Source organism: Pongo abelii, chromosome 7 (assembly GCF_028885655.2).
Source record: "Pongo abelii isolate AG06213 chromosome 7, NHGRI_mPonAbe1-v2.0_pri, whole genome shotgun sequence".
NCBI classification, from domain to species: domain Eukaryota; kingdom Metazoa; phylum Chordata; class Mammalia; order Primates; family Hominidae; genus Pongo; species Pongo abelii.
This window is the reverse complement of record NC_071992.2, coordinates 21,953,322-22,020,265: the sequence shown is the minus strand read 5'-3', so window position 1 is coordinate 22,020,265 and position 66,944 is coordinate 21,953,322. Positions and strand designations below refer to the sequence as shown.

At 43.9% G+C, this 66,944-nt stretch overlaps 1 protein-coding gene across 1 annotated transcript; it reads left to right on the top strand.

Moving 5' to 3' along the window:
- Positions 1 to 9,836: 9,836 nt before the first annotated feature.
- SLC18A1 (solute carrier family 18 member A1) lies at positions 9,837 to 48,564 on the top strand. Its single transcript, XM_024251197.3, has 16 exons — positions 9,837 to 10,305; positions 12,276 to 12,522; positions 13,931 to 14,294; positions 14,920 to 14,978; positions 18,986 to 19,069; positions 20,308 to 20,400; positions 21,928 to 22,017; positions 22,276 to 22,319; positions 28,340 to 28,400; positions 28,483 to 28,578; positions 42,729 to 42,807; positions 43,747 to 43,798; positions 45,352 to 45,415; positions 45,699 to 45,818; positions 46,030 to 46,163; positions 47,567 to 48,564. The coding sequence occupies exons 2-16, from the start codon at positions 12,399 to 12,401 to the stop codon at positions 47,678 to 47,680; spliced, it is 1,578 nt and encodes a 525-aa protein (XP_024106965.3). The 5' UTR covers positions 9,837 to 10,305; positions 12,276 to 12,398; the 3' UTR covers positions 47,681 to 48,564.
- The last annotated feature ends 18,380 nt before the right edge of the window (positions 48,565 to 66,944 follow it).

Below are 66,944 nucleotides of genomic sequence, written 5' to 3'. Positions count from 1 at the left end.
TAGGTAGACAAAATTGAAAACGTAATGTAGGAGTTTGCGCCTGTAACAGTAGCTGAGTCTTGGCCAATCCCAGCAGTGGTACTTCAGCTACTCATACACTACTGAGTGTTCAAACTGTGTTCAAATAAGGCAAACACTGAGCTGTAACCAATCTAGCTCTATCTGTACCTCACTTCTGATTTCTGTAGGCCACTTCCCTATTTTATCTATAAATTTGTTCTGACGACGAGGCATCCCTGGAGTCTCTCTGAATCTGCAGTGATTCTGGGGGCTGCCTGATTCACAAATCGTTCACTGCTCAATTAAACACCTTTAAATTTAATTCAGCTGAAGTTTTTCTTCTGTCAGGGGCTTGGGGCATGGACTCTGAAGTCAGACAGACTTAGTTTAAGTCCTGAGTTGATTAGTTCTATGACTTTGAACAAAATTTATTCTCTCTAGGCCTCACTTTTCTAGTTTATAAAATGAGAATAATAATATCTTCATAAAATTGTTGTATTAAAAGAGATAATGCAAAGTATTTGGCAAATAGCAAAGGATAGATATGTCTTAGCTAACATTATTATTACATGCTTTGATTTATTGATTAGTAGAATATTTATGTGTTAATTAATATGTGTCAGGCTCTTCTTTTTTTTTTTTTTTTAGATGTATTCTTGCTCTTGTCAGCCAGGATGGAGTACAATGGCACGATCTCGGCTCACTGCTACCTGCGCCTGGGTTCAAATGATTCTCCTGCCTCAGCCTGCCGAGTAGCTGGGATTACAGGTGCCTGCCACTGCCCAGCTAATTTTTGTATTTTTAGTAGAGATGGGGTTTCACCATGTTGGCCAGGCTGGCCTTGAACTCCTGACCTCTCGATCCGCTCACCTCAGCCTCCCAAAGTGCTGGGATTACAGGTGTGAGCTACCATGCCTGGCCGTGTGAGACTCTTTTCTAAGAAAGAAATGATATGTCTCCTGGACTAGTTGAGTAGTTTGTATTAAGCAGGGACTGTATCTTATCATTTTCTTGTCTTCTATCTAAAGTACCTAGCAAGGTAACTTACACATAGTACTTAGTAAATATCTATTAGATAAATGAAAATGTGTTGCTTTTTTCTTAAAAATGAACAGTTGTCCACCAATCTTATTCTTCCTTACGGAGGGTTCCCCGCCCCCACCAAGGAAGAGTCACCCTACGAGTATTGTATACTGACTATTATCCTCCTGTTATTTGCTGAAGCCATATCCTTGTTTTACTCCCAAGGAATGCAAAAATCCCAGGAATTCCCCAGGAGTAGGGAATGTGGTCAAAACATGAGACTCAGAATCACCAGCCCAGTTTCAGTGCTGACTGTCTCCTTACGCACAGTGTAACCTTGGGCCAATCCTCAATTCCTTCTGTCTTTGAATCTCCATCTGTGAGTTGGGAAGATTTCATGTCATGCCTGCTTCTCAAGAACTTAAAAAGAAGCTTCCAGAAATCAACACCTTAGCTAGAAAGGCAAACTCTTATTCTTTTATTATAAATGATTATTGGGGAAGAAAAATAGAGAAGAGAGGGGTAAGAAAATCTCATGCCAGTGACTGATTTTTTCCCATATAATGTGTATCTCTCTGTATTTGCTGGAAAATTCTAATCAAGGAAAATACTGTGAAGACAAACCACAACAGATTAAATAAATAGACCTATGTGTTTCTATGTAACAAGGCATATGCCAATATAAAATCATCAATACAACATTTTCAGCATAAGATGGGAGAGGAAGCTAATTAATTATTTATATATTTTGTTGTTGGTTTTTTTTGTTTCTGTTTTTTGTTTTTTTTTTTTTTGAGTCAGAGTCTTGCTCTGTTGCCCAGGCTGGAGTGCAGTGGCATGATCTCGGCTCACTGCAACCTCTACCTCCCAGGTTCAAGCAATTCTCATGCCTCAGTCTCCTTAGTAGCTGGGATTACAGGTGCCCACCACCACACCCAGCTAATTTTTGTATTTTTAGTAGAGACAGGGTTTCTCCCTGTTGGCCGGGCTGGTCTCCAAATGCTGATCTCAGGTGATCCACCCACCTCAGCCTCCCAAAGTGCTAGGAATACAGACATCAGTCACTGCACCTGGCCGTGTTGGCTGTTTTAAATTCTGACCATCCAATGCAGAGTGAGGTGTATAGGCTGGAAACTGTACTTTGACCTCCTAAAACTGAGATCTCTGGTTTTCTTCCATATCCCATATTACTTTCCTTGTCACTGGGGTCACAGATGTGTTGTACAATAGAGAGGAAAGAGCAAAGGGTGCCCTATGATCAGAAGAATGGCTACTTAAGAAGGTGAGGCAAATGTTTAAATATACAGACCAAGAAAAAGCTGATGGATGGAAGGTCTCTTACCGAGTACTGCTTTCCTGTCGCCTGGCTGTCTGAAAAGGGGACACCTGTCCTTGAAACTCCAAGTATCCTTTGTCAAAGACCCTCTTTTGTTGCCAGATCATGAGAGTCTTTTCACATCCCAAATGTTCCAACAAAAAGGAATCAGATACTTTGATTTGGTGAAAAATTATTCAGACATTAAGATGGAAGCCTGGGAAAATTTTCATAACACAGTACTGAGTAAAGCATTCTATATGAAGTGGCATACACTATATAATTTGTATTATCTATTTGTGTACACATACACTTGGAAAATATGTAAAGAAATATATACTGATATTAACAGTGACTACTCTGAGTTATGAGATGTTTTTAATTTGTCACATTTTTGACATGAACATTCTTTCTTTTTTAATTTGTCACATTTTTGGCATGAACATTCATTATGCATTTGAATCAAAAGTACAAAGAGAAATAATAAGGTGCTTCTGTTTAAAATGGTATAATTTTCACTTTAACGGGGAGCAGGTTTTAATGGCTAGTGGTAAAACAAGCATGCAATCAGGTAAGTTAAAAGTTCTATATTAGAGAGACCTGATAGAAATCAGGTCAAAGGGGTTAGTAACAGATGACACAGAGTCAATGTTAGATAAGAATTCATTGTTCTACTTCTAAGACAAGAATGATTGTAAAACCTAGAATAGATCTTAGCACTCAGCTAGACTTAACTCCCTAATTTACAGATGAGGAAACTGAATCTTAGGGAAGTAAAGTGATTTTCCTAAGTTCTGGAAGTGAGATACTAGCAGTCTACGCTTTCTAGACAGTCGTTCCTTTTTTACTCCCTGGCTTCTGAAGCCACCTAGTTTTGGCTCTGTTGCTTGTTTACAAATCTGGGTAAGTCTGAGAAATCCTTTCTGATGCAGAGTAATTGTAGAGGGTTTATTCCAACCCCATCTAAGGGAACTTCGGAAAGCCAAATTAGTTCTAAGACAGTTGTGGGTGTCTGATCCTCTGAAATAAAAATCTAAGACCCAGGATCTGACCTGGCATCTGCCTGAAGCCTCTTTTCTGTGTCAAAGATGACCTGGGGATCAACTGGACTGATAACATCAGACAGTATCTGGAAAAATTTTAGGGACATATTCTAATTTGGATCATTTCCACCAGTTGTCATGGCAATGTGGCAGCACTGTCTCAAAGTCTGAATCTGACCATTGCCAGAAAAGGCCTTAATTCTTGGCTTATTTATGATGTGTTCATCAGAGAAGTCAAAGCACTTGAATGACATTTTCTATCAACAAGTACATACCGAGTGAGCACTGCTCATGAACTCAACATGATGCTGAAAACTGCAGAACCGCAGAAGGACCGTAGGACATGTTTCTGCTCTCATTGATGAGTACATTGGACTGAGAGTTGGAGGAGCAGCCTCAGGTTTGCTCCTAACTAGTTCTGTGCCTCTGGGCTTGGGTTGCATCTTTAAAGCAAAGGCGACATTACTATATAATACATTATTTCAAAGCAGCTAAAGGCTGAATTGTAGAGATAAGATTAACACACATGGTTTTTCATCCAAAACAGTTTGGAAGAGCATGCTGGGTTGTCTACCTGGTAAGAGAAAGGTCAGAGAGTAGTGGCTTAGGTCAGGTGGTTCTCCACGGGGGCGCCGGTGAGGGGAAGTGGGTTTTTTCAGTTAGACATAACGTGGGAAGGATTTGGTTTTGAGGAACAATGTTGGGTAGAAGTCAGTCTTGAGCAAGGTTTAAGCATTCTCATGGTTAGCATGAGATAAGAGTTCTGAAGCAGTTCATGGTGAATGCTGCATTTAGAAGAGGAATTTATTTTAGGGAACTTAATGTTTAGAAATTCCCGCAACAAAAAGAAGAGTTCAGTGAGAGCAGAGTTAGTGGTTTACTGTTTTTCTGATAAGTAAGTGCATAAGATAAATATTATGTGCCTACTGTGTGCCAGGCACTCTTCTAAGTGTTTATCGTTCATTTATTTTTTTGAATCTTCACAAGAATTCTCTAAGTCAGCAAGTGGAAGTATCAAGCAATCAGGTAGTTTGTCCAAAGTCTCACAGCTAAGTGAATGGCAGACCCAGGACTGAAACTGATCATTCAGATGCTTCTCTTCTGTGTCCTAGTATTTCTAAAAAGATATTTGTAGAAAACATGGCATTTGTCTCTAAGAGACATTAACACTGGCCCTTCCTGCTCCATTGAAATTGTGGATATTTCCACAGACTCCCTGGTCACCCACAGTGATTTTGGGGATGGTAGATTTTTTTCTATATCTTGCATATAAATTAAACTTAACAAGGAGCCATTGCCAAGGCTAAGATCTCAAGAATCTGTGGTGGGTTTTAAACGCGTCAGCTCTGCCTGTGAAATTCTGCTCACACAGTCAAGGACAGGTAGGGTCGACAGCTGAATTGCAAGTGAAAACTGGAATGTCCTTATTCCCATTCTGAAGCACCAGGGCTCTGGGAGGTGCATGTCTCCTTCAAAGCTTCCAATACCTTGCCAGTCTTATGTGATACTGAGAGAGGCGAAAATGACTTCTCCTCATCATTACCAACAACAACCATCAATAGTTATTGATCACCTCTACTGGGCCAGATGCCTGGTGCTGGGTGGAATACCAAGACGGGTAGGATAAAACCCCTGCTCTTAAAGTTTAGGCTCTAGAGACAGATAACTATAATCCAGGGCAACGTCTCCCACGTGTCACAGAACTTGATATCTCTGCTTCTGGATCTGGCCAGTCTGCTTCTTAAGCATCTCCTGCATAGTTCCAAGACGAAACAAAGGGAAGGAGGCAGAAGTTCTGGCCAGTCAATGTAACTGTGGTTGCATTTTCCATGCAAAGCAGGTTTGAGTCAAACTAGGCAGAGTTAATCCACCCTGACAATCGGGGAAAGTGGCCAGGCTGACACTGGGTAGTTAAAGAGGGTTTTTGAAATGGGATATAATCATCTCTCAATATCTGTGGGGTATTGGTTCCAGGACGTCCTGCAGAAACCAAAATCCATGAATGCTCAAATCTCTGATATAAAATGGTGTGGTATTTGCACATAACCTATGCACATCCTCCTGTATACTTTAAGTCATCTCTGGATTACTCTTAATACCTGATACAAGGTAAATGCTATAGAAGTAGTTATCGTACTTTGTTTTCTACTTGTGTTTTTTTAATGGCTGCATTGGTTTTTTTTTTGTTTGTTTGTTGGTTGATTGGACTTTTGTTGTTGTTGTTGTTTTGAGACATGCGTCTCGCTCTGTCACCCAGGAGTGCAGTGGCGCGATCATGGCTCACTGCAGCCTCGACCTCCTGGGTTCAAGCAGTCCTCCTGCTTTGGCCTCCCAAAGCACTGGGATTACAGATGTCAGCCACCACACCCAGCCTGTATTGTTATTTTTTATTGTTTTATTTTCCAGATATTTTTGATGTTGTGAAGGGATGCCAGTTTTGATGGTTGGTTGGGGGTAGGGCCTGAATTTTCCTAACTGAATTTTCCTATCACTTATTTATTGCTGAGCTTGCTACCACTGTCCCTACAATAGAACTGTTCAGTGGGGTTCCAGCTGATGTTGATTTTACTTTTTTAGAGCCTCCTATTCCCTTGGACCTGAAACCAGAACTTCCCTTGGTTTACAGACATGCAGTCCCCTATCTTTATGGACACATATCCACTCCTACAGGGTCCACAGTGCCCTGTAGATCATGGCCGTAAAGTATCAGCTCTTGGCTTTGTTTTCAGAAGCCTGTGACTTCTGAACCAAAGTCAGCCTCCAATCTGAGGCTGGGATAATGACATATGCTGAATGGAAGGAGCTGGAACTGATTGTTAAATATTTGAACAGCACAGGAAACAGGAAGCAATGAGAAACAAAAGCACTCTCCAGCTCTGAGTCACAGGACCGTCTCCTCTGCCAGGCCATGTCAGCCACAGCCAAGGGTACATGTAATTGAGTTATAGATATTATTTGGCCCGGAGAAAAAACTCTCTGTCTGAGGATGTTGTATGCCAACCACTTTAACTAGAAAGATAACAGAGCCACTGTGAAAGAGCCTCAAACTTCAATTTCAGTCTCAGAGAGTTCTCAACAGGATACTCTGGCTAGAAATTATTATTTCTTTGCAAGGGCTCGGAGTCCACTAGTATAGACTGAGCTGTTACTTTTTACTGGCAATGCTTCATTTTTAAGTTTTGTTCACTATTATTTAAATAATAAATTAAAAATCTTCCATAATTTTGCCATTGGGCCTAACCACTCATATAATCACAGTGTACATAAAGTATCGTTTTTATGTTTTTAATTGTGGCAAAATATACATGACATAAAATTTACCATTTTAACCATTTTTAAGTGTATGGTTCAGTCGTGTTAAGTATACCCACATTATTGTGCAACTGACCAGTCTCCAGAAGTTTTCATCTTGCAAAACTGAAACTCTGCACCCATTAAACAATCACTTCCCATTTCCCTCTTCCCTCAGACCCTGGAAACCACCATCGTATTTTCTATTTCTATGAAATTGACTGTTATACTTACGTCATATAAATGGAATTACATAGTATTCGTCCTGTGGTGACTGGCTTATTTCACTTAGCATAATGTCCTCAAGATTCATCCATGTTACAGCGTGGGTCATAATTTCCTTTATTCATCCATTGAGGGACATGTAGGTTGCTTTCACCTTTTAGCTATTGTGCATAATGCTACCCTGAAGTTACATAAAGGTTTTTTTGTTTGTTTGTTTTTTGAGACAGAGTCTCACTCTGTCGCCCAGGCTGGAGTGCAGTGGCGCGATCTTGGCTTACTGCAACCTCTGCCTCCGGGTTCAAATGATTCTTGTGCCTCAGCCCCTCAAGTAGTTGGGACTACAGGTGTGCAGCACCACGCCTGGCTAACTTTTGTATTTTTAGTAGAGACAAGGTTTTGTCATGTTGGCCAGGCTGGTCTTGAACTCCTGACCTCATGTAATCCACCTGACTCAGCCTCCCAAAGTGGTGGGATTACAGGCATGAGCCACCACGCCCAGCCCCAATTTACATAAAGTTTTATATTCTACCTTTTTACTTTCTGTCATAATATCTGTGTGTATATACATATAATATAAATTACATATATTATGTATAACATATTATAGAATATAAATTACATGTTATATGTGTAATCTATAAATATAAATTATAGATTTATTTTTATATATAAAATTTTTTCCAGCTTGATATATAGTCTTCATTATAACCTTTTTAAAATCTGTTTTAAGGGCAACATGACAGTCCTTCAAGGTCATGCACTTAAATAATTTCTACAGTTGGACATTTGAGATGTTTCTAGTTTTTCTCTAAATCCTGTGATAAAAATTTTGTACCTATGATTTCCCTCCCTTCCCCCATATTTTAGCATACCTTTTTAGATAGATTCCTAAGAAGTGAAATTACTGGGTCAAAAGCAACATGCATTTTATAACTTAAAAGACAAAAGATAGAAAGCCGCATTTCTTTCTAAAAGAATGGTATTTGCCTAGCTACTAATGGTGTATGTGAATTTCCATTCCACCATCCTCACAGCTTTTTTTTTAATTCTATGATTGAAGGGAGGAAGATGAGTGCTCATTCATTTTTAATGGACAACAATTTGATTATTAATAGTGATGGGCATTTGTGAGGAGACCCCAGACTTGGCCAGCCTGTGAATACTAGCATGGTTACAGTAAACTGAAAAAATATATCTATTTGAACTAATACGTATTATCCATGTAATATATGAGTATGTGTTATAAACATGCCCAAATAGTAGGTAATCCATAAATGATAGCTACTGTTATTGTTGCTGTTATTCTTATTATTGGCCAACATATGATGATTCTTAGTCTATACCTGCTTTCCCAGGCCCTCAGTTTCCCAAAATCATGATTTCCCAATTTTTGGGGGCATCCGCAGTTAGGTGGTGTCTCGGAACATCCCTGTGAGGCTGCTCTACCCAAGCCCTCTGCCTCTATCGCCCTCTATTGGACACAGCTATGCTATGCCGGAGGCTGTCAACCCTCAGAGTTCTAACACTGTACTTAGGGTAGACGGCATGGTGGCAGAATTGTCACCTGGACTCCAAAAAGGATGCTGCCTTATGCCCAGAGTCTTGCAATTATCTTTATTAATACAGCTCCTCCATCTTTTGGCCCTAACCCCCTTATTCCCTAGAGGTTCAGGCCACAGGCCCTGCATGTAAGTGGTGGGCAGTGTGTCATTCTCCCTGCAGGGAGTGGACAGTGGCACCCCAGAGATGTCCACCTCCTAATCCTGGAACCTGTGAGTATGTTGCCTTACATGGTAAAAGGGACTTTGCAGATATGACTAAGGATCTTGAGATGGAGAGGTGATCTTGGAATATCTGGGTGGGCCCAGGGTCATCCCGTGAGTCCTTACAAGTGAAAGAGGGAGGCAGAAGGCTCAGAGTCAGAGGGAGAGTTGAATATGCACTGCTACTAGCTTTGAGGGTAAAAGTGGCCAGGAACCAAGAAACGCAGGAGACCTCTGGAAACTGGAAAAGGCAAGGAAACAACCCTCCCCCAGAATCTCCAGAAGGAATGCAGCCCTGCCGACACCTTCATTTTAACCCGGTATGACGTATTTTGGACTTCTGACCTCCAGAACTGCAAGATACTAAATACGTGTTGTTTTAAGCCACCAGATTGTAGTAATTTGTTACAGCAGCAAACTATAGCAATGAATACACTGTTGATGTCTTTGTTTCCTATCCCTATTTCTTGCTCTAGGTTTACATTTTAAAACTCTTTCCATCTAGGCCGGGCGCTGTGGCTCACGTCTGTAATTACAGCACTTTGAGAGGCCAAGGCAGGAGGATCACTTGAGGTCAAGAGTTCGAGACCAGCCTGGCCAACATGGTGAAACCCTGTCTCTACTAAAAATACAAAAATTAGCTGAGCATGGTGGCATGCACCTGTAATCCCAGCTACTCAGGAGGCTGAGATTAGAGGATTGCTTGAATCCAGGTGGTAGAGGTTGCAGTGAGCCAAGATCATTCCACTGCACTCTAGCCTGGGTGACAGAGAGAGAATCTGTCTCAAAAATAAAAAATTTAAAAACTATTTTCTTTTTTTTTTAGCGTTAAATCAAAAGTTCCCTAGTTAATTCCCACAATTAGGAGGGGCCCACCAGTTCCACAAATAGGAAACCTCTGCGCTGCTCTTGCTCATGAAGTGTATTTGCTTTCTCGTAAATTGTTTATGTTCTTTGAGCCACCAATGGTTTAATGTCAGAATAATATAGCTCAATAGAGCCTCTCAAGATCCCACAATGAACTGCACTTTCTCCTGTAGTTAACCATCCAGTCGTCCATGCAAGAAATATTTATTGGATGCTACCATGTATCAGGCACTGAGCCAGTATTGAGATGTGAAGACACGGTGCACAATCTAAGCCTTTACAGAGGCCATAGATGTTGGGTTTTTATGGCTTGAGAACAACATGCATTGTTTCTTTCCAGGAAGCTAATTGGGGTACGTGGAGCCACTTTGACTAGGTAGCAAGGAACAGGAACTGCACGCTGGTTCCATCTTGGCTTGCAGTTTGTATTCAGACCCAGGCAAGAGTTAAAGACTTCGATGATAGATAAAAGCACAGATGCAAAACAGTGCAGTCCAGTGCCTCTTTGCTTAGGATAATATCTGCCCTCTCTTTATCCTCTCCAGCCCTGCCTTCCTGCCTTTGACGCAGGGAGCTAAGGGTCTGAATGAACCCTGTTGGAGGTTGCAATTAAATCTTTGTGGACAAAGGCACACACACGCACACATACACAGCATCCTCAGATAACAGGAGGCAATAAATCCATCAGCACATCCACGTTCAGAGAACAGTGTCCCTGCTGTCTTGCTAACAGCTGCCAATACCTCACTGAGTGCCTCACACCAAGATGGGCTCCAAGGTAAGATTTTTCTCTCTCCGGACAAATTTAATCTTTCCTTGTGATTTGTGTCTCGTCAGAGGATTTCGACTGTTAAGTAAAGTTTACTATTGATTTGTTGGCAAATTCCTGGTTTTGTTTGTTTTTGTTTTGGGATTTTGGTGTGTGTGTTTCTCTCTCTTTGTAGTACTTACTTCATTCACTATGTTTTTTAATTTTCCATGGCTTGTCTTTTATTCTTATCCATACATATCCTAAGTCAATTTGTATTCAGAAATACCTCATTTATACAGAAAAATGAAGGATCTTAAGTAATTGCATGCATTTACTGGTTAAAACTTAACTGAGAATTTGGTTCACTTAGGACTTTGGTCACATTAATCTGTAGTAGTGAGAGGGTTCTTCCAGCCCTGGGCTTACAACACAGTAGCTCAGTGTTTGGGATACTCCCAACACCTGAGGCTGACTATTGAATTTCAGCGATCATCATTTAAAATTATTTACTTCTTTAATTACAAAAGTAGCTCATTATTGAATATTTAGAAATACACAGAAGATAACTGAAGTCATTGATTGTAAATAACTGGTACTTGAGTATCTCTCTACTCTCTCAAAAATGTACCCATATATTTACATTTAGACAATTGAGATAAAGCTGAAAATACAGTTTAATTTCCCTTTTTTACTTAACATTATAGTAATAGCATTTTCTATATCATTAAAATTATTTGAAAATATAATTTTTAAGAGCTGCTTAATAATCCACCATTAACGTTTGACTTTTTTCACTAAGAAAAATAATTCTGCAATTGATCATTTTGAGTATAAGTCTCTGGCTGCATCTCTGACCTTTTTTTTTTTTAGGATGGGTTCCTTGAAGTAGAGTTACTAAGTCAAAGAGTATACAATTTTTAGGGCCCGATAGATTTCATGACGGTAATCTATTTTAAAATTTAAATGACTGATGCTGTTGATACCACAACAGAAGCCACGTCAAAGAAAATGAAATTCACCCCAGAAACTCTTATTACTTGAAGTTTAACAAGGTACTGTGACTTAATGCTGACTAATGATATGAAATCCTAAATAGAAAACTAATCATGAAAGTCAATATTTTATTTTCACAGATGAAGGCATCTTTCTGATCAGGGGTTTGTAGCTCAAACAAAAGAATGAGCATGCTTCTAGAACCACGGAGCAAGGGAACATGGTAGAGGATAAGCTTGCAAGTTGAAAAGCTTGGGGTTTCATCCCAGTTTGACACTAATTGTGCAACCCCAAACAAATCTCCTAATCTCCAGAGGCTCAGGTTTCTTGTCTATGAGATGAAGGTTGGTCTACACCAGTGTTTCTCAGTGGGCAGCCCAAGTGACACTGTGCCACATGAAATATTTTGGGGTAGCACCTAGAACATAGACCATACTTTTTTTGCATGCCACACAAAATAACTTTTTGAAACATGATATCAATATCTATGTTGGTTTTAACATTTTTTTGAGAGTTAGGGGTCTTGCTATGTTGTCCAGGCTGAACTCAAACTCCTGGGCTCAAGACATCCTCACACCTCAGCCTCCCAAGTAACTGAGACTCCAGCCACATGCCACCATACCTGGCAGTATCTCAATATTTTTAAAGAGTAGATTTAGAGGAAAAGATGAAGTAAATGATAGTACACGTAGTCCTCAGATATGACATAAACCATCAAAGTGATAGGCAAATAAATGTCGGATGTTTGAAAAACACAAGGTTAAGTGATCTGTAGAGCATCTATTTTTATCTGGATTTATATCTAGCCATTAAATTCAAGGGAAATTAATGGCTAGATATAAATCCAGACATAAATAGCTAGTAAGCAATGCTTACCAGGAAGGCATTCTGCGAACCAGGTAGAGTTATTGAGATTTATAAGAAGTGAACAGTGATACAGACATGGAGATGTTTCCAAATATCATCCTACTACTTGCAACCCTTTGCACTTTTCGTTTTAATAGTGAGTTTCATTCATCTGGGCGGACTCCCTCCCCTCTTCCATAAAGGCTGCAGGAGACCTGTAGCTGTCACAGGACCTTTCCTAAGAGCCCGCAGGGGAAGACTGCCCCAGCCCGGCCATCGCCATGCTCCGGACTGTTCTGGATGCTCCCCAGCGGTTGCTGAAGGAGGGGAGAGCATCCCGGCAGCTGGTGCTGGTGGTGGTATTCGTCGCTCTGCTCCTGGACAACATGCTGTTTACTGTGGTGGGTACGTTTGGGGGTCTTAGTGCTGAGGGTTAATTTGCCGTGGGCCCCAGCAGGCAGCGTACACCCTGCTTGAGTTCAACAGTGAATCCATCTGAGAATTTTCCTTTTTATGGTCAAAAACACACAGAGGTTGTTGGGGACTGGAAAAAAAGCCCTGCAGAAAATGGAGTCTGACACTTGTCAAACACGGCTAAAAGACTCAGGAGGTTGAAAGAGCAGGAGGTCCAGAGAGGGTCAGACTGGAGAAGAGGATGGCCCGGAGCCAGAACTGGCTGTGCTTTTCTTCCTCCCCAAACTGTCTTCTCAAGGTGCTAATGACTCCAAGTGCCTCTGAGGCAGCGACATCTTCTCACAGCGGTGCCTTTCTGGCCTGTGCTCCATAAAAATGGCATATTTTATTTGGATATCCGATTTCTTATCAAGACCTTGCCTTCCATGTGGTTCTTTCCCTCAGAATTCTGCTTTTTTTAGTTGATACTATCCTAATCATTACATTAAGTTATACCCGTGTATAAATGGGCACTAAAAGGTTTCTCCTCTTGGGTAAAACATATGTTTTTAAATAAGGATCTTTCTGAGACAAGTGGTTAATACAATACAATCACTTCTCATTATTCATAGTTCTGTAGTTATAGTTATACTCTGTAAAGTCGCTGCAAACACTGAATTAGTGAATACTGAATCATTGCTCCCAGGGGACACACACAGACACACACACACACACACACACACACACACACACACACACACACACACACACACAATTATAATCTTAAATCTTAAACATTGTGGTCAATCCTATTTTCTTTATAAAATTTATATTTTCTTTATAAAAGAGAAAAAGAAGTTCAGAAGTGTTAAGTGACTTGCCCAAGGCCTCTCCACTAACAGGTGCCAGAGTTGGGATTCAAGCCGTGTCCAGGGGTCCCAGAGCTGAGGCTCCTCTGACCACCCTGCCCTGCCTCCTCCCATCCCCTCCTCTGGCCAGGTCTGTGTGAGAGCTGGACATATCTGTGAAATGTCGTGATAGTTCAGTGTGTGTTGGTTTGGGGGGTTACATGTCAATCTAAGTGAGTAGGAGAGTTAGCCAATGTGGAAATCATGAACAATGAGGACTAACTGTATAAGGTCGGAATTTAGCTACTTTAGCTAATAGGATAACTTGGGCAGACACTGTCTTTTAGTGGGTTTTAAACCATGCCACTCCAGACACCAGCCTTGGGCATAAGACTGAACCTCATCATAGTGCCCCTGATCCTAGTAGTGGTAAGATGACATCTGTCCTTAGCCCCCATCACCTGTCCTCCTTGACTTTCAGTAGAATTGACATCTGTCCTTAGCCCCTTGAGTTTCAGTGGTAAGATGACATCTGTCCTTAGCCCCCATCACCTATCCTCTTTGATTTTCAGTGCCAGTTGTGCCCACCTTCCTATATGACATGGAGTTCAAAGAAGTCAACTCTTCTCTGCACCTCGGCCATGCCGGAAGTTCCCCACATGCCCTCGCCTCTCCTGCCTTTTCCACGGTCTTCTCCTTCTTCGACAACAGCACCATGGCTGTTGAAGAAAGCATGCCTAGTGGAATAGCATGGATGAATGACACTGCCAGCACCATCCCACCTCCAGCCACTGAAGCCATCTCAGCTCATAAAAACAACTGCTTGCAAGGCACAGAATTCTTGGAGGAAGAGAATACCCGGGTCGGGGTTCTGTTTGCTTCAAAGGCTGTGATGCAACTTCTGGTCAACCCATTTGTGGGCCCTCTCACCAACAGGTATCTCACTGGGTGCAGTGCCCCGCAGGGTACACAGGAGTAGGAGGACTAGAAAAGCATAGAAAGGGGGTTGGAAGGGAAAAAGAAGAAATACTCACTTGTATGGTTCCCCAGGGGAGTCAGCTATTTGGAAAGCTCGTTACTCAAAGAATAACATGTTACTGATGAAATGTCATGGGATCAGATTTTCTTAGTGCTATATTGAGTGTTGAGTACTGAGAAGAGAACCATGAACAGCAGTGTGCTGTGATGTTATATCAGTGACCTGGAGTATGGCTTGAATGGGAAAAGGGTATGAATGGGACAGTCCTTTTGTAATCTAGTGCACTGGCTTCCCAGGTGTTGTATTTAGGATTATTCTGATATTTTCAAGAGATATACACTCTACCTAGGCTATCCTTTCTGGAAATGAGAATTTTGGCCCTAATCTATGGTCATATCTGCATGTTTGTTTATTTGCTCATACTCATCCACATGCCCTATTTCATCTCCACACTACATTCAGAGGCATGCTTTACCATACACCCAAATAGCTGCATTTCTGCTCCCACTTACATTTAAAAATGTAGTCCAAGTATATGAGTGCCTGTTGGAATTGTATCTTGTTTTTTCAATTCCCTTTTAGGATTGGATATCATATCCCCATGTTTGCTGGCTTTGTTATCATGTTTCTCTCCACAGTTAGTAAGTAATTTGCTTCCTCTTTTCTTCCCTTCACTGATTACCTTTGATTTTATCAAGTGAATGCGGTGTAGATAGCAGGGTAACCTAGAAAGTAATTAGGCATCTGACTAAGCAGACTGGGATATTGATTTAAATGCTCTGCTGTTTTTGGTATGTGGACTAGAACAGTAGTGACAATTCAGTCTAGTTGGAATTGGTCTAGTCTGCTATAGAAGAACAGATATTTTATTCACTTCACTTCAGCTGGACATAATGAGAGCTGTTTGAATACGTATGCTATGGGGTGTGTGTGTGTGTGTGCGTGTGTGTGTGTGTTATGTATGCATCAGTAATCCCTTGAGCAAGTTTAATACAAACTTTCCATCTATGAGAAGCAATGATATTATTTTGATATGCCATGGTAAAGGGCAACTCACAAAAAAATGGAAATTGGACAATAACATCTGGAAAATTCCAAAAAGCCTACTGCTTTTCAGTTAAGGACTTTAAAGGTTAAGCTTAGGAAAGTAAATTTGCTAAAGAAACAAGAAAGAGAAAGACAAATACTCTATCCAGGATCAGCTAAATGTTTCTAATAAAATGGAGATGGGATAAACACAGTACATGAGAAAAGTAAGTCTGGAAATTGATGCTGAGAAGTAAAGGAAGAAGGAATGAAAAGGGTTAGCGTTAGCAGGTTAAGGCAGGGGAAGGCAGCCTGTGGATCCAGCCTTGGTTCCCGATGGCCCTGCTGATCCTCTGCTCTCCAACAACACACCTCCTTCTCCCTCGCGTTTTTCTTTTTTTTTTTTTTTTATTATACTTTAAGTTCTAGGGTACATGTGCACAACGTGCAGGTTTGTTACGTATGTATACATGTGACATGTTGGTGCGCTGCACCCATTAACTCATCATTTACATTAGGTATATCTCCTAATGCTATCCCTCCCCGCTCCCCCCACTCCATGAGAGGCCCCGGTGTGTGATGTTCCCCTTCCGGTGTCCATGTGTTCTCTGTTCAATTCCCACCTATGAGTGAGAACATGCCTCGCATTTTTCTTATTACATTTCTGTTCCTTGTCTACTTTCTCTCTTTCTCTTCCTCAACTTTTCTTCTTTCCCAACACAGGACTTGATTCCTACTAACCCAATATTTAACAAGAATTTGTTGCATTCTGGGCTGGAAGTCTGCAAAGTGCAAGAACTTGAGATGTGAGGTTCTCTCTGAGAACTACATCTTGTATGTGAAATTTTAGTGGACTTGAAGAAATGAAGGAATTCAAATTAGCACTGTTCATGGAACTTCTAGAAGTTCAGCCTATGTTAGACAGCAAATTTAAAAATAATAAGATGCCAGATGCCCTATTTCATCAAATGAGCCTTAAGATTTACTCCACACAACTTTATGCGATTCCACACAACTTTATGCAGTGCATGTATAATGCCCAGATGGCCATAGTCACATAAAGAATGAAAAGACATGATTCCAGCTATCAGAAGTGTATATGATGGTTGCCTGGGGAGACATGAGACACACGCTGAGAAGTAAGACAATGTGGTGTGCTAGTGGATCTGAGACATTTTAGCATGATATCCTTGCCTGATTCTCTGCCAAGAACTCATGTGTTAAAAGCTTTACTTTTAAAGTAAACTGCATATGTTAAGTAATTATTGTTTGACTTATACCAAACTATATATGTTAAATAATTATTATTTCCATAGGATAGCTGTGTTGTTATATGGAGTTGGCCTAATTCTAACCAAAAGAAAATACATTTGATGTTTAGGGTATCCTTGTCCAATGTTCTAAAAAATACTTAAAAGAGATTGTTGATGCCCGTTACTACCCTTAACCCCTCCACCCCCCAGCTAGGAGCCATGCCTAATGTAATCAAGAGTGAAATGGTGGCCCATGTAAAGGGTACAAAGTGAAAAAAATAATTGCTTTGGTCTTCCTAAATAGAATGACCAACTCTCCTGGTTTGCCTACAATTGAGGGGTATCTTAGTCCATTTAGCATTGCTATAAAGGAATACCTGCAGCTGGGTCATTTATATTAGAAAGAGGTTTGTTGGCTCATGGTTCTGCAGGCTCTACAAGAAGCATGACACCAGCATCTGCTTCTGGTGTGGGCCTCAGGAAGCTTCCACTCATGGTGGAAGGTGAAGGGGAGCTGGCTGTGCAGAGACGAGATAGGAAGCAAGAGAGAGGAGAGGGAGGTGCCAGCCTTTTTTTAACCACCAGCTCTTGAGAGAACTGTAGAGTGAGAACTCACTCACCACCTAAGGAAGGACATTAGAGTATTCATGAGGGATCCTTCCCCATAACCCAAACACCTTCCACTGGGCCCCATCTCCAACACCGGGGATCACATTTCAACATGAGATTTGGTGGGGACAAACAACCCATATCCACACCTTAGTGAGGGGCTTCCCAGCATGTAAGACTTTCTGTTTTTGTGGGGGTATTTTGAGTTTCAGTTTTAAAAACAAGGAAGTTCTGGGCAGACCAAGATGAGTGGGTCACTCTATTCTCAAAGGACATTGGAAGAGTAGACAGAAAAGATTGGAAATAACAAAGTCTGAGAAAAGATGCTGGTGGCCAGGAAAGGAGAGACCAAGAATGTGCATCTTTGGGAGACAAGGAGAAGTTCAGTGTGATCATGTCTGCCGGGAAGTAATGGGAGAAGTTTAAAAACACAACCAAAGACATCTGTAATGAATGGGCAAAGGGATTACAATTCTTCTGATTCAGACACTTCGAGGAGATTATTCTACCCTAGGAGACATTATTCTGGAATTGGAGGTGAGACATGTCTGGACTTAACTACCGTGACCACCAGCACCCTCTGATTTAGTTTTGTGTTGCGGGAAGTCAGGGACCCTGAATGGAAGGACCTGCTGAAGCCGTGACAGAAGAATATAAATCATGAAGATTTCATGGACATTTATTAGTTCCCCAAATTAATACTTTTATAATTTCTCACACTTGTCTTTACTGCAATCTCTGAACATAAAATTGTGAAGATTTCATGGACATTTATCACTTCCCCAATTATCAATACTCTTATAATTTCCTATGCCTGTCTTTATTTTAATCTCTTAATCCCATCATCTTCCTAAACTGAGGATGTATATCGACTCAGGACCCTGTGAGGATTGCGTTAACTGCACATATTTTTCATAAAGCGTGTGTGTTTGAACAATATGAGATCTCGGCACCTTGAAAAAAGAATAGGATAATGGAGGTGTTCAGGGAACAAGGGAGATAACCATTAGGTCTGACTGCCTGGGAGCCTGGCAGGACAGAGCCATATTTCTCTTATTGTTTTGGATGACATATTCCTGTTGGTTCTCAGTTTCCTGGGTGTCCATCTTCAACAGACTGACTCTCTTCAAGGGCAATAACTAGATGTTATTTTTATTTTGCATTTGCTACAGAGTCTAGCAGAGCTGCGCATTCAGTATAATTTAATACATGCTGATTTTGTCTGGTTTAAAGATCGTTCAATATAAGATATAAAAAAGGATCTGATTGTATCACAAGATATTTTTTCTACCCGATTCCTATAATCCTCAAAGCACCTACTTACTGTCACTGTACTCCAGATGATCCTGTGGGACCCAGCAATGGTAAAGACCAGATCTGGGTGTTGCACATGGAGGATCCAGGAGTATGATCTAAGAACCAGTTTCCAGCCTAGGACACTGAGCTTCATGGACATCCCTCATTTCAGTGGACAGAATGTTGGGTTCTTGGCAAGAGATGTAGAGACTCAGCCTTCCATCTGCTGTGTGGTGACTTGGTTTATACTTCTGTGGTTTCTCAGTTTTCTTGCCATTTAAAAAGCAAAACTGAGGAGTGGGAGATTGAAAAGACAACTCAAAAAACAGGGAACAGTCATCATGCTTTATTAAAAACATATGCATCATGATTCATATCTGCAGTATCACGGGCATGTTCTCTGGCGGCTGGGGAAGCAAAAGCAATTTGCTAACTGCAGTTATCTTGCTATTCTCTCTGCCCAGTGTTTGCTTTTTCTGGGACCTATACTCTACTCTTTGTGGCCCGAACCCTTCAAGGCATTGGATCTTCATTTTCATCTGTTGCAGGTAACACTGGCAACTCATCACGCACACACATACGCAGGCATGCTCACACACACATCTCTTACTACCTAAGATCCTATATTTACATGCAGAAATTAAGGAAAATGTCATCTGGATAGGTAGAAATTGTGATTCAGAAATAAGGGAATTGGGCTGGGCACAGTGGCTAACACCTGTAACCCCTGCACTTTGGGAGGCCACGGCAGGAGGATAGCTTGATTCTAGGAGTTTGAGACCAACCCGGGCAACCTGGGCAACATAGTGAGAGCCCTATCTCTATTAAAAACAAGAGAGAATAAGTTAGCCAGGCATGGTGGTGTGCACCTGTGGTCCCAGCTACTTGGGAGGCTAAAGTGGGAGGACGGCTTGAGCCTGGGTGGTCAAGGCTGCAGTGAGCCATGATTGTGCCTCTGCACTTCAGCCTGGGTGACAGAGCTAGATCCTAACTCAAAAAAAAAAAAAAAAAAAAAAAGAAAGGAATTATGGAGTTTCTAACAGGGTCCATAGATCTCTGAGCCTGACATAACTTCCTCTGCTAATATTCAGATGCAGCTAACTCAGGTCAGAACAAGCCTCCAGTGAAACCATGAAGAAGGGCAGGCTTTTATTTAGTGCCACTCAATGGTCCTTTGTCTGTCTCCCTCTTAGTGCTTTATAAGAATAATCATGTTAATACTACCGGTAATACCAGCACAGTTTTCAAAGTACTGGTGAATACAATATCTAATGCAATCCTATGAAGTTGGCATTTTATGCCATTTTACCCATGGCTATGAAGGCCAGAGAGTCCAGCTGCCGTACAGCACCAGCCCACACTCTCTTCCAGGTCTCCAGTGCTTTCCTGCTCTTCCCCGGGCACCCCTGTTAAATAGAATGGTCTCTGTGTGCCCAGATTTTCCTTTCCCTGACCTGCTCTGTAATGCCTCCTTTAGGGAAACGTGCTAGGAAATGAGAAAATGCTATGAAACATGGTATAATCAGACAATGGAGTTTCTGTGTTATCCTTCCCAGAGGACTTGCACTTTCAACAATATTTTGAACAGGAGTGGCCAATGTGGGGGCTTGGGGGACTAGGGAGGGCAGTACTTGAAAAATACTATGGGTTAAGTCTTGTAAAACCCCTCAAACTGAAACTCTAGCTAAGATTGTCACTAAAGAGATAACAGGGTCGGACTAAGGGCTCTGAGAGGCGGATAGAAGCCCCCCGGGGGGGCCAGCTGCGTCTGTCACTCTCTGCGCAGGTCTTGGAATGCTGGCCAGTGTCTACACTGATGACCATGAGAGAGGACGAGCCATGGGAACTGCTCTGGGGGGCCTGGCCTTGGGGTTGCTGGGTAAGTGGCACCAGCTGGAGCTCTGGGTTCAGGAGGGTGGGACTCCAGGAAGCAGGTGTTCCCGAGGTGTGGAAGACGAGTATTTTCCTTCCCTTGTTGGCCTCATCCTATTTCAACTCCTTCAGAAATGTCACTGAGAAAAGGTTAAATTTCCTTCTCATTAAGAAGCTGGGAAACACATAAACGTCGGAGAAAGGTCCGGAAGCCCAGCCTGTTGGAAGAAGTGGGCCTCCCCGAACTAGAGGCCACTGCCTCGCCTCGGTTCCCATGCACACAGCACCAGAGCATGGCTGCTGCCAGATGCTCTGCTAAATCCATTACAGGCATAATCTCTTTTATTCCTCACCACCAGGAATGAAAGTAGGAATGATTTTCCCCATTATAGAGATGAAAATTAGAATGGCGAAAACACCATCCAAGATCACACAGCTAGGAAACGCCACAGCCAGGATACAGACTCCGATTTTCTGGGCTTGGAAACCCAAGCTCCAAACGATAAAATTACCCTTTCTTTGAGGCTTCTCCCTCATAAAACTTAATTGACAAGCTACATACTTTCACTTATTACATGCCAAGCACAGTGCCAGTACTGTAGGGTGGGAAGCCCCAGGCATAGTTCCTGCCTCTAGGAGCTTACAAGCTCATCGAAAAGAAAACACCTGAAATTTCTTGCCCGGCCTATGCCCCACCCTCTAGCCCCATGGGAAGCAGAGAAAACAGAATCCCTGTTATTTGTTAGTATCCATCAACCCAAATGCCCAAGCTACAACCTGCGCATCTTGAAGTCCTTTATCACGTCCCAAATGAATAAGCTCCCAAATGAACAAGCTTGTTAGATCCTTAACAGCCACTCCTGGCTCCTTGTCACTTCTGGGTTAGAATCTGGCAGCAGCCTCCCTCTTGTGTACTCCCTCCTTCCATCACTATGCTGTCTGAAGAATCTTCCTGAGCCCAGAGCAGGTGGTGTTTCTCCCCAGTGTTTCTCTATGGGCCGCAAGGCCAAGTACGTGACTCATCTGCATATACAAGGTTCCTGCATATGCAAGGCTCTACTTTTCTCCTCTCAAATATTCATACTCTGCTAACACCCACTTTCTTCTTTTTCTTCTCCAACTTCATACTCTTTTCTGACACCACTGTGTTCTTCACACAAGCTTCTTCCCCTCCAGATACTCTACACTTGGCAAAGCCCTCGTGGCTGCCTGAACTTCCTGAGACATTGACTGTGCTTTCACTGCATGCAACATTTTACTGTCAAACTTTCACCATGCTTTAATTATTTGGGTCCCTCCACACACACGCGCACACACACACACACACACACACACACACACAAACATTTCCTCCACTAGAAAGTGGGCTTGTTGGGGACAGGGATCATATCTCCATCTCTGAATTCCCAGAGCCTCAGGTGGAGCTTAGCCCCTAGCAGGCCTTCTGCAAATGCTCACGGGGTAAATGTGGACAATTCTCACTGGATAGGACTCACCCTCACCTCTGGAATCTGTGTCTCCTTTGCCTCTCCAGTGGGAGCTCCCTTTGGAAGTGTAATGTATGAGTTTGTTGGGAAGTCTGCACCCTTCCTCATCCTGGCCTTCCTGGCACTACTGGATGGAGGTAAGTCACCAACAGAGCCTTCAGCAGGTGACAGCCCAGGTGAGGTTGGTAATGCATTATGTTGTGGTGTCAGTCTTCACTAAGAATGGGCGATGTGGACATATTTTGATGGATCAAGGACTGCCCCATTGTAGTAAAGAGAGAAGAAACTCAGGGAGTTAAATTTGTACATAATAGGGTGGTAGCACTACAGCTGTTATTGGAGCCCCCAGCTAATCAGTAGACACGCTGAACTGTCTCACCTTCTTTCTTTCTTAGCACTCCAGCTTTGCATCCTACAGCCTTCCAAAGTCTCTCCTGAGGTAAGCAGACACAAAGCTCCATTTCTAACAGTTATACAGGATGGCTGAATGCCGGAACCCAGGCATGCCTGCCAATCCATAAGAAGAAAAGTGAAGAGGAATAGAGTCAGGGAAAGTGAGAACTGTGTTTGGATTCCAGGATAGGGTTACATTTCAGGTAGTGTGGGGGATAGTGAGGTATTTGGCTTGATGTTGGACAAAGATGGTGGAAGAGCCTTGTGAAGAATCAAAAAAGCCATACAGAATGTGTGTATATATATATATATATATATATATATATATATATATATATGTATCCCACACATATATGGAGTGCTTATATATATATTCATGTATATCTGGAGATCTCCATGTATATATATATATATATATATATGCACACCCACATATAATTATAGCTAGGAGATAATGACATTGGGGACTGAGTATTCGGAGCTGTAACATCATCTCAGAGATGAAGGCTTTGGGGGCCACCTAGAAAACCTCTTCTCCAATAAAATACCTCCTCTGTGAATATCCCTAACTGTCATTCTGTCACAGTTAATAAATATCAGAGTTGGTACTTGTTTGACTCTAAGCCAAAAATGGCTCTGGAAAATCCATATCCCACCACGAAGGAAAAAAAGTAAGAAAGTGCATCAAGTGTAAAAATGTTTGATCTAAAGGCCTTGACTTTGCATTCCACAGTTCCTCAAGGTATTCCGGAAGTCATGACACTAACACCTCATCATTCTTCAGGGCTTTTCACGCTCCAGGAGTTCAGCTTAGTGTGCCATCTATGCTGCATCTTACACATTCCATGAAATAAGTACAATTTTTAGCCTCACTCTACAGATAATGAAATCGAGGGTGAACAGAGAAGCATCTGAAAGAATTTGAAACTATGACATAATCAATACTTTTAGAGTGCCAATTCCCCCAGAGCGACTAGCAGTGTCCCGCAGTCTGCTGAGATGCTCTGCTCTTTACAAACTGGCTTTAGGAGTAGGATGTCTGGGTCCTGGGGAGGGAAGCCATAACCACCATCCATCCAGGACTCCTCAGGGCAAGGAGCACCAAATACCCTCTGCACAGGCTCCCAGGCCTGGAATATGCTTGGGCCCAGCACCCCTCCAACCCTGGCCCAGGCATAGGGACACTCATCCAGGTGGTTCAGCCACTGTTTATTATTAACTGTGCAGCAGTGGTGAATTACTCAGCAAGTAAATCCAGCTTGAGATTCCAGGAAAGTGAGGCTCCCACAAATATCTACTTTTTTGAGACAGAGCCTTGCTCTGTCACACAGGCTGGAGTACAGTGGGGTGATCTTGGCTCACTGCAACCTCTGCCTCCTGGGTTCAAGCGATTCTCCTTCCTCAGCCTCCCAAGTAGCTGGGATTACAAGCACACGCCACCATGCCCAGCTAATTTTTATATTTTTAGTAGAGACGGGATTTCACCATGTTGGCTAGGCTGGTCTGGAACTCCTGACCTCAAGTGATCCACCCGCCTCGGCCTCCCAAAGTGCTGGGATTATAGGCATGAGCCACTGCACCCGGCCCATTCTCTCTCTTTCTAACAAATATACATTATTATTATCACTAATGTTTTGAGCCAGTTGATAGTAGATTGATTGTATCATTCCTTTACCCCTTGATACTTTAGAGCATTTTCCCTAAGAACAGGATTATTTCCTTATTTAATGTCAATAGAGCTATCAAATTCAGGAAATTTAACATTGATATAATACTTTAGTCTAATTTGCCGTGCCAACTCTGATTGTGTCAATTATTCCGATAATGTCTTCCATGGAAGTCTTTTTTTCTCTAGTGCAGGGCCCAGTCCATGATTGTGTAAGACATTTATGCATCAAACCTCTCTAGCCTCTTTTAATCTGGAAAAGCTCTCAGCCTTTATCTTTCATGACACTGACATTTGTGAAAACTGCAATTATCTATAGGGTATTCCAAAATTTGGTTTGTCTGATGTTTCTTCATGATACCGTGGGCTTCTGAGTGTCATGTCTGGAGGTATTTAATGCCCGTCGCCTCTCAGTGGTGATGTCCATTTTGATCACTGGGTCAAGGTGTTGTCTGGGTCTTTTCTGTAGTTATTACTTCTTCACCTTGTAAGTAATAAATAACCTGTGGGAGACATTGTAAAGTCATATAAATCTCCTACTCCTTCTTAAATTTCCTTTCGGCCTAGATTTGTTATCCATTGATGATTCTTGACTGACCCAATCTTTACTATAATGTTTACAAAATACTGGTTTTTCTAGTTCACCAATTCATCCAAATCATCAGTTGGCACTTTGCTGTAAGGAATAGCCATTCCTCCAAGGCAGGCGGATCACTTGAGACCAGGAGTTTGAGACCAGCCTGGCCAACATGGCAAAACCCTGTCTCTACTGAAAGTACAAAAAAATTAGCTGGGCATGGTGGTGCACACTGTAATCCCAGCTACTCAGGAGGCTGAGGCAGGAGAATCCCTTGAACCTGGGAGGTGGAGGTTGCAGTAAGCCACTGCACTCCAGCCTGGGTGACAAAGCAAGACTCTGTCTCAAAAAAAATACTCTAAAAAACAAAAAAGCAATAGCCATTCCTTTCTTACTCTCTTTATACGTATATATTTATAAATATTTATACCTAATAGGTATACAATAATTTTATGTACATGTGATTATGTTCACAAAAAACTTAAAAAAAATTTTCTGATATTATCATTGTAGAATCATGGAGTCCTATTTTTGTAGTTCATCACTTTCTTTATTTATTTACTTATTTAATTTTTTTTTTGGAGACAGGGCCTCTTTCTGTGACTCAGGCTGGAGTGTAGAGGTGTGATCATGGCTCACTGTAGCCTCCAACTCTTGGGTTCGAGTGACCCTCTTGCCTCAGCCTCTTGAGTAGCTGAGACTACATAGGCATGCCACCACACCCAGCTTAACTTTTTATAGAGATGGGGTCTGCCTGTGTTGCCCAGGCTGGCCTTGAACTCCTGGCCTCCAGTCCTTAATTATTTTGATGCTCAAATTGTCCTAGATTTGACAAGTCAAAGCCCATTAACTGGTTGCTGTGTCATTTTAATATACCTTCATTGTTTTTTGAGTAAAGTTTTACTTTTTGATACAAAAATATGTCCTACGTTCATGTTGTACTTTCCCTGCCTCAGCCCTGAAATCATTTCTCCAAGGAGCCCAGGTTCTTGTTGTACGGAATGGTGTTTAGAGACCAAACCATGGGGCCGGGCGCGGTAGTTCATGCCTGTAATCCCAGCACTTTGGGATGCCGAGGCGGGCGGATCTCGAGGTCAGGAGATCGAGACCATCCTGGGTAACAGTGAAATCCCGTCTCTACTAAAAATACAACAAAAAAAAATGAGCTGGGCATGGTGGCGGGTGCCTGTAGTCCCAGCTACTCAGGAGGCTGAGGCAGGAGAACGGCATGAACCCGGGAGGAGGAGCTTGGAGTGAGCCAAGATCATGCCACTGCACTACAGTCTGGGCTACAGAGCAAGACTCTGTCTCAAAAAAAAAAAAAAAAAAAAAACAAACTATGGGCGCTCAATGTGCTCTTTGCCATTGGGGTCACCTTGTTTCCCTGCCATCTTGATGACAGAGCTAATACACACACACGAGTTTGTACTGAGACCTCCACTTCCAGCCCAACTCCACGGAATTTTTCCCTGCTTGCCCCATTCCATACATGTATTCTCCTTCTTTCAAAGTAAGAAATTTGTCTCCCCCTATTATACAAATAGGTAAAATACCTATTATACAAATAGATAAAAAAATTTACCTACTTGTATAATTCTGTAATACTTACCCATGCCATTAAAAAAAACAAAGCTACCAAGAAATATTCAAGACTTTTTCAGTTCTTTTTCCCTTAGACTTAATGAATATAGCCAAATACTGTATCTGGAAATTACCGTACTTGCATTAGTTCTTCTTTCTACATTTAGTGTGATTATATAATGCATGATACATTTGAAATTCATTTGCATCCATTTGTGGGTTTTTTTTTTTTTGTTTTTTGTTTTTGCATTTAGTTTTAGTTTTTTTTCTCCATTCTGGCTAATTGTATTAGTCTGTTCAAGCTGCCAGAACAAAATACTACAGATTGGGTAGCTTAAACAACACATATTTATTTTCTCACGACTCTGGAGGCTGAGCGTTCATGGTCAAGGTACTGTTGAGGCTTGGTTTCTGGTGAGGCCTCTCTTCCTGGCTTGCAGACAGCCACCTTCTCGGTGTGTCCTCATACGGCCTTTACTCAGTGTGCATGCACAGAGGAAGAGAGCCCTGATGTCCCTTCCTCTTTTTATAAGGAAAACAGTTTTTCAGATTACAGCCCCCACTCTTATGACCTCATTTAACCTTAATTACCCTAAAGATACTGTCTGCAAACACAGTCATATTAGGTTAGGACTTCAACATACTAATTTGACTAAGGTGGGGGGACTCCATTCAGCCCATAACACTAAAATAATTTTATTTTTTTTATATATAGAACATTACTGCCTAAAAGTCAAAATTATTCAAAAAGGTGTACTCAAAAAGTGTCAATCCCTCCAGTCTTTCTAACCCTCCCCCTCCCTCATCCCTACCACTCGTAGGTAACCAATTTTAATGCTTTCTGGTTTGTCTTTCCTGTGTCTTAGTGTTTTTTCCTCAAAATAAATCACTTATGTTGTTTTCTTATTTTTCACTTTTCTATTACATGAAAGGCAGCACACTGTGTATTCTTTTTTTGCATTCTCCTTTTTTTCTCAATAGTATGTCCTGAAGATTACTCCACTAGTTCACAGAATCTTTTCTTATTATTTTCCACCTGTGTAGGTATATATAGATACACACACACACACACAATTGTGTATGTGTACACAATGGTACACAATGTGTGTGCACCATATTTTATTCCATCTCCTATGTTTAGGTAGTTTTCAGTATTTTGTAGTTATAAATAGTGCTGTCATTTGCATGAGTGCATTTTTATAATGTTGGCATTTATCTTTAGAGTCAATTCCTAGAAGTGGGACTGTTGGGTCAAAGGGTTTATTGGACTTTTAAATGTATATTTTAATGATTTACATCAGTTTCTTTACTTTGAAAAATAATTGGGTAAGAGAATGATCTTTTTAGTTTTAGGATCCCTAAATTTATCAATCCACTATTGTGTGTATGCAGAGAGGATTATCATACCAAAATGATAAAATCTATTACAAGATAGAATGTAGTAAACACCATGAAGGATTAGGACATAGTGTTCAGGATGTTTGAAAGAGAGGGAAGCCCCAGCTACTGAGTCAGGGAGCACTCTGGAAAAGAAAGAGCCATTTAAGCTTGACTTTAAAGAGTGGGTGGAACATGGAACAATGGAGAAGCTAAGGACGTGTAGTTTAGGCAAAGGCAATAATGATGGCTGAGGGACTGCTGGGATGCATGGAAAGAGGGTGGGGCAACCAAGTTTAGATGAGAGTGTGTCCTGATGAGAGTGGGTCCTGGATGTTTAGGCTGTATTTTAACCCTGCTTCTTCTACCTTAGTTCGGTGTGGCTCAAAATGATCAGAATGAAGAATTCAGAAAGCTTGAGAGGCTTTCTGAGTTATGGCTTCTGTGCTTGCTTTTGGGATTCGGTGCTCTGCCTGTGGTTCTCCCAGGACAAATATTAGTACCAGGGAGATCTAGTGGAAACCAGGAGTCCAGACATCTATTGTCCAACCCTGACCTTGCTACCAATACACTCTGACCTTGCTGATGGTCACGTGAAGGCAGGAGTCATGGCTGGAATATGTTGCTTCTCTATCTGTGACTATTACAGTGCCTACCTTGCACACAGGAGGGGTCCTGCCTCCAGCTTCCTCTGTGGCATCAGACAAGTCACTTTCTCTCCCTGTACTGGGGTTCCTGGTCTCTGCAGTAAAGGAGATGCTGTAGATGGTCTCTAAGCCCATAATTGCACCTTCTCAGATTCTGTGAAAATAGGAGAGATGTATGCACTGTACAAATGGACATTTTTTGTTATCCACGTTCTCAGAGTGCCAAGGGGACTCCACTCTTTATGCTTCTCAAAGACCCTTACATCCTGGTGGCTGCAGGTAAGCTGGCAATGACCTCCCATTGGGCGGGGAGTGTCTGGGCTTCAAGCAGCCACAGCTGCTCACAGAATGGTCTCCCCAGGGTCCATCTGCTTTGCCAACATGGGAGTGGCCATCCTGGAGCCCACACTGCCCATCTGGATGATGCAGACCATGTGCTCCCCCAAGTGGCAGCTGGGTAAGTGACCTCAGCCCCCCGCTCAGGGCCTGGCAGGAGGAGGTGGGTGCCATGAGTCCTTTCGTTCAGTGTCTCACAGGGACAACATGCTTCCTATGTAGAATGACCTCTCATGTCCACACCCATGAATCAAGCCCAAGCGGGTGTGCGGTCCCTCAGAGAAGCAGTCTGAGAAAGGGGAGGGTGGGAGAGGATGAAAGGGGCTATGGAGAGATCACATACCAAGCTGTGTAGTAGGATGATTAATGATTTCCAGTCCGAAGATTCAGGTTTTGGTTTCAGCTCCTTTGATTTTCTATGAAAACTTGTGCAAATGCCTTAAACTCTCTGAGCATCACTTTTCTCATTGCTAAAATGAGCATCAAAATACTATCTAGTTCAAGAGAAATTGGATGAATAAATGACATATGAGGTGAAAATGCTTTGTACTCTGTACAATATTAATGTGCACCATTACCATCCATATTCTTCTCCCTTCAGCTCCTCATCCTCAAGACTACCCTTTGGTTATCTTTTTTACCTCTGAAAAGGGGCTTATGTAGCACTCACTTAGGAAAAGCTATGGGTCCAGGAGAGAGGGTTCCAGCTTCATTTGTTCATGCAGAGACTTAGAGAGGAGCTTGGGGAGGAGGATCTAGCCCTTTCCAGGAACTCTGAGGAAAGAGGACAGGGAAGGCTACGTGCAAATTGCTCCATCACTGCAGGGAGGAGAGGCTTACGGGGCCAGAGGGGAAGCTGATAAGAACCTGATATAGTTCAGCATGCAATAAAAAGCACTAAATCTAATTTTGGGGGGCACAATTCTAAGCAAGACTCCCAGCTGCACTCCCAATGCCAAATTGAATTTTTATGGGTTGCAAGTGCTTTTTACCATGACGATTAATTGAGTTAGTCGGTGTTCAGTGCAGATAATTCATCACTTGCCCTAAGGCTCTGGCCACTCAGAGTCTCGATACTGGTGAGCAGCTACAACACAGAGTAGCTCCTCCCCAGCAGCCTAGGGACCATTCCCAGTTGCCAGTTACCAATTACTCAGTTACCAGTCACTCAGTTACCACCATCATTTACAGCTTCCTCAATGCGATCTGGTCTGTAAAGTCTGATCTCAAAGTTGTCCAACAATCACCTAGAGAGCTTGTTAAAACTCTGATTGCTGGGAGACAGTGGGCAATTCAGTCAAAACAAGTTTTCATCCCTAGTAAGTTTGCAGGTGATGCTAATATAGCTGGTCAGTGATCACACCTAGAAAATCCCTGCTGTACATGAAGAGCATCCCTCAAGGGTGTTGGGAGCAACAAAGGAGTCCATGCTTTTGAAAGTAATGTGTAGTCTGCCTCTGAGTGCTTGCTATGTGGCCCACCATATGCTAGGTAGCATCGCCAAGGGGAGGAAATAGCCCAGGTCCACCTGGGTTTGAATCCTGACCACATCACTTACTGATTGTGACCTTGGATAAGTTATTTAACCTCTTTGACCTCTAATATGGTGTGAATGTGCCCCCCAAATTTATATGTTGCAAATTGAATCCCCAATACAACAGTCTTGAGAAGTGGGACCTTTGAGAGATGATGAGATCATGGGAGCACCCTCATGAATGGATTAAGGCCATTATCATGGGAGTGAGTTTGTTATAATAAAAGGGGAGTTCAGCTCCCTTTACCTCTCTCTTGTGTGTGCTCTCTCTCCATGTGACCCCCTTTGGCCATGTTATGATCCAGCAACCAGGCATTCCCCAGATGGCCAAACAGATGCTAGAGGCTTGCCCTTGAACTTCTTAGCCTCCAGAACCTTGAGCCAAATAACTCTCTTTTCTTTATAAATCGTGCACTCTGGTATTCTGTTATAGCAGCAGAAAATGGACTAAGACAGAAAATGGGTACTGAGAAACAGGGCTGCTGCTATAACAAATACTTGAAAATATGGAAGCAGCTTTGGAACTGGAAAATTGGTAGAGGCTGGAATAATTTGGAGGAGCAGGCTAGAAAGAGCCTGTATTGCTGTGGTTAAGGCATTAAGGGTGATGCTGGTGAGGGCTCAGAAGAAGAGGAGAGCTATATAGAAAGTCTGAATCTTTTTAGACATTGGTTAAGAGGTTGTGACCAGAATGTTGATAGAAATATGGACAGTAAAGGTCATTCTGACGAGGTCTCAGACAGAAATGAGGAACAAGGTATTGGACACTAGAGTAAAGGTCATCCTTGTTATACAGTTACAAAAAACTTGGCAGACTTGTATCCATAACCTAGGACTTTATGGAATAAAGAACTTAGAGGCAATAAACTAGGATATCTGGCAGAAGAAATAGCTAAGCAGCAAAGCTTCAGGCTGCTGTGTGGCTGTTTTAACTGCATGTATAGTGACATGTGAAAGCAAAGATATGACCTAAAGGTGAAATTTATGGTTAAAAGAGAAGCAAAACAGAAAGACTTGGAAAATTTGCTGCCTGGCCTTGGAAAGAAGGAAAAGGCATCTTTAGGAGAGCACACCAAGAGCATGGCCAAGCAACCTAAAGTGATTAGTATGGATAAAAGGGAGCCAGGCACCATTTATTAAGACTGTGGGAGAAAGACCACAAAGGCATTTTAGAGACCTTTGAAGCTGTGCCTCCCATTACTGGCCCAGAGATATAGGAGGGCAGAATGGTTTGGGAATAAGCCTGGGGCACCCTCCATGGGCTCACTGCCCAGGACCACCTTGGGACTCTGCTGTCTGCTTTTCAGTGCAGTGCCCCTCAACTGTGCCAGCCATGGCTCAAGTGGGCCCAGATGTGGCCTGGCCTCCCACTCTGGAGGGTGCAAGTGGTAAGCCTTGGTGGTGTCTATGTGGTGCAAATTTTGCATGTGCACAGAACGCAAGAGCTATGGGTGCATTACTTCCTCCACCTAAATTTGAAAAGATGTCATGCACAGCCACTTCCAAGATCACAGAACTGTAGGGGCACCAGCATGGTGGCCTGTAAGCACAAGACTCCAACCCATGATTGCTGCTGGGTGGACTGAGCCCAGAAAGACCATAGGGGTGGGGCTGCCTGATGCCTTAGGGGTCCAAACTCCACTCCAGTGTGCCCAGGATTTTGGACATGAAGTCAAAGGCAATTATTCTCCAGCTTTAAGACTTAATATTGTTTTCCATTTTGGGTTTTGGACTTTCACGGGACCTGTTACCCCTTTCTTCTTCCCAGTTGCTTGCTTTTGAAATGAGAACGTCTATTCTATCTTTGTTCCACCATTATTTTTGAAAGTAGATAAATTATCCCTTGGTATCCATAGGAGACTGGTTCTAGGACTCCTCACAGATACCAAACTTCAAGGAAGTTCAAGTCCCTTACATAAAATGGCATCGTATTTGCATATAATCTACACACATCCTTCCATGTACTATAATCCTCTCTCGATGACTTGTAACACCTAATGCAATGGAAATGCCATGTAAATAGTTGTTATACTGTATTGTTTTCTTGTTTGTATTATTTTTATCTTTTATTTTTATTTTTATTTTTTTTCCTCAAATATTTTTGATCTGCATTTGGTTGAATCCAAGGATGTGAAACCTGCAAATTCAAAGGGCGAAGTATAATTTGTTTTGATTTCACAGTCTCACAGCTGGAGGGAATTTGCCTCAGGATTAATCATACCTGGAATCTCCCCCATATCTAATTTAGACAAGACTCTGGATTTTGGACTTTTGAGTTTATACTGGAACCACTTAAGACTTCTGAAACTATTGGGATGGATTGAATGCATTTTGCATTGTGACAAGGACACGAATTTTGGAGGCCAGGGGTAGAATGCTATGTCCTCCAAAATTTGTGTGTTGGAAACTTAATCCCCAATGCAACAGTGTTGAGAAGTGGAACCTTTAGTAGGTGATGAAGTCCTAGGGGCACCGCCTTTATGAATAGATTAAAGCAATATCATAGGAGTGGGTTAGTCACAAAAGCGGGGAGTTTGGCCCCTTTTTCCTTTCTCTCTCAAATGCCCTTTCTCCATGTGATACCCTTCGGCCGTATTATGACCCAACAAGAAGTCCCTCACCAGATGGCCAAGCAGATGCTGGTGCCATGCACTTGCACTTCCCAGCTTCCAGCATTGTGATCCAAATACATCTTTTTTCTTTATGAATTACCCAATCTGTGGTAATATGTTACAGCAGCAAAAATAGAACAGACTAAGACCAACTCCAGTTTTTTAATTTGTAAAAAAGTAGATATTTTTCGGAGTCATTTTCATCTGGAATCCTAAATGGATTAGCCCAGTGCATGGAACACAGGATACTATCAGTACATAAAAAATTATTTGTACAATTTTAGTTTAAACCATTTTGATAGTCACAAAATGTGTAATCCCTCACCCCTTAGAGATTCACTGTGAAAAACAGGTGTTTTTCATGCAGGGGTCATGTATCTATAAATACATATTCTGGAGCACCTATTTTGCACAAAATACTGCTAAAATGTAAGCTATAATCAGCTCCTAAAGAACAAGCAACATGGATTGAAAAAAATCTAATTAAGGAAATTTTACGCCATTTAAAATGATGTCAAGGAGGTGTATCTAGGAGGCCTTAGGCTTCCTAGAGGTGCTTACTTCCACATACTAGATAAACAATTGAGTAGTTTTAATTTTTTTAAGCAATTAAATATAAACGAATGGGTACAGTTTGCAACAGATTGCCACCTGTCCAGATAGCCTACACAAATACACTAAGGTGTGCTTACTTCTACTCCATAGAAGAGAATATTAAAAGCAAACAAGTTGTCAGCCAATAAATGGTCGATTGTTGACTTTTAATTTAATTGTAATTGCCATGGTATTTTTTGTCAGCCTGCACTGTTTTTTTCTAGGTACAGAGAGGGATTAAAAGGGCTGCTGAGATCCAGACAAACTCACTCTGCTGATCTCAAGCAGTCCCTTATACCAGAGCCATCTGTGCTACCACACTGGGGATGTGGCATAGTGGAAACACCTGGAGTTAGAGTGAGATGGCCTGGACTCAAGTCCTGACATGTCACTCATGAGTTATGATGATAATAATCAAGACCAGTGCTTGTAGGGCCCTTACTCTGCGACAGGCACGAGCAAAATGCTTGATATGCACTATTTCCTTTAAACCTCACAACTGGCCTGTCTGGTAGAAATTACAATTATCCCCATGTTTCAGAGATTTCTTTTCTTTCTTTTTTTTTTTTCTTTTTTTTTTTTTGCAGCTGCAAGATTTAATAGAGTGAAAACAGAGCTATCATATAATGGGAGGGGGCCCAAAGGGGGTTGCCACGGCTGGCTGCAATGCTGGGGGTTTATATCCCAATCATTGTCCCTCCCTCTGTGCTCTCAGGTGATAGATGATTTGATTATTTCTTTACCTCCTGCTTTTAACCTAATTGGTATTTTAGTGATCTCTCTTTACTATGTGATTGGTCAGGTGTGAGTTGAGTTACTAGCCCCTTGTTTAAAGGTGGATATGGTCACCTTCCCCAGCTAGGCTTAGGAATTCTTAGTTGGCCTAGGAAATCCAGCTAGTCCTGTCTCTCAGTAACCCCTCTCAACAGGAAAACCCAAGTGCTGTTGCGGAGGTTGGCCGATGACCGCTCTAACTGCTTCCTGCCGAACTGGAGCATAGTAGGGGTCATGCAGTTGAGAGTTCCTTGGGAGGGTTGCTTTCAATGTCATCAACATTGGAGCATGGACTAGCAGGCCAGTACAGGAGTCTGTGGTAGATCTTAGTCACAGACTGCATCTGGGGGCTCCATTTGAAGAACCATTTATAGTTTTACAGCTTCAATTCTGGAAGAGACAAACTTAACAAGGAGGTTAAAGATACAGAGATTGAAATGTATAGCCTAAAGTGCAGTGGGAGGCATATCCAACAGTTAGTAGGATTTTGGCCAAGGTTTCATCGAGCCTAGTGAGGGTGGTATTAAATAGGCTTACCAGGCAAGTATGGGTACAGAGGGTCTTCAAAGGCATACAAGAATTGAGAGTCAGGATGTACAGGGATGTAGAAAAAGGCATCCTTATGGTCCAGGACTGTTAGCCACTCTGCTTCCTCTGGTATTTGGGAAAGTAGAGTGTAAGGGTTAGGTACAGCTTGGTATAGAGGGACAATAGCCTCATTGATAATCCTGAGATCTTGCACTAACCTCCACTGTCCATTGGGTTTCTGTACTCCTGAAATTGGAGTACTGCAGGGGCTGTTGCATAGTTTTACTAGGCCTTGGGCTTTTAGGTCCTTAACAATCTTTTGGAGTCCTTGTTGAGCCTCGGGTCTAAGGGGTACTGCCTTTGGTAGGGAAAGGAGGTGGGATCCTTTAGTTTAACTTGAACGGGATGGGCATTCTTCGCTAGTCCATATTGTCCTTCTGTTGCCCAGACTTCAGGATTAATTCCTTCCTCAAGCAGAGCACAACAAACAGGTGTTCCTTCTCTATGTTCAGGTGTATAATGGCCCCTGCTTTTGTGAGAATGTCTCTCCTTAATAAAGGAGTGGGGCTTTCAGGCATAATTAGAAAGGCATGTGAAAAGAGCAAAGTTCCCCAGTCACAACTTAGTGGCTGGGAGAAGTATCTAGTGACTGCCTGTCCTAGGACCTCTCGGATAGTGACAGATCTGGAGGACAGTTGTCAGGGACAGGAGAGTAAGACTGAGAAGGCTGCACCAGTGTCCAGGAGACAGTTAACCTCCTGGCCCTCAAAGGTCAAGCATACCCAGGGCTATGTGAGGGTGATGGCATGGGCTGGCTCTTGCCCCAGGCACCCTCAGTCCTGCTGCTGGATCATCTGGTTAGTGGCTTCTGACTCAGAGGACCTTTTTCCCCTGGGGCAGTGGGCCTTCCAGTGATTCCCTTGACATAAGGAGCATGGATGAGGGGGTGGCTTATTTCTATTCGGACAATCTTTTTTAAAGTGTCCTTGTAGACTGCACTAGAAGCAAGCCCTATTAGGCATTTGATTTGCCCAGGCTTCCTGTATTCCAGAACCTCCAAAGTCCACTTGCCTGAGGGCCATGGCTAAAGAGGTGGCCTTCTTTTTATCCCGTTTGTCCCATTCCACCTGCTCCTCCTGATCTCTATTATAAAAAAATGAGGTTGCCAAGTTCAATAGGGTTTCTAAGTTTTGCTCTGGGCCTAAGGTGGACTTTTGAAGTTTGTTTCTGATGTCTGCAGCTGACTGAGTGATAAACTTATCCTTTAAGATTAGTTGGCCTTCAATAGAGTCAGGAGACAGAGAGGTATGCTTCCTCAATGCCTCCCGTAGTCTCTCCAGAAAGGCAGTAAGATTTTCTTCCTTTCCCTGTGTTATAGTGGACATCATTGAGTAATTCATAGGCTTCTTCCTAGTTTTCCTTAGTCTTTCTAGCACGCAAGTTAGCAAATGTCTGCGGCACCAATCTCCATGTTCTGATTCTGTGTCCCACTGAGAGTCTACACTGGGAACTGCCTGCTGGCCTGTGGGGAATTGTTCTTTTTCCTCTGTTGTCATCCTATCATTGGCCTGACTGAGATACCAGAGATCACAAAACTCTCAGGCTGCAATTATGGCTGCACTTCTTTCATTTGGGGTTAGTGTTTGATCTAGCAGTAACATTAAATCTCTCCAGAACACATCTTAGGGGCGTTTTTGCCTTGGGGAAAACGTTTCCCATCTGAAAAAAGAACATGAGGATGCCAGCACCCCTAGTCATTTTCCGATGAGCGTTAGTCCTAGAGTGTCCTCTATGGTCTTAATGCTTATTCCTTTCCAGGGTGTGTAACCACCCATGGACCTCTGCTTACCGGATTAGTTACGCTTACTGATGTAGCAGTTCTGCACCTGATTTCCCGCCTTTCTTGACTACAAAGAAAGGAGTCCGGGCTGCTGGATTCTGGTGGTCCGTTACCAGCATGCCCAACATAGCATTTGCGATCAGGGGTGAGTTCTAGAGCTCGGCTGGGCAACCCAGTTGCTCCATCAAGAAGCGTTCCCATAAACAACAATTCTCATGCAAATTCATTTCAGAGAGGGTGTAGGTAACCCTTTGAGTCAGGATTGAGATAGAGCTTTTGCCCACTAGGGCCTTTGTCCTTCTTTTCCTTTGTAGGAATACGCCCTAATTATTGATCTTAAACTTTTCGTTGCCCCGGATTAAGTCCTTTTGGGTACGAAATATGAGAGATGGATCCTGTTTATCCTATGTGTCTTTTTCCTACAAGAAGGAGAGCGAGGAGAAAAAGATGGGCTTGCTGGTTTTGTAAGTACTTTAAGGCTTGGCTGAATGCAAACAGCTCGCACGTTTGAGCAGACGAATTATTAGGCAATTTTCCTAACTCTGCTTCTACAAGAGTTTCCTTATCAATTACTGAATACCCATTACGGTTTTTTCCCTCAATCACCCGGGAGGAACCATCTATCCTCCTGTCCTGAAGGGGGTACCTCCTAAGTCTGGTCGGACCTTTGTATGGTAATTAAGATGAAAATCCCCTGTTAGGAAATTGGCTGGGTTAAGGGGATTTTCAGTGGTTAATGTTAAGTCATCTTTTTTTTTTCTTAACAGAATAGCCCCATACTTTAAGATTTTTGAGTTAGTAAGCTAACTTTTTTTTTTTTTTTTTTTTTTTTTTTTTGACTAAGGATAGTTCTGAACTGGTGAGGTGTGCTCACAATGAGGTTTCCCCTAAAAGTTATTTTTCTACTTTCTTCTGTTAGCAAAGCAGTTGCCACTACAGATTGAATGCATTTGGGCCATCCCTTTAATTTACTCAATTTGCTTTCTTACTCATCTATTATGTTGTCGCAGGCCCAGTTCCAGTTGTTAAAGTACTGGGTAACCAGTTCTAAGGCCCTTGCCAAGGAACTGAGGCTTGGAGATTGTATTGCACGGGGTGGGTAAGCTGGGTAGAAATTGAGGGAAGAGAGTACTTACACAATGGCAGAGCAATCCTCCTAGCCATTTACAAACTTGGGGCCCTGGGAAGGGTGGTGGGGAATGGGTCCCACATAACTGCCCATGTTGAGAGCTGTATACCTAAATTGGGAGGGACACCAGGGGCAAGACTCCCTGGGTTCACAGCCTTGGTGCTTAAGGACACAGTGTAGAGCTTCCTTAGATCCCCTTTGGAGACACAACTTGCTCTAATACTTGGCAGAGGAAGTGAAAGTCTGAAGCATTAGTACCTAGGAGGCAGGGATCGGAGGAAGTAGATTCAGAGGTAAGGAGAATTCTGGGGCTACACTTTCAAGAAAGTCATGGTTGGGACCCAGGAGGTATGGGTCAGAAGAAGAGGTAGGGGCACACACATGGGCAACTATAGAGTAGAGACTTCTGGCTGCATCATGATCTCAATCGATCAATGCCCATAGTTCGGAATGACAGCTTTCTGCCTCTAGTTGGCCCTCGGCTTCCCCCAGGAAAATTGTGAAAGCAGAAGCTGGTTCCAGGCAGACCAATGCTCCCAACCTAGAAGGATTGGGAGTTGTTAGAAAGCCTTTTCCCAGAAAGCTTCACAGCTGAGTCTTTAGTCCAGCGGCCATGCTAATAGTTTTTAACTGGCCGACAGGTGCTCAGTATTTTCCTCTGACTCTAAGGAAGGATACGACAGAATAGCAAGCAAAAGTGATCCAATATTACTCACCACTTTGGAGAAGCCCCGTATTGGCCACCAGATGTTACTGGCAGGTCTTTGTTCTTAGAGCTCCCAAGATGGGGTGGGCCGCTCCCCAGATGGCGGCAAGCCTTTTGTTCTCTGACCTGGGGCTCTTGGCCTCATGGATTCCAAGGAATGGAACCTTGGGCCATGTGGTGAGTGTTATAGCTCTATCAGAAGCCGTGGGTCACAGAAGAGAACTGTGGAATGCAGTGAGTAGTGTTCAGCTGGATTAGGATGAACCCGGGCACTTAGGTGCGCAGGAACAATGGTGAGCCTCTACCCCATCAGGAGTGGCAATGGGTGCCTCACTGGATCAGAAGCACAGTGGACACCCTGCCAGATCCGGAGGGGTGGAAGTCAATGGAGGGTCTGTGATGGCAGCATTCAGCAGTGGTGGACGGTGAGTGAGAGCTCAGCTTGAGCCAGAACAAACACGGACCAGAAGAGTGTGCAGTTGCAAGATTTAATAGAGTGAAAACAGAGCTCCCAAAGGGGGTTGTCCTCAGAGATTTCTTGATCTGACCCAATTTCCCAATGCTCTTTCAAATCCTGGACTTGTCATCAGCAAGCATCCTATGCCCTCATCCTTTTCTCTGAACATGTATTTCATCTTCTTGCCCTACTGAGACCCAGATGTTTTCTGTGAATATTGTTTCCCTGCAGCATCTAGACGGAAGTTCATGTTCCACACCTTGCTCTCCTTTGCTGCTTCCAAGTCATTTCTTCTCTGTTCTCCTTCAAAGACCTCAGCTCCTTTGAATGTCATGTTGTTAGATTACACCACCCAACCCTTCTTTATTGCAAACATCTAGTGACCTCTTAGCTGTCCCTCCTCATTCATTAAAGCTGTCAACATCTGGCCCATGTTCTTTTCACCTCTACTCCTGTCACCATTTTTGGTGACTTCAATATCCAGGTGGATAACTGTGGATCTTGGCCTCCTAATTTTTTAAACTACTCTTTTGCAATGATCCTTTCCTCCTTTTCACCTTAACCAATTTAATCCTATTTATGCCTTCACTTTGTGTATTAGTTCATTTTGCATGGCTATAAAGGAATATCTGAAGCTGGGTAATTTATAAAGAAAAGAGGTTTTTTTGGCTTATGGTTCTACATGCTGTACAAGAAGCCTGGCACCAGCATCTGCCTCTGGTGAGGGCCTCAGTAGGCCCAGCTCTTTTAACAACCAGCTCTTGTGTGAACTTACAGAGCAAGAAGTCACTCATTACCGTGAGGATGGGGACAGCACCACACCACTCGTGAGGGATTCATTCCCATGATTCACACACCTCCCACTCAGCCCCACCTTTAACATTGGAGATGAAGTTATAACATGAGATTTCAAGGGGACAAATATCCAAGCAATATCACCTTGACATCAGTATTAATTATATTTCCTCTGAAATCTCAGTTCCAAACAATCCAGTTCTCATCTTACATATTCCCTTCTCAGGTGTTCTAATAGTCCCATATCAACAATTTTGGACCAAACTGGGATCACCAATTCACTGTCCTCAGTAATTTTTCTTCCATCACTACTCCTGTCCTCACTTCTTTTTTTTTTTTTTGAGACAGAGTCTTGCTCTGTTGCCCAGGCTGGAGTGCAGTGGCTCACTGCAAGCTCTGCCTCCTGGGTTCATGCCATTCTCCTGCCTCAGCCTCCTGAGTAGCTGGGCTACAGGTGCCCGCCACAATGCCCGGCTAATTTTTTGTATTTTTAGTAGAGTTGGGGTTTCACCATGTTAGCTAGGATGGTCTCAATCTCCTGACCTTGTGATCCACCCCCCTCGGTCTCCCAAAGTGCTGGGATTACAGGCGTGAGCCACAGCGCCCAGCCTGTCCTCACTTCTTTCTTTCTTCAACTTGGATTCAATGGCCCATCATGGATGTCACTCTTCTGAAACTCGTCACTCCCTCTGGGCTTGTCACTTGCCAAAAACTTCACTCTGGCTAAGCTGTCTTGTTGCCTACTCCTTGTCTGTAACTGAGCCATGGCATGGGGCTGCAAAAAAACACACAACCAGGCTGTTGGTCTCACCTTATACTTATGGCCACAAATCTAAAGTGGGTTTCACACTGTCCAGCAATCTTTCTATAAGTCCCTAGTTATGTCCTCCTTCTTCTTTTCCAAAATGACTATTTTATATTTCTTCATTTTAACCTCATATGCACTCCCGTCCCTTCACCATCATCATTCTCAGTTGTTGACTTTGCCTCCTAGTCATTGAGAAAACAGAAGCTATGAGAAAATGGAAGCAATGAGAAGGGAACTCTCATGTTTCCATCACTAAGTGTACCCAGTATCCTGCACCTGAACCCACATTCCCAGCCTTCTCTCTAATTATGGTTGGAGCATCCCAGCCCTGATCAAAGGCTAGACTCTTCTCGATTCTATCTCTCCTCACCTACTTCATTGGCTACTTCTCATCACCTGTGCTATCTCTGCGTTCTTTGCTAACATTTAAAGATAGGAGTCCCCCAAGACTCAGTCCTTGGATCTCTATTCTTTATTTGTTCTTTCATAAGCAATCCCATCCATTTGCATGGCTTTAAGAACCATGTGTAAACCAATGTCTCAAATTTCTCTCTCCTTAGAACTCTAGATTTGTGTATCTAACTGCCTGACAGCTCTGCTTGGATATCTACCAGTCACTTCAAACCTCTCACGTTCCCCCCACGCTCTTGCACTTCCACCAGTTTTCCCTATCTCCAGCTACCCAATTGATTAAGATAAAAACCTAGGTTATCCCTGATTTCTCACTTCCCCTCCTCACTCCCGCTATGTCTGTACCAATTCCAAGAGAAAATGTCGCCAACTCTACCTCCAAAACCTCCCATTTTGTTCACTTCTCTCTACCATGACTTCTAATCTGAGACACCATCACTTTTCTCTTGGATTCTGCAAATAGTCTGGTTTCCACTCTTGTCTCATGAACCCATTCTTCTAAGGGATTTTAGACAATATAAATCCAATTATGTCATTTCCTTCCAAAACTTCCATTGTTCTTGGAATAACCAGATTCATTTCTAGGACCTTCATTTTCTCACCCTCCACTTTCCTCTTACGTTTCAGCCACACAGACATCCTTTCTACTCTTAAAGCAAACTAAATGATTTCTTTGAGACCTCTTAATTTGCATTAGATGCTTTTTATTTTCTGCTTGAAGTGCTCGCTTTGGTTATTAAGGTCTCAACTCGAGTGTCACTTCCCCAGAGGAGCCTTCCCCAACCCTGAAATCCCAGGTAGCCCTTCTGAGTTGCTCTGCCATATCACGACATTAAATTTCCTGCAGATAACTCAATACTTTTCAAAATTATCTTTTTTGTGTATTTGTTTACTTGTTTATTGTATGTCTCCCTCCCCTGGAGTATAAGCTAGCTGAGGGCTAGAATTTTGTTTGTCTTATTCACCGCTGTATTCCCAGCCCCCAGAATACCTGACACATGGTAAAAGTTTGTTAAAATGAATGAATGAATGAATGAATGAATGGATGAGACTCGGACAGGTTAAGTAAATTGTCCAAGGTCACAGAGCTAACAAGTCGTCAAGCCATGATTTGAATGCAAAATTTGGAGCTTTGTGTGGCTCCAAAACCCGTGTTTCCTGAACACTTCCCTCCACTGTCACAAAAAGCCATGTGTTCAGGACTTCAATTTACAAAATATTTTTGCATGCATTACCTAATTTGCTCCACATTGTAACCTGGTATGATATAATCATAGCTTTGCTTTTTCCAGATGTGGAAACCAAGGCTCAGAAAGGTTTAATAATTAATCCAAAATCCCTCTCAGAGAAATAGAAGGGCAGGTAAGTAGCAAGGCAGGAATTCACTTCCCAGGAATTATGTATGGGTATGTGGCACCCAACCACGCCACCTCTGAAGCTCACATTCTCACGCTGATAATCAAGGGTATTTTATACATGAGAATGGCTCATCAGGGCCATTCATTGGGAATCTAAGTGGGGAGCTGGAAGCACATTAAATGTGCTGAGGCTAGGCCAGGTGTGGTGGCTCACATCTGTAATCCCAGCACTTTGGGAGGCCGAGGCAGGCAGGAGTTCGTGATCAGCCTGGGCAACATGAGGAGACTCCATCTCTACAAAAAAAAAGCAAACAAACAAACAAAAAACAACTAGGTATGGTGGTGTTCACCTGTAGTCCCAGCCACTTGGAGGCTGAGCTGGGAGGATCACTTGAGCCCAGGAGGTCGAGGCTGCAGTGGGCTGAGATTGTACCACTGCACTCCAGCCTGGGTGACAGAGTGAGGCCCTGTCTCAAAAAAAACAAACAAACAAACAAACAAACAAAAGCACTGAGGCTAAACAAAGGCCTGCTCCTGAAGAAAGGAGAGCTGTGGGGGTCCTATGGCAACTACTGTGGGTTTGCACAAAGGTCCCCAGGTAATAAAATAAAGTGGTTTGGGGATCTTGGAAGGTTACAGGGGTGGGCTTCACTGTCTCTTAGGAGACAAGGCATTTTAGAGTAAATTGGGCACGTCCTAAGGTAAGGATCTGTGTCCTTCCACAGGTCTAGCTTTCTTGCCTGCCAGTGTGTCCTACCTTATTGGCACCAACCTCTTTGGTGTGTTGGCCAACAAGATGGGTCGGTATGTAGCCTGGGGATCTGGGACGAACAATAGAAATGTAAGATGGAAGAGTGCCTGTTCCTGATCTTGGAATGATGAACAGCTTCCATATAGTTGAAAGTTTAGGACGAGTAAACACCGATAAAAACTTCCCACTGGGAGGATGGGTAGTGAGTGGGTGGTGAGGGTGGTATGGAGAATGGATAGTCCTGAGCTCTGAGCTGATTGGTATAGAAGAGGCAGTGGATACATGAGGGGCACCCCTTACTTTCCATCAATTTGCTGTCCAGTTGAAGAGATAAAATAACCACAACAGAGAACAGCTATGAAAAATGCAGTATTTTGGGAAAGTAATTTTCAAATTATGTTCTGTGGAACCCTAGGGAGTTCTACAGAGGCACCGCAGAAGCCACTGACGAGGAAGGGTTGGGGGCCAACAGCTATGAGTCTCGATTCTGTCCCTCCACTACAATAAGGACAGCTTTAATTTTATCTTTGGAGTTCAGCACCAAGATTTTAGAAGCACTGCCATAGGACATCAGAGAAGGAAAGAAGTTTGGTACTTTCTGTGTTTTGTGAGACAGACCTCAAGGACTAAATAAAATATGGACAGGTAGGAGGCAGTCTGAGCTGGGCAACGGCATGAGTTAAGTTTGAGGGCTACTTCTAAGGAGAAAATGCCTTCTGAGTCAGCTAATTCCTCCTGTAAGGGAAGGAAGAGTGTGTCCCATGGCACCTCCTCTGCCTTTCTATAGAAAGAGGTGTGGAGCCAGGGGGGACAAGGAAAGGGCAGGGAGAGAGCTCTTTTGGGTACAAACTGGTCAAGTACGGATGCTGTCCTCAGGTCCTAAGGGGTTGCTGGGATTAGGGCTGGTGGGACAGGTCAGCGTGGTGGTGATGGGGTGCAGGTAGGGGGGAGGTCTCCCCTAGCAGAGTTTGATGATGGCTCTTTTCTTCCAGGTGGCTGTGTTCCCTAATCGGGATGCTGGTAGTAGGTACCAGCTTGCTCTGTGTAAGTATAATAAGACCTGGGGGAGGGGTCGGAGGGAGGGAGGGAGGGGGAGAGAGAGAGAGAGAGACCCAGACATTTAAAGACCACTTTCCTTTAAAATGAGCAGAGTTGGCTTGGCAAGGACTGTCAGAAAGACTGCTTCTGAATAAGCAGGAGTTTAGCAAGGGGGAAGACGCCACGAGCTGCAGTGGCTTTCCATTGAGGGGAAGTGGGAAAGGAGAGAGCCATAGGGCAGCTGGAACCAGAGGTCTGAGGCTGTATGTGTGGGCGTATGAAGTGATACATGTTGGTATCCATTTCTGGGGATGGCAAAATGGCGCATTTTATGACTTCATTTATTCATCCCACCCTGACATAGCCTCATAAATCCCCAGGGAACCATCATCTATGCCCCAGTCTCTGGCACCAGAGGCTTGATAGAAGAAGAAAGAAAGAAGGACTTTTTCATTTCCAAGAATCCCCCTCAAGCTCTCAAAGCCTTCATTTCCTGCTCTCCCAGTGGGGATGAGAAACACACAAACCTCCTAGGCTTGAGGGAGAGAAGAACAGGGCTACAAGGCACTGTACACTGTGGTCAAGACCAGCGGGAGGTCCTGAGCAGGAGCATGGGATCCGGGTTCCATGGCAGGTTTGCCACTTTCTATGCATGTGACTTGGAGCGGGTTACCTCATCTCTGTGCGCTCAGCATCCTCATCTATGTAGAGAGAGTTCTGATGGTGTCCACAGGGTTGTCAAGGTAATCCACATAAATCACAGTGTCTGGCACGTGGTGAGCCCATAGTGAATCTCAGCCAATACTATTGATAAATTATAAACATTTCTTGGGACATGAACCCTAAAAATTGTTATCAGCCAGTAGCATCTAAATGGTGTGCTAAACCCTTAAGGGGTGAATGTCCTGGGGTAGCAGGTTTGAATGGCAGGTTCCCAGAGAGGGAGGTGAGGAACCTGAAAAAGAGGGAAGAAAGGGTTTTTGTTGGGGGACTGGGAGGGCAACAGGAATGAGTCTCACAAGCTTCCTGACAGGGGACCCAAGCCACACCACCTGCCCCCTCTAGCTTACAGCTAACTGGTTGTTGGGGCCTCTTCTCTATCTTCTTTCTCCAACAGCTACCAAGTTAGAAGTCTAAATGAAACCTCTCAGTGATGTCCATAATGGAGAACAGAGGCAACTTTATTCCATGAAGAATGAGACCAGGAGTGTATGTTTAGGTAGAGAGGAGTAGAGGAAGGGGAGAAAGTATCCATGCAACAAAGGAAGACCCTCGTTAGAGCATAATGGAGTCAAGTCTGAGGTCCAAACTTGATCTTGCCACTCATTAGATCTGCAACTTTGGATAGAGCAATAAACACAATAGCGCTGGTCAAGTTTTCATATCCTTAAAATGGAGGGATAGATTCTTTTCCGTGAGAAAGTGTGAGAGTGCAGGAGGATGATGTATGTGGCCAATAGTGCACTGTGAATAAACACATTTCATGTGAAAACTCTTTCAACCTTGCTCCCGCCTGACCCATACGGAGTCCTGATGACTCTTCCTCCTTCCCCTTGCAGGTTCCTCTGGCTCACAATATTTTTGGTCTCATTGGCCCCAATGCAGGGCTTGGCCTTGCCATAGGTAAGAAGTGCCCTCAAAGAAAACAAGAAGCCCCTGCATGTTGGCTTTGGGTCTGATGCCTTTCCTCCCGCTTTTCTCATCAGAGGAGGTAGGTGGAGAGGCAGAAGGATCAGGAGGGCAGCTGGCAGGGTTGTGGAGAGATGAGCTCGTAATTCCCACCTGGACAGGTGTTGGTCCAAGGGAGAAGACAGCAGGCAAAGCGAATGGACTAAATGGAGGAGCAGAGGCGGGATGGTACTGACTGTGGGTGGGGCTGACTGTGTCCTGTTTGCTCTGGCCACAGGCATGGTGGATTCTTCTATGATGCCCATCATGGGGCACCTGGTGGATCTACGCCACACCTCGGTATATGGGAGTGTCTACGCCATCGCTGATGTGGCTTTTTGCCTGGGCTTTGCTATAGGTATGTTGGCAGGATCTGGTGCCCCACTTTCCCCTATCTACTCTTTAGCAGCTGGAAGTGCAGCCAGGAAGCTATCCTCCTAGGGTTCTGGAGATCTTTGACCCTGAGACATCCTCTGGGTCACCCACTGCCCCTAGCATAGTGTCTTACGTGGAGGATGCTCCATATGGAGGCTCCATAGACACTTGTGACTTTGATATATCCCTCCCAGGTCCATCCACCGGGGGTGCCATTGTACAGGCCATCGGTTTTCCCTGGCTCATGGTCATCATTGGGGTCATCAACATCGTCTATGCTCCACTCTGCTACTACCTGCGGAGCCCCCCAGCCAAGGAGGAGAAACTTGTAAGGAGCGCCAACTGCTAAAAAAAATTCACTTCTGTTTCTTTCCATCATCTCTCTCATTCCCTTTCATCCTGGGCTGTCATTTCCTCCCTCTATTGCTCTGTTGATACTCTCTCTGCTTTGCCATGTTTCCCAATCCCCTTTCATCTTCATATTTATTTTGTGCACTTCCTTAATTTCCCTTCTCTAAGTAACCACTTCCCCTCTTTCTGGGGCTATCAGGAAGGGTCTTCAGTAGAGAAGGGAAATGGGGGCAGAGGACCATCAAAGACATATTGTAGTTACTGTTCTTAGCTTGCTAGTTACTAGCAAGATGTGAATTACCAAGTTAACTCCCTCATAAGTGGGCGGAATTCCACTGGCACATCCATTCATCCACTCATTCACTCTAGTGCACCATTATGCTTACCATGTCACTTTTTTTTTTTTTTTTTTTTTTGAAGGAGTTTCACTCTTGTTGCCCAGGCTGGAGTGTAATGGCGCAATCTCGGCTCACCACAACCTCCACCTCCCGGGTTCAAGAGATTCTCCTGCCTTGGCCTTCCAAGTAGCTGGGATTACAGGCATGCACCACCATGTCTGGCTAATTTTTTGTATTTTTAGTAGAGATGGGGTTTCTCCATGTTGGTCAGCAGGTCACCTTTTTAAAAGTACAAAAACCCCAGGGAAGAGATCCATATCATAGGATTTTCTTTAATAAAGCACTTTCCTCTTACTGCTGCACAAACATCCTGAGGGCCTGATGGGTTTGGGATGCTGACAGAGGCTGCTCAAGGGAACAAAAGAAGACATGAAGGTGTGATAGGGAGTGGTGGTGATTCCATTTGTCTTCCTGCTGTAACTTTCACTACCACTGTTAGATTCAGTTAAAAGCATATGAGACACTTCTCCTGACAAGGGTTGATATACTAGGTACCTCGGGAGGCCGGTGCCTGTACATGCAGAGGGTCCGGTGCATGTACATGCAGAGGGTCCTATGCATGTTTCTTGAGTACTTAGCAATGTCAGCCTTGGATGAACTAGTGGGAGAATGGAATGGGAAGATTGGTTAAAAAAAGATGTGCGGTGGTTGGCCGGGCGCGGTGGCTCACGCCTGTAATCCCAGCACTTTGGGAGGCCGAGGCGGGTGGATCACGAGGTCAGGAGATCGAGACCATTCTGGCTAACACGGTGAAACCCCGTCTCTGCTAAAAATACAAAAAATTAGCCTGGCGTGGTGGCGGGCGCCTGTAGTCCCAGCTACTAGGGAGGCTGAGGCAGGAGAATGGCGTGAATCGGGGAGGCGGAGCTTGCAGTGAGCTGAGATTGCGCCACTGCACTCCAGCCTGGGCAACAGAGCGAGACTCCATCTCAAAAAAAAAAAAAAGATGTGCAGTGGCTTCTCTTCTTGCCTCTCTCTGCAGGCTATTCTGAGTCAGGACTGCCCCATGGAGACCCGGATGTATGCAACCCAGAAGCCTACGAAGGAATTTCCTCTGGGGGAGGACAGTGATGAGGAGCCTGACCATGAGGAGTAGCTGCAGAAGGTGCTCCCTGAATTCATGATGCCTCAGTGACCACCTCTTTCCCTGGGACCAGATCACCATGGCTGAGCCCACGGCTCAGTGGGCTTCACATACCTCTGCCTGGGAATCTTCTTTCCTCCCCTCCCATGGACACTGTCCCCAATACTCTTCTCACCTGTATAACTTGTAGCTCTTCCTCTATGTCTTGGTGCCACAGTGGCCCATCTTTTATAGGAAGACAGAGTGATGCACCTTCCCGCTGCTGTGAGGTTGATTAAACTTGAGCTGTGACGGGTTCTGCAAGGGGTGACTCATTGCATGGAGGCGGTAGTGAGCAATGTGCCCCTGAAACCAGTGGGGCGACTGACAAGCCTCGTTTATCTGTTGCCTGATTTTCTCTGGCATACTCCCAACAGATTGGAAGAGTGTAACCCTCTGTTCCTCAACATGTTCCTTCCCGGGTTTTCCCAGCTGAGTTGAGAAAATGTTCTCAGCATTGTCTTGCTGCCAAATGCCAGCTTGAAAAGTTTTTTTTTTTTTTTTTTTTTTTTAATAAAGTGAGTGATTTTTCTGTGGCTAAATCTACAGCTGCTAAAAGGGCTTTACCCTCAGTGAAAAGTGTCTTCTATTTTCATTATCATTCGGAAACAGGAGCCCATTTCTCTTCTACTGGAGTTATTGACGTTCTCCTGACCTCCCCTGTGTGTTCCTACCTTTTCTGAACCTCTTAGACTCTTAGGAATAAAAGTAGAAGAAAGACAGAAAAAATAATTGATTAGACCCAAGATTTCATGGGAAGAAGTGAAAAGAAACTGCCTTGAAATCCCTCCCGATTGTAGATTTCCTAATAGGAGGGGTGTAATGAGACATTGTTCATACTTGCTAATAAATACATTATTGCCTAATTTAGACCTGGTAAACTAGATGTTGTTTTATAGCACAAGAGACTGTGTGGGCAAATATAGCAAATACTATAAATATTATCACACTTTTCTACCTTTTTGAAATACTTATTGGGTGATCGGATTTCAAAGAGGTGGGAGACATGGCATCCCCCTAAGTAGCTCCCCATCTGTTTGGGCAAACAGGGTGTGCACAGTATAAAAAATGATTAATGCTGTAAGTTAGTATATATTCTGTGTTCAAGTACGAACAGGTTGGTGCTTATAGGCTGGGTGGGAAATAATGGCAGAGATAGAGGTAAGAAGCAGGATGGAGAGACCCACACAGACAGGCTTTTGGGATGCCTGAATATCAGATTGGGGTTTTCAGACTTTATCTGGAATAACACCCGGCTCTGATTTTTGCACTGCTCTGTAGGAGTCGTCTGGCTCCAATGCAAACCCTGAATCAAAGAGCACATTCAAGCTGAACCTTTCAATGAATCTTCATCGTGCAAATGATAGATACCTGACTTACGGATATGTTTTTAGGGGGCTGGCATTAACTAGACTACCTGATTTCCAAAACCAGATGTGTTATAATCATCTTTGGTCAGGATGACATCTTTCTCAGATTTTGAAGGAGCTCAAAGGTGAAATTAGAAAATTATTTGTCAAAATATATAAACTGTAAGTACACATGCAGAGTGAATGAATGACCATTGGGATAGCTTACACAGGTGGCAGTGGGGTGGGCGGGATGCGGAGCTCTGGCAATGACAGCCTGCTGACTCTGACATCCACCTGGGGCAGGGCTTATAATAAAGACAGGGCTTGCTACAGAAATGAACACATTTAAAAAATGGGAGCAATTTATTTTCCAGAGAAACTGATTCCTGGCTTGACAGCTAACATTGTTTGAACGATAAGCAAAATGTGGATAAAGGGAAGCCAGTGGACACAATTTGAGACTTTTAAAACAATTATTGTCAAGGGTCAACACCAGGCCGGGCACAGTGGCTCACGCCCGTAATCCCAGCACTTTGGGAGGCCGAGGCAAGAGGGTCGCTCGAGCTCAGGAGTTCGAGACCAGCCTGGGCAGCATGGCGAAACTCCTTCTCTACAAAAAATTTAAAAATTGGCCAGGTATGGTGGTATGTTCCTGTGGTCTCAGCTTCTCAAAGGGCTGAGGCAGGAGAATCACTTGAGCCTGGGAGGTGGAGGCTGCACTGGGCCATGATCATGTGACTGCACTTCAACCTGGGCAATAGAGTGAGACCCTGTCTCAAAAAATAAAGAGTCAACACCAAACACTGTAAAGTAAGTCAGGACACTTTTTAAAATAATAGATCAGAGGTAGGTTAATGATCATAAATGTAGCCTATATATGGAAGAGTGTAAAAAGAAGAATTCCACAAAAATAGGAAATGGAATTGGTCATTATTAGTGGCCTTATAAAGAAGGCCACTAATATAAAGAAAAGAATGCATGGTAAATTTCCCATATTCACAGGTCAGATGAATTTCTTCTAACAATGAAATGCCACCCAGCAAGGATGAGCCACAAGAAGTTTTCTATGAAAGTATCATAAAATGGCACTCCACTCCACTGTGGGCCAGTTGAAGAGATGCATTTTTCCCTCATGAATGGGAGGAGGTGCAGATACTATAAAAATCTTTATAGAAAGATGGGCTTTCAACCACCAATTACCATGTAGCAAAGAAGACAGTGCAACTAACGAGCTATGGTGCTCGATAGGCCAGGAAAATGTTGGAGTTTATCAGAGCATTAGAAACAAACCAGAAGACACATCCTTTCCAAAGTGCAAAAGCAGGAAAACTGTGGCAGTTCCACACTGGGGTGGGAGCTACAGCACCTTAAATTAAGGAGGTAACTACGGAGGCTGAAGGAATGCAGAAATCACACAGGACGATGAATGGGTGGCAGGAACAGCAGTGTGGCAAGTGACAGGAAAGTTCTTATGGGGAGGGACCCAAATTCAAGGGGATATTATTAAAGTAGCCTACACCTTTAAGGAGGCCCATCTGTGATGGCCACAGTCTCAGAACACCACTGGAGGAACTCTAAAATCACTAGAGGGCTAACTCTAGGGTGAATATTAGGAAATACATCCCCCGCCCCCCCCAGCACTGTGTTGTCTTACGTATGGAATTGATTTTTCCAAGATAAAGCCTTAGCTACATAAAATAATTTTTTAAAAAATTTTAGAGACAAGGTCTCGCTCTGTCACCCAGACTGGACTGCAATGGTGCAATCATGGCTCACTGCAGCCTCCACCTCCTGGGCTCAAACAATCCTCCCACGTCAGCCTTCTGAGTAGCTGGGACTACAGCTGCATGCCATCACACTCAGTTTATTTATTTATTTTTAAAATTATTATTATTATTATTATTTTGTAGAGACAGGGTCTTGCTTTGTTGCCCAGGCTTAAAATAAATTTCCTAGTAACATTGCTCCCTATTCCTGGAGGCAGCTCTGTAATGCTTGTACGAGTCAGTCCTCTGAGGCTTACTTGAAGAAAGGGCGGTGCAGCCCTTCCACACACCTTCCCTGGATGTGTGGTTGATTCTCGGCAGGCTTTGACACCCCAGGGCTGCTGCGTTACACAATTCAGCTCTGCTGAGCTCACCCCTACAATTTCGTGTATGGGACAGGAGAACTTTCTCTGCAACAAGGCAGGATTGCAGCATGGTGGCTTTGGTACAAAGCGCTCTCTGCTGTTGCTGGGAGGTGCTGAAGAGAGAAATAGTCAAGTCACAAGCTGGTTGAGGGAGGACCAAATCAGGAATAAACAGACCTAATCCTGAGGTACTAGCCTAGCTCTTACATTAACTAGCTGTGTGAGCTGGGACAAGTCATTTCACGTCTCTGGGCTTTGGCATCAACTTCTGTAGCTCTGGCTTTCTGTGGCTCCATCTGCTACTGGATCATTTTGGGGTGGCTTTCCGTGAGCTCAGGGGCAGGACCTGAGCAAGGAGCCAAAGACAAAGCTGAAAGGTCAGACAAAGATGAGAGCCAGCATCACCCCAGAAACACAAACGTCATTTCAGGTTTCATTTGTTGCTTTCAAGAAATTATTAGAAGTAAAGTGTGTTGCGTTCCCCTCCCCTCCTCCTTGCCCTCCATGTTGTCCTCCTTCTCCTTATCTTCTTCCTCCTCCTCTCCTCGCTCCTCTCCTCCCCTGCTGTCCCTCCTCCCCCTCCCCCTCCCCCTCCTCCCCCTCTTCTTCCTCCTCCTCCTGCCCCCCCTTGTCCTCCTCTCCTCCTCCCTGCTGCTTCTTCCCCTTTTTTGTTTCTTCTTCTGGAGAATGACGAGTACAGTGTTAGCAGAGGCATGAGCGTGGTCAAGGTCTTTTAGGATTTGTCATCCAAATCGAGTCATTATGTGGTCTCTGGAAATCATAAGGGAGAAGAGTGCAGTTTGGGGATCATACTTTGCTTGTTTTGGCTATTGACCCCAGGTCAGTAATGGACAATTTTTCTTCTTTTCTTTTCCCTTCCCTTCCCTTCCCTTCCCTTCCCCTTCCCCTCCCCTCCCCTCCCCTCCCCTCCCCTCCCCTTCCCTTCCCTTCCCTCTCCTTTTTTTTTTGAGACAGGGTCTTGCTCTGTTGCCCAGGCTGGGGTGCAATGGTACGATCTCGGCTCACTGCAACCTCTGCCTCTCAGGTTCAAGCAATTCTCCTGCATCAGTGTCCCAAGGGGTAGCTGGGATTACAGGCATGTGCCACCATGCCTGGCTGATTTTTTGTATTTTTAATAGAGACAGGGTTTCACCATATTGGCCGGGCTGGTCTCAAACACCTGAGCTCAGCCAATCCACCCGCCTTGGCCTCCCAAAATGCTGGGATTACAGGCGTGATCCACTGCACCCAGCCAGCAATTATACCTGTTAGGTAGAATTAGGGTGTGCTGAGGGGCAGTCGACCGGGGTGCAGGTCACAACAGGTTGCTGAGCAAATAATCACAGGAAAGCAGGAAGTTTTGTGTGTTTAGGTGTGACTCATCGTGCAGGTGGCCTGGTGCTCAAAGTAGATCTGCCCTGATATTCATGGAATGACGGGGGTGGGGGTGGGGCGGGGGGGTGGGGGAGGTGGGGGGAGTGTTACAATGTTGCGAAGCAAAGCCCTCTGGGGAATCTCCACCACACAGAAACAATGTGACAGTGAAAACTTTCTTATTTGTAACGTGAGAATAACAATGACACAGTTGTAACAGGAGTGTAATTAAGATGAATGAGGTAATAAGAAGTAGAGAAAGAACATACTTTATCAACCATAAACCCCTATTTAAGGCCAGGTGCAGTGGCTCACATCTGTAATCCCAACACTTTGGGAGGCTGAGGAGGGCGGATCACCTGAGGTCAGGAGTTCGAGACCAGCCTGGCCAACATGCAAGAAACCCCATCTCTACTAAAAATACAAAAAAATTACCTGAGTGTGGTGGCACACATCAGTAATCCCAGCTACTCAGGTGGCTGAGGCAGGAGAATCACTTGAACCTGGGAGGTGGAGGTTGCAGGGAGCCAAGATCACACCACTGAACTCCAACCTTGGCGACAGAGCGAGACTGTAGCAAAAAAAAAAAAAAAGAACAAACAAAAAAAAAACTTATTTAAGTGCTGCTTTCTATTATCAGTGAGTTCAATTCTCTTATCCTACAGAAGAGGAAACTGATGAGATGGGTCTCACTATGTTGCCCAGGCTGGTGTTGATCTCCTGGGCTCGAGAGATCCTCCCATCTTGGCCTCTCAAAGTAATGGGATTACAGGAATGAGCCACTGCCACCAGCCAAAATCCATTTTTTTTTTTTTTGGTAACAGCTTTATTGAGATACAATTCACATGCCATACAATTCATCCATTTAAAGTGTACTATTCAGTGGCTTTTAGTATATTCACAGGACTATGCAACCATTACCACCATAAATTTTATATTTTCGTCAGCCCAGAAAGAAATTCTGTGCCCATTAATCATCCCTGAATTTTCTTTCAACAACACCCTCCAGTCCCAGGCAACCACTAATCTTCCTTTCTCTATAGATCTGCCTATTCCGGACGCTTGACATAAATGGAATCATAAAATATGTGGTCTTTTGAGACTGGCTTGTTTCACTAAGCATGTTTTCATGGTTTATCTGTATGCTATCACATCTGGGATTAAGTAAAAATTAAAAAAAAATTAAAGGTTCATCTATGTTGTGGTATGTATCAGTACCTCATTTCTTTTTCTAACTAAATGATGTCCCATTATATGAATATATTACACCTTATTTATTCATCTTATTTCATTCATCAGCTCACGGGCATTTGGATCATGTTCACCTTCCAGCTATTATGAATAATGCTGCTCTAAACATTTATGTACAAGTTTTTGTGTGGGAATATGTTCTCATTTCTCCTGGGTATATACCTAGGAGTAAAATTGTTGGGTCCTGTGATAACTTGATGTTAAAACTCTGAGGAACTGCCAGACTGTTTTCCAAAGTAGCTTTCATATTTCCACAGTAGGTGGATTTTATATTTCCACAGTCGGTCGATGAAGGTTCCAATTTCTCCACATCCTTGCCAACATTTGTTATTGTGTGTCTTTTTAATTGTACCCATCCTAGGAGGTGTGAAATGGTTGCTTGTGGTTTTGATTTGAATTTTTCTGATGACCAATAATGTTGAGCATCTTTTCATGCGCTTGTTGACCATATATACATTTTCTTTGTGGAAATGTCTATTCAGAGCCTTTGTCCATTTTTAAAAAAATGGTTGTCTTGGCTAGGCTTGGTGGCTCACGCCTGTAATCCCAGCACTTTGGGAGGCTGAGGTGGGTGGATCACAAGGTCAGGAGTTCAAGACCAGCCTGGCCAACAAGGTGAAACCCCCCTCTCTACTAATAATACAAATATTAGCCATGCGTGGTGACGCGTGCCTGTAGTCTCAGCTACTCTGGAGGCTGAGAAAGGACAATCACTTGAATCTGGGAGGTGGAGTTTGCAGTGAGCTGAGATTGTGCCACTGCACCCCAGCCTGGGCAACAGAGTGAGATTCCATCTCCAAAAAAAAAAAAAAAAGCTTGTCTTTTTATTATTGAATTGTAAGAATTTAAAAATAAATATTCTACATACAAATTCCTTACCAGATATGTGGTTTACAAATATTTTCTCCCATTCTGTGTGTTGTCTGTTTACTTTCTTGATGGTGTCCTTTGGAGTACACACGGTTTTAATTTTGATGAAGTCCATGTATCTATTTTTTCTTAATGCTTATGCTTCTGGCATGACGTCTAACAACCCATTGCCTACCCCATGGTCATGAATACATACACTTACGCTTTCCTCTAAGAGTTTTTAGGTTTTCATATTTGATCGATTTGTATTAGTTTTTTTAGATGGTGGGAGGTAGAGACCCAATTTCATTCTTTTACGCATAGATATCCAGTTGTTGCAGAACCACTTATTGAAAAGACAATTCTTTCCCCATTGCATTTACTTGCATCCTTTCTGAAAGTCAATTGACTGTAAATGTGAAAATTTATTTCTGGATTCTCAATTCAGTTCTATTCATCTGTCAGTCTTTCTGCTACTATCTCATGTTTTAATGTAACTTTCTAGTAAGTGTTAAAATTACATCATTAAAAAGTAATAATACCTCAAGTATATGACAGAAAACAGCAGGCTTTTGTGTCATCTTTTCCCACTCCTGATTCCTGTCCTCCACTTTCACACTTTTAACTATTTTATTATTTTTACTTTTTTACATCTACAAAATCTGCTTACTCAGTTCTTTCTTGATTTGCCTTTTTTTTTTTTTGACATAACCTACTGTCTTAATTTAATGGTAGATGGAGATTGAATATCTTTACTCGCCTCTTCCTGTCCTCCAACCTTCAAACTTAATTATTTCATGATTTAGTCACTTAATAAGTATTTGCATTATAATGACCACATTAGCAATGCTTGCTGCAGAGTGTGGTGTCTGCAGGGATTGTGTCTGATTTCACTTCCTTGCTCTATATTTTGCTGTTGGTGAAGCTGATGATGTCTGCTTTGTTGTTTCTGGAGTTACTGTTTACTTCATTTTCCAGATTGCTCTCACCCATTCTTCTCAAGTCTGCTAACTGATTTATGAAGCCCCCTGACTATTTGTTTCTGAGCATAGCAGGTCATCTGTCAGTTCGTTTTGTTTCCAGCCCTGCATCCTCTGGATTCATTCTCAGAGCCACCTGCATGGGCTTTGGGCTGGGTTTTCGTGTGTTGCTCTCCTAAACTGGACTCCAGTTTCCTGAATTTGGTTTCTTGTTCTTGGTGCATTTTCATCTTCTCTTGGAGGATGTCCTCCAATAATTCCTCAGATAGGTGCAAGGGCGGCATACAATTTGAGACATCAGATGTGTGTGAAAATGTCCTGCTTGATTGATAATTGCCTGGGTGCAGAATTCTGAGCTGAATATTATTTTCCCTCATATTTCCAATGCTGTTCTTTCATCCGGTCTCAGCATTGCTGTTGAGAAGCCCTGTGCCATTTGATTCTCTGTGTTTTGAATGAGATCTCTGGTTGCTTTAGCTACTGGGATCTTATTCCAGGTCTTTAGAAATTTCACAATAATCAGTATTTGTTGGGGTTTTTTTTATTCACTGTGCTGCACACCCAGTGGGCCCTCTCAATCTGGAAACTCATATTGTCTGTTCTGGGAATTTTACTGTGCTATATCTTTGAGTGTGCTATATCTTTGCTTTCTTTCAGAAATCCTATTGGTTGGATGTTGGATTGATTGACTAATCTTCCCTTTTCCTCCTATTCAATCATTTTAACTTATTTTATTCCACTCTCCAAGAGACTTTCTCAATTCTACATTCAGTTGTTCTTCAGAATTTTTTTTCAGCTATCGTAATTTAATTTACAACAGCTCTCTGAATTTTCTCTGGCCTCCTAATCTCATTTTATGGTTGAGATATTTTTTCTGTCTCTGAGGGCGGGTCAAGCTATTTTTTCTCCCTGCATTTATGTTTCCTCAGTTCTAATCTTTTTTTTTTTTTTTTGAGATGGAGTCTCGCTCTGTCACCCAGGCTGGAATGCAGTGGCGTGATCTCGGCTCACTGCAACCTCTGCCTCCAAATTCAAGCAACTCTCTGCCTCAGCCTCCCGAGTGGCTCGGAGTACAGGTGCCCACCACCAGGCCTGGCTAATTTTTGCATTTTTTTTTTTTTAGTAGACACGGGGTTTCATCATGTTGGCCAGGCTGGTCCTGAACTTGTAACCTTGTGACCCACCCGCCTTGGCCTCCCAAAGTGCTGGGATTACAGGCGTGAGCCACTGCATCCAGCCCTCAGTCCAATCTTTGCTTGTTTTGAGCTGTTTCACTATGGAGACTTTCTTCAAATATCTTGCGCGCATTCTAAGGCTTCTGGAAGTCTACATGCAAGACTGGGGCTTGTGAACTCTTAGGGTGACTGGTAGGTGCTGGCTCTTTTATTGGAGAACTCCCCGATATCAGTGTCTGTAGGACTTTTCTCATAATTCCTCCAGTGGAGACTCTTCCTCCTGGTGGTGAGGATGGGTAGAGTCAACCTTCTTGGAACAAAGTGGCTAATGGGGGCTCAGGGTGGGGAGCAGACTCTCAGCCGGGTCACTCTCACGGTGCTAAGTGTGGCCCCGCTTCCCTGCCTCTGTGGTGAGTCCTCACTTTGTACCCTCTGTGCTTTAAGTTTTCCACATAATAAATCCTTCCACCTGGGTCGTGATGGGGCTATTGGCTGGCTTCAGGGCATGGTAGATGGGACTGAGGTGTCCTTCCTTTCACTTTTTCTTTTTTCTCATGAATCTGCCTTTTTTCCCCCAGCCCCACATCTTACCTCACCTTCAATTCCTATGTCTTGCGTTCTGTGGTACAAGTTGACTATTTTTATTGACATCTCCTTGTGTGTAATTTGTTATTCAAACAGCTTACTTTTGCTAATGTTCTTACCAGTTTTCGCCCAACATTTTCATTCTAACAATGTCGAAAAAGTATTTCTATCTTTCATGGGCTATTGTTTACTTCTCCAAGTTATTTCCTTTTAAACCTTTTCATACAGTAGTTACCAGAGCTTACAAGAGTCTTTATTCAAATCTTTCCAGCTCATTTAAAGGAAAATGGGGGGAAATGCCTTGTAGTTTTAATTTGCTCATAAGGACATTGGAAGGAGCCAGTTTTGAGCTCCTTCACTGCAGAAGAGAGTTTGGCCTATGGGCCTGTGGGCCTGTGTTTGTCATGCTTGCAGGAAGAGGCTAGAGTTAAGGCCTCTCTTTCTGTAACTGGCACGACAACTCTTCTTAGCAAGCAGCTGCGGCGGAGCCCTGGCTGAACTGCTCGTGGCATGCGTAGTACGCTTGGCATACAAAGGTGTGGGAGCTGATGTGGGAATTCCCACTCTTGTTGACGCCCCACACCTGAAGCACTTTCCAGAAATTATGGTAGTGAAACCTACGCACCCCTCAACTCGACTCTGGCTGCCTCTCAGTCCATCCTGGTCTCCAGCCCCTGCCACTGTGAGCCAAGGGGTTTCTTTTGGAAATCACGTCCACCCACTCACTGCGCACAGGCTTTGCCTTCACCTGGGTTGAATCACAGATTAGTTCACCTTCACTCTACCTGCTCACAGCTGTGGCGGCAGAAATTCTTCATAATCAGCATGTGGATGTCTCCTCCCATAATTTTGAGAACCAACACAGGTTTTGTAATGAGCAGGTAGAAGAGATGGGGCCGACTTTAAAAAGCTGAAATAACTATTCTGACTTAAGTTCTAGGATCTCCCCCACTCCACCACTGTTTTCAGTCTTTTTCTTGGGTCGGGCACGGTGGCTCACGTCTGTAATCCCAGCACTTTGGGAGGCCGAGGCAGGTGGATCACCTGAGGTCAGGAGTTGGAGACAGACCTGGCCAACATGGTGAAACCCCGTCTCCACTGAAAATACAAAAATTAGCTGGGCATGGTGGTGCATGCCTGTAGTCCCAGCTACTCAGGAGGCTGAGGCAGGAGAAGGCTTGAACTCAGGAGGCAGAGATTGCAGTGAGCCAAGATTGTGTCACTGCACTCCAGCATCTCAAAAAAAGTCTTTTTCTTTATTTTCTGCTTCTCCTTTTCCTCCTCCTCCTTCTTCTTCCTCCTCCTCTCCCTTCTTTTTAAAGGTTATGTATGTAAAGTGCATAAATTTTAAGTGTGTGCTTGATAAATTTATGTGTTTGTGTAACTACCACTCAGAACAAAATATAGAGCACTCTCAGCACTCCAGAAGGCTCCTTCCATCCCTCCTCTGCCAATACCCACCGACCTCCAGAGGTAACCACTGTTCTGACTTCTCACCCCATCAACTACTTTTGCCTATTCCTGACCTTAATAAATGCTTCTCCACTTACTCGGGCCTCTCCTTATTTTTTCATTAGGATTGTATAATTTTCTCTACCTGAATTTCTTAAAGGGGAGTCTGTGACCCGTTGGTCCTCTTAAATGCATCGTTTCACTTCATTCTCCTGGGGTGGGCATTGTGGTCCCCAATTTACAGATGAGAACAGCCTGGGAGGTTAAATAATCAGCTTGAGGTCACAAAGTCACTTACACAACAAGCAGCAGAGCCCAGATTTGAACTCAGGTGAGTCTGACTCCAAAATCTGAGGCCTTTCCTTAACAAATCAATCTTTCAACACCTTTTGCTCATGAACAAAATTTAACACAAGGCTTTTTTTTTTTTTTCCAACAGTGAGTTTTATTACTAATGTTTGGGCTGTAGAAACTTTTCTGCATATTTTAAGAAATGTGCTATGTTACCTTCACCTTCTTCCACCTTGATTCTCCTTCCTCCTGAGCCACCTACCAAATTCTGTCTCAACTCTCGCAATGAAATTGGCCTCCGATTTCTAGTATTTGTGACTGACTTGAAAAACCACAAGTAAAGACCAATTCCCAGTATTTCCAGAAGAGGGCAGTAGAGCCCACACTAAATTGCTCAGACACCAAACTAGTAAATTGGATCTGCCTGGACCAAATTCTGAGACTTGAGACTTGACGTACTTTACTTTCTATTAAACAAAGTAGTGCCTTACACACACTGGCTTTGGCTTACACATTTTAAGTAAGGTTTATGATATGGTTAGGCTCTGTGTCCCCACCCAAATTTCATCTTGAATTGGAATTCCCAAGTTTTGAGGGAGGAGCCTGGTGGGAGGTGATTGGATCGGGGGTCGGTTTCCCCCACGCTGTTCTCGTGATTTGAGGGAGCTCTCATGAGACCTGATGGTTTTATAAAAGTGTTTGGCAAGTTCCTCCTTTGCTCACTCTTCTCTCTCCTGCCGCTGTGTGAAGAGGATCCTTGCTTCCCTTCATCTTACGTCATGACTGTAAGTTTCCTGAGGCTTTCCCAGCCATGCAGAACTCTGAGTCAATTAAATCTCTTTTCTTTATAAATTGCCCAGTCTTTGGTATGTCTTTACAGCAGTGTGAAAACGAATTCATGCAGTTTATTTTCTGTATTCCCTTCTCCCTTGCCTGCTTTTTTCCTTGTCTACATCCTTGTCTTCCTTTCCAACTCCAGCCTTCCTGAGCCAAAGGTAGTTTCCTTTCACTCTGTCTTGCCTCTGAACTCCTCCCAGCTCTCAAAATAAGTGGGTGAAAATTCTGTTTTCTTCAGGCTCTGTTTTTTCCCCCCCAAGGATAATCCTAAAAAGTAGCTTACTGGATGTGTCAATGACTTACCTCAAAGTGACGACATTCTAATGGCTGACTTCAGTGCAACAAGCATTGCCTACCATCTGGCTGGTACTAATCAGATCTATATGGGATTCTGTAAAGAAAAAAAAAATTAAAAATAATAATAAGCACTTACTCTGTGGTATGATGTGCTTCTTCTAGCTACTCAGGAGGCTGAGGCAGGAGGATCACTCAAGTCCAGCAGTTAGAGGCTACAGTGAACTACGATGGTACTATTGCACTCCAACCTGGCCAATAGAGTGAGACCCTGCCTTCTAAAACAAAAACCAAAAAGCACCCCAGAGTCACTTACCCAGATAACCATAGCCACTGCCAGTGTCGTTCTTACTATTCAGGGTGTAGGAATGGTATCTTCCAAGGCCAGACTGGGCTCAAGGGTACCTCTGTGCCACATACTTCTCTTGCCCTCCTCAAAACTTTCCACAATATGTGAGCTGGAAAATCTTGGTTGATTGGAACTTGGAGAGGGAATCCCACTTGGAGTACTCACTAGTTGTCATTTCCGTAATATGGGTTTAGTGTCTTAACCTATGAAACAGGGAGGTTGGTCTTTACCAGCCCAACTATTCTAGGATTCTGCAAATCCTGCTTTTACCTTTTATTAGGACCTTGGAGAGAAACACCAAGCTGGAATCACCCAGAGTTCCTTAGGTGGACCAGTGGAATGTTTTACTCACCTGTGACTGGCAAGTCTGTTCACTTCCTGTTTTCTAAGACTTTTGAATATTGACATTTTTTCATGGGACTCCTCAGATCAGTGCTCAGTAGTGAAAGAGAGACAGAGTTTGGGCTGCCGAGATCCCTGGGAAGTTTCCACCACAGATAAAGCTTTAGTTCCCTGATGGCACCAGGCTTAAGCCTCTGTCTGCCTCTTCAGAAACAAAAGAAGCGTTGCAAATAGCATCCCTGCAAGGCTGCAGAGAAGGAGAGAACGTGCCTTCTACATTCTTTGAGAGTCAGAAACTGGCAGGGCTTTCCTTGGCATAGGACTGAATTAAAGAAAAAACTCTGAGCCCGGCACGGTGGCTCACGCCTGTAATCCCAGCACTTTGGGAGGCCGAGGCAGGTGGATCACGAGGTCAGGAGATCGAGACCATCCTGGCTAACACGGTGAAGCCCCGTCTCTACTAAAAAAAATACAAAAAATTAGGCGGGCATGGTGGCGGGCACCTGTAGTCCCAGCTCTCGGGAGGCTGAGGCAGGAGAATGATGTAAACCTGGGAGGTGGAGCTTGCAGTGAGCCAAGATCGCGCCACTGCACTCCAGCCTGGGCAACAGAGAGAGACTCTGTCTCAAGAAAAAAGAAAAAATTCTGTGTTCAAATGAATGACTTGAGTAACTCTGTTGATGAAATACAATGATATCCTGTAAATCCTATGTGAAATGTTATCTTATACTTGATTCAATTCCTTCACATTACTTTCATTCCGTTACAAAACCTAACTTTTCATCGTTGATCAGACCTGAAATGAGGCTTAATGTTGGGCGTGGAAGACCATTAAAAGACATGAGGGTCAGAGATTAGGCATTAAGAGCACTGGGCACATGTCATGGGTATTAAACACCTGAAAAAATAATTAGTACTGGCATGTTCATTTTCTAAAATAACCATGTCATACTGGATGGAGGTCTGGCTTCAAAATCAAAGACCTGGTTTGGATTTTGCCTGCCCTGGGAGGCCCTGGGAAGACATCTTCTCCGCTCTGAATCTTATTTCATGGAGTGTAGTAAGACTTGGTAACTATATTTACCTTGCCTTCCCCAGGATTGCTGCAAGGATCAGAGGAGGGGAAGTGTGTGCTCATAATTGTAAAAACCAGACAATATGCCAGTTATGAATGCTAGTCTGCAGGTCACTGCACCCGTGGAATGAATGGCAAGACAACTGTTTTGCTGGTTTTCTGCTTATCCTGGTGTAGAATTCAGACGGAGCCCTCATGGGATGATAGAACAGAGAACATCAGTGTCTGCTGTGGGTCTTAGGCGCTCCCTGTGGTGCTTCTTTCTCCTACAAAGGCTACTATAGTTGTAGCTCGAAGCTGTCAATCAAATGGACCACAGATATTTACCGCCAAGCTATTAAGCCTAGTTTAGATGGGAGGCATAGACAAGGCACAGCCAGCCCATCCTCTAGAGGCTGGGAGGACCTAGGCAGGCAGTGCAGGAGAAGCACAGTATATAGTGGGGCCAGGCGAGCCCTAGAGGGATTAGAGAGAGTAATGATCAGAGTGAGGGGCCAGGGAGGTCTTTATAGACAACCGCGGTCCCAAAAAGTGGGTCCTCAAGGATGGGAGGGAATCAAATGACTGAATGACAGGTGGAGTCATTCGGAGTGAGGGGCCGCAGTGATCAAAGGCCAGGAGGTGGGGCAGTGAGTGAGGAGCTGGTGCAGGAGCAGGCAGCAGGGCTGGGAGGGTGGAGTGGGCTGGATTCTAGAAGCAGGTGGCCTTCAGGCCAGGGTCTGTGAACTGTCTCCTAAGGCATCAAAACCAAAGAAAGAAAGACAGGCCTGAAAGACTGGCGTGGCTGTCACACAGGATGAACGGGGAGCAGGGAGGCCCATGTGGGACCCAGTGGTAATCCTGGCAGGCTTCCTCCCTTTTCAGAGCCCCAGCCATGGGTTCTCGGTGTCTGTCTGCTACAAGGCACCATCAGTTTTTGGGGTTGTAAGCTCTCGTCCATTCCCTTGGTTTCAGCCTCCTACTGTCCTTCACCAGGAAGCCACTCATTGTTCCTGTAGCTGCCCTGTGGCCCTTTCTGTCTTCCTGACAGCCTCACAGAGGTTGGCCCTGGGGCCACGGCTCAACCCTGGTGGCCTCTGAGCTGTGTGTGTCAGGCAGACACACAGACACCAGATCGAGGGCAGAGCAGGCCAGTTAGTGCCTGGTCCTCCTGCCTGGATGGGACCCGGCCTGCGTTGAACTGTGATCTTCAACACTCACAACCACAAGCCTCCACCTCAGCCCAGCACCCACTTGTGGCCACAGCGAGCTCTAAAGACTGATTTTGGTGCCTGTGGCATGCTCACATTCCGGCTGGAGCTATGAGTCCTGGAAAGTCCTCAGCCCACTTCAACTCACCCTGGATCCCAGCCCTGCTCACCTCTTGCCAAGGAATACCCAAGCCTTGCTCAACAGGCCATCTGGTGTATGCAGAAGAGAACCCAGGCTTCAGGGTCAGAAAACTAAGCTGCGATTTCTTGCTGCTCCACTTATTCTCTCTGTGACTTCAAGAGGGCATCACCCCTGTGCCTCGCTTTGCTACGTGTGTGCAGGAGAAGGTTTGGATGACATCTGTACCAGAGCCCTGGGTCCGAATGGAGTGAGGTGTGTGAAGCCACGTTGCATACTCTAGAGTTGTGCGCAAACGGCACGTCCCAGGCTCTCAAGAACTTTGGGAAGATTGCCTTCCTTCCCAGAACATCTTTGTAAATTGAGCTGGGACTTCTGGAGGCAGGATTGTAGCCCGGAGGTGTGATGGATGCTGGGAAGGAGAACAGAGTGAAGAGAATATCAGCTTCTCAGTATCACTGGTGTTGATAGATCCAATGTTTGCTTTAGGATGCCAGGACCTGCAGGAGGTAAAGTGACATGTTCACTACAAACCCCTCAATTAGTCACAACAAATCCCGCTTGCAGAGGGAAGCGGCACAGACTGACCCATCTGATTAGCATGTGTTGATATGGGCCAAGGTACGAGATTAACATTTTATTTGCAAAGCTTCTGTGACCTCCTGCTTGCAGTTGTGAAGTCAGGACTCAACTCACAGTGTCTTGCTCAAGGTCCACATAAACATACTATGCTCACATTTGGGCATGGCCCTGCTTGGCAGAACTGAAGCTGTGTATGTGAGGCATATGTATGTATGATCCAGCTGCTGTCTGATGCTTGCAAAGTTGGTAAAGAGGATGCAGAGAGACAAGAGCCAGCATCTGTTCTCAGCTGTCTAAAAGTCCACTTGAGATCAGATCGTAGCAAGTGAAATGTTTGGACAATGATTCGGATAACTTTCTGTGTAGCCTGGGGCAAGTCACTTAACCTCTCTAGACATGTTTTTCCATTCCTCATAGGATAGCAGGAACTTCCACCTTCAAAGGGAATCATGGCCTCTTAGCTCTGGAAGAAAACTGAGGGAGGCATGTTAGGCCAACCTTCTTTGGTCCCAAACCTCCCTTCTACCACAGCCTGGAAAACAAGGCCTATCCTATCACTTTTACTTACATACCTCCTCTCACAGGGACCTCACTACCACTCCTGAAGCCCATTCTTATGAGAGAAAGCTCAATAGTTAACAAGCTACTTCTCATTTTCAGAAGAAGTTTTGGTAGCCAGGTTGATCAGGGAATTTTCAGCACTGGTTTGGGTAGTCGAGATGCCCCTGAGCTGGCCTGCCTCTCAGCAGTCAGGGCCAAACTACTGCCAAGGAGGGTGATACAGTAGCAGCAACCCCTGTTCTCCGTGGTTCTGTTGTCTGCCTGGACGAGCTGCCATCATCTCTCATCCTCCACACCCCAGCTTACACTGTTTCTGCAGACTGAAACGAGTTTCCCTTACACTAGACAGAAAGCTTGCTATCGTCCTTCAAGATCTAGCTCAAATGCGTCATCTTCCATGAAGTCTTCCTAGATTTATCCAGGCTACACAACTCCCCGCCTGCATCCCCAGAACACTGAGCTCTTGCCTCTGTTATAGCAGGAGAACATAACGTATCAGTTGTGTTGCTACAAGGCATCTCCCTCAGTAGATCTGTGCTCTTCCAGGCTAATTACTGGGTCTCATATCCATGCTGGCATCCTCAGTATCTGTTGCAGGCCACAGCGTATAGTTTGAATTCAATATTTGTGCTGACTCATCTAGACATAGACATAAATAAAAGTATATACATACATATCTTACTTCCTCCCTCCCTTCCCTCCCTCCCTCCCTCTCTCCCTCCCTCCTTCTCTCTTTTCCCTCCCTTCCTCCCTCCCCTCTCCTCCCCTCCCCTCCTCTCCCTTCCTCCGTCCCCTCTCCTCCCCTCCCCTCCTCTCCCTTCCTCCCTCTCTCCCTCTCTTCCTTCCTTCTCTCTCTCTTTTCTCTTTTCTTTCTCTCTCTTTCTCATTTTATTTTTTTCCTGCTACAAGCTCTTGCATGTAGAAGACAGAGTGAAATGCCCTTGGAATAACTAGTTTGTAGGAGAAGGGTTGTTGTCTACTGGAGGTTCAGAATTTCCCTAAAACACTTTAAAATGATGTGTGTTGGATGCGTTTAAACGTAGCACAGTTAGTGCATTTATACTAAGCATATCAATGTACTAAGTAAAAGCAAATTAGAAAATTTAATTTGCTAAAAAGAACATCTGGATATCTAAGTAAAAGAGGTAAGGCTGTTATTTGAGTCTGACCTGCGTTCTTACTTCCATCGTCCTGCCCCAGTCAATAAACTCTTTTGGCAGGGTGCGGTAGCTCACGCCTGAAATCCCAACACTTTGGGCATTTGGCAGGCAGGTGGATCACCTGAGGTCAGAAGTTCAAGACCAGCCTGACTGACATGGTGAAACTCCGTCTCCACTAAAAATACTCAAAAATTAGCCAGGCATGGTGGCAGGCACCGATACTCCCAGCTACTTGGGGGGCTGAGGCAGGAGAATCACTTGAACCTGGGAGGCAGAGGTTACTTTGAGCCGAGATCGTACCATTGCACTCCAGCCTGGGCGACAAGAGCAAAAATCCACCTCAAAAAAAAATTAAATTTAAAAATAAATAAAAACCCTGTTGATTTCTAGCATCTGCATGACTTTCCACTGAGAATGAATGATGGATGCCCTAAACTGTATAATACCCAGAGGTGTCTGCCCAGGTAGGATTTCTGAGGTGAGCCAGAGAGGGCTGCCTTTGAAACCCTTCACCCACAGCCCCGCCTTTGCACCTCTGGACCCAGAGGCATGTGAGGCCTAGTCTTTGAGGGATAGCTTGTAGTTTCAAGGCCCTAAGGGCCCCTAAACTTCATCACCTTTAGCTCCCTGCCTGTTCCTGGAAACCTGGGGTGTGCTGTGGTGACACAGCCAGTGGGGCGCCCCGTCTTCTCCACAGCCCTGGGCCCTGAGGACTGAGTGCTCCTCCTGCTCCTAAGAGGACTTCAATGCAGCTTTCACCCTTCCTGGATGGTGTGTATCTTGAACTTTTCTAGAGCTTCGGGTAGGGGAATTTCATTAGTCTCTACATATGGGAACCTGATGGGCAGAAACTGCCACCATGGTTCATTTAACAGTGACGTCTGGAATAAGTTCTCTGCGTCTCTTTAACATTGACATGTGGAATAAGTTCTCTGCATCTCTTTTGTTTCAGGATTGTTATATGATCCATAGCGTGTCTCTTGGGGCTCTCTCTCATGCGTGCTGGAGCCTCAAGTGTGGGGAAGCATGCATGTGACAGGTTGTCCTCTCTGTCACCCCGCCCATATTAGCTGTGGCTGCTCTCTGGGTCTGGTTAAGATCTTTGGTTGGTCTAGGTCAGAGATGCTCACCCAGGCCTCCAGAGCTCTAGACTGTCCCTGGAGATAGGTGGGCAGAGTTTGGGGTTACCCCACTTCACATGTTCACCTAAAATGTTGTTTAAAGGAATGATTATGCTGCTTGAAGAGCAAAGACAAAACACTGGGAAC

What these genes read in the sequence shown, in the direction of transcription:
- SLC18A1 (XM_024251197.3), top strand. Translation starts at nt 12,399, where the DNA reads ATGCTCCGGACTGTTCTGGATGCTCCCCAGCGGTTGCTGAAGGAGGGG. An exon ending in CATGCTGTTTACTGTGGTGG is followed by an intron (nt 12,523 to 13,930) that starts GTACGTTTGGGG and finishes TTTGATTTTCAG; the next exon opens with TGCCAGTTGTGCCCACCTTC. An exon ending in TTGCCTGGGCTTTGCTATAG is followed by an intron (nt 45,819 to 46,029) that starts GTATGTTGGCAG and finishes TATCCCTCCCAG; the next exon opens with GTCCATCCACCGGGGGTGCC.